General features: G+C 35.8%; 1 protein-coding gene, 1 long non-coding RNA gene and 2 pseudogenes across 4 annotated transcripts; 3 read left to right on the top strand and 1 right to left on the bottom strand.

The window, feature by feature from the left end:
* Positions 1–30749: 30749 nt before the first annotated feature.
* On the top strand, positions 30750–32260 carry LOC143603612 (uncharacterized). Its single transcript, XR_013148098.1, has 3 exons — positions 30750–30796; positions 32003–32071; positions 32181–32260. It is a non-coding gene; the product is annotated as an uncharacterized LOC143603612 (long non-coding RNA).
* Positions 32261–37627: 5367 nt separating this feature from the next.
* LOC143603611 (protein FAR1-RELATED SEQUENCE 5-like) lies at positions 37628–40684 on the bottom strand (annotated as a pseudogene). The gene is made up of 2 exons (XR_013148097.1): positions 40361–40684; positions 37628–40322 (listed from the first exon to the last, which is right to left on the bottom strand). The product of XR_013148097.1 is annotated as a protein FAR1-RELATED SEQUENCE 5-like (transcript).
* A 563-nt stretch (positions 40685–41247) lies between these two features.
* Positions 41248–55512, top strand: LOC143603610 (uncharacterized; annotated as a pseudogene). The gene is made up of 35 exons (XR_013148096.1): positions 41248–41409; positions 41499–41598; positions 41668–41762; positions 42045–42499; positions 43163–43343; positions 44145–44453; positions 44550–44697; positions 44930–45067; positions 45155–45236; positions 45349–45788; positions 45879–46010; positions 46183–46394; positions 46465–46617; positions 46711–46848; positions 47492–47735; positions 47821–47950; positions 48335–48424; positions 49939–49951; positions 50036–50197; positions 50266–50413; positions 50949–51049; positions 51120–51263; positions 51376–51423; positions 51515–51622; positions 51724–51798; positions 51949–52003; positions 52091–52245; positions 52342–52472; positions 52568–52655; positions 52737–52796; positions 52866–53100; positions 53185–53336; positions 54259–54329; positions 54411–54567; positions 55167–55512. The product of XR_013148096.1 is annotated as an uncharacterized LOC143603610 (transcript).
* On the top strand, positions 48194–49548 carry LOC143603613 (uncharacterized). The gene is made up of 3 exons (XM_077080364.1): positions 48194–48684; positions 48753–48900; positions 49436–49548. The coding sequence occupies exons 1-3, from the start codon at positions 48475–48477 to the stop codon at positions 49546–49548; spliced, it is 471 nt and encodes a 156-aa protein (XP_076936479.1). The 5' UTR covers positions 48194–48474.
* Positions 55513–72089: the final 16577 nt, after the last annotated feature.

The following is a 72089-nucleotide window of genomic DNA, read 5'->3' as shown; positions in this document are numbered from 1 at the left end:
ATCTGGTTCGATCGAATGGGTTGAGAGGTTCGATCGAAAGAGTTTCTGGTTCAATCGAACGGGTTCTGACAGTCGAATAAGACAAAGATCGAATCGGCGGATCGAATAAAAGACTTATTCGATCGAATGGTGACTAATTCGATCGAATGAACAAATCTGGTTCGATCGAATGAACTAGGCGTAATTCTCGGCGGGAAAAAACTGATTCGGTCAAAGTTTAAACTTGTTCGATCGAATAGGAAGGCTATTCGATCGAATGAGTTCCAAAAATAGACTGGTTCGATCGAAAATTCTGGAAATTCTAAAATTAGAAGATTTTGACGGATTTTCGAATTTTGAATCAAAAACACGAATTTTGAAAGATCAAGAGGCAAATTAAGATCGAAATATGACTTTTAACACAAAAACAACTTAAGACCAACCAAAAAACGGATCAAAACCACCAAAAATACGAAGAACACGAAGAACGCGAAGAACGTTCTTGACGAAACTCGAACTTTTAACACACAATTCTAAGATCAAAACACCAAAATATGACAATTTTAACAGTTTTTGACAAGAACACGACGAACACCAAGATCAAAAACACCAAAAATTCGAAATTTTCCGGCAAAAACTACGATTTTCGCAAGAAAAACACGAATTTCACCACGAATCTAACGTGAATCAAGAACCAAAGGCTCTGATACCACTTTGTCGGACCAAAGGTTCCAGACCGATTGTTAACTCTAGAATGTTTCAATCACTCATAAGGTAAAGAATTTTTTTTTTTTTTTTTTTTTTTTTTTTTTTTTTTTTTTGGTCTGGAACATGTTCGATCGAATGAAGCACAGATTCGATCGGATGAAGAACAGATTCGATCGGATGAAGAACTGGTTCGATCAGCTATTTGAATTTGACACTTTGAGCGGGAAAACCAGTTCGATCGAATACAATCTGATTCGATCGAATGAAGAACTGGTTCGATCAGCTATTTGAATTTGACACTTTGAGCGGGGAAAACCAGTTCGATCGAATACAATCTGATTCGATCGAATGAAGTCAATCGAATGGGCGGGAAAACTGGCGTTTGAATTTGACACTGTTGAGCGGGAAGACTGATTCGATCGAATCAGTCAATCGAATAGGCCTATTCGATCGAATGGGGAACTCGTTCGATCGAATGGCAGATTCGACTCCTTCATCGCCAGCCCAGAAAACGCGAAGAACACGAAGAACACACCAACATTTTAACGTCCAGAACGCATAAAATCAAGAGCTCGGTTTGCTAGAACGGTTGTTAGACCCTTCTAGCGGTAACCGTGGCTCTGATACCAATTGTTGGCTCAGCCCGGGACCGAGACGATCCGAGCGCGTTCGAGACGGAAGGTTTGATGACCAAAGACGGATAGAAACAAACACGAAACAAACGATTTCAATGATAAAAACGAAAGATTACATGCTTGTTAAACACTGAAATCACGATCTATGGCAGGGGGAGGTCGAGCATGGCCTCCCCCCTCATCCGGACAGCACCTGGGCTCCGGGCACGCAAAAACCTTAAACTCTTACCTGTTCACGCCTGAAAGCTGGTATTTATACCCGCTGCCATTCGGTCAGGACTCATTCGATCGAATGAGTCCTATTCGATCGAATGGCAGACTCATTCGATCGAATCAGAAACTCATTCGATCGAATGAGTATCCATTTGAAAATGCTCTTTCAAATGGATCACTTTCAGCGTGAACCACTACCTAGGTGTACAGCATACAACATAAACATTCTAAACTATTCGCCAAGCGACGGCCACAAAACATGCACCAACATGATCCGTAAAAATCAAACACTTTGTACCATAAAGATAATGGCGCCAAATCTTTAGCGCGAAAACAACTGCTCCAAGTTCCAGATCATGCGTTGTATAGTTCTTTTCATTGACCTTGAGTTGACGAGAGGCATACGCTATGACTTTGTTTCTCTGCATAAGGACACATCTGAGTCCTTGATGTGAAGCGTTGCAGTAGACGACGATGTCGTCCGTCCCCTCGGGTAGCGACAAAATTGGCGCACTACATAACTTTTGCTTTAACATTTGAAACGCTGCTTCCTGGTTTTCGCCCCAATCAAACTTCTTATCTTTCTGAGTTAGCGCAGTCAGAGGTAAAGCTATCTTGGAGAAGTTCTCAATGAAACGTCGATAGTAGCCAGCTAGTCGTAGGAATTGCCTCACCTCAGTTGGTGTTTTTGGCGCTTCCCAATTCTCGATGGCTTTGACCTTGGAAGGATCGACGTGTATTCCTTTCTCGTTTACAACGTGACCGAGAAAGTGAACCTCTCTAAGCCAAAACTCACATTTAGAAAACTTTGCATACAACTTTTCTTTCTTCAGCATTTCCAAAATTAATCTCAGATGTTGTTCATGCTCAGCTCTGGTTCGGGAGTAAACCAGAATATCATCTATAAACACAATCACAAACTTATCCAAGTATGGTTTACACACACGGTTCATCAGATCCATGAATACAGCCGGCGCATTAGTTAGCCCGAAAGGCATCACTAAGAACTCGTAATGGCCGTATCTAGTTCGGAAGGCTGTCTTCGGCACGTCTTCCTCATGGACCCTAAGTTGGTGGTAACCTGACCGTAGATCTATCTTCGAGTAATAACTGGATCCCTGCAACTGATCAAATAAGTCGTCAATCCTCGGTAAGGGGTACCGATTCTTGACTGTCAGCTTGTTCAGTTCCCTGTAGTCAATGCACATTCTAAATGAACCATCCTTCTTCTTTACGAAAAGCACTGGAGCTCCCCAGGGTGAAAAGCTTGGGCGTATGAAACCCTTATCCAATAGTTCCTGCAACTGATTGGATAGCTCTTGCATCTCGGATGGAGCTAGTCGATAGGGTGCTCGAGCTACTGGTGCAGCTCCTGGAACCAAGTCGATTCGAAACTCGACTTGTCGCGGTGGCGGTAATCCGGGCAAATCTTCAGGGAAAACTTCCGGGAATTCGCGCACCACTGGTAAGTCTTTAATCTTTCGTTCATCTCCTTTCTTCTCTACTACGTGCGCCAGGAAGGCGTAGCATCCTTTCCTAAGGCACTTGCGCGCCTTTAGACACGAAATGAGTTTTATCGCAACTCCACTTCTTTCCCCTTGAATTACTATGGTTTCTCCGCTCAACAGTGGGATCCGAACCTGCTTCTCATGGCAAATAACTTCCGCGTGGTTCTCGACTAACCAATCCATGCCTACCACAATGTCAAAGCTTCCCAAGTCTATTGGCAATAAGTTAATATTGAATCCGTGACCTCCCATGACCAATACACATTGCTCAGTCCTCTCGTTCGCGCGTATCTGCCTACCATTGGCTAGCTCTATAGTATAAGGCGTGTCTAGCCTACTGGTTGCTAGGCCTAGGGAGTTTTTAAACTCAGTGGATATGAAACTTAGGTCAGCGCCAGTATCAAATAAGACAGATGCAAAATGGTCGTTGAGTAGAAACGTACCGGTTACCACATTCGGTTCTTCTTTTGCTTCGCCCGCGCCGATCACAAAGGCTCTCCCGCGAGCTTGATTTCTCTTTTGCGGGCAATCCCGACCGAAATGTCCTGGCTTCCCGCATGCGTAGCAGTTGTCGTTTGCTCCAGCTTCCTTATGGCAGTTTATCGCCTTATGCCCTGATCTGCTACATTTGGCGCATACGATGCTTGCGCATTCACCCTCGTGGTGATACTTGCATCTGCTGCACCATGGGCGAGGCCCATTGTACCCTTTCCGTGATGGCTCCAGGGCTTGTATCGCGTAAGCCCTTACGCTCTCCTGTTTCTTGAATGGTGGTTGCTTGGAGTCGGACCCTCGGTGGTGAGAGTTCCATTTTCTCTTGGGGTCAGAGGTTCGCTGCTCGTTCCCGCGCGAGGTCAGCATGCCCGCACGGACCGTATCTCTTGTAAGAGTGATGGCCCGCGCCACTGCCTCATCAAAGGTTGGAGGCGCTGCGGCATTGAGCGGAACTCTGATAACATAGGGTAACCCAAAGATATACCTCTCTATCTTTTTCTCCTCCGTGTTCGCCATATCCGGCACCATCTGGCAAAGTTCGTTGAATCGGTTGTTGTAGGCGTCGATATCAGTTCCTATCATGGTGTGGTTCCAAAATTCCTGCTGTAGACTCTGAATTTCGGCGCGAGAGCAGAACTTTTTCATCATCATTTCCTTCAGCTCCTCCCAGGTCTTGTGGAGAGCAACTTCTCGTCCCAATGTTTTCACTTGAAGCTTCCACCAAGACGAGGCCGCTTCTTGAAACATGCAGGTCGCGTAAAGGACCTTTTGATTTTCACTACACCCGCTAATGGAGAGAACTGTCTCCATTTTGTCGATCCAGTTGTAGAGCCCAATGGCCCCTTCGGTGCCCTTGAATGGCCAAGGCTTACAGGCCATAAATGTCTTATAGGAGCATCCTTTGTCCAAAGCTCCTGATTCGGGTTCTGGGGTTTCGGTCTCTTGACGACCCTGACTTGATTCGGCCTTGCTGGCCTCATGCGTTGCGATCGCCTGTGCGATTATTTCTGCGAGTTCCTCGGGTGTCATGGTAATTCCCTTGGCTCTGGTTGGAGGCATTCTCGTTTTTCTTAAAAGAGAACGAAAATATATCAAACTTAGCGCATGTACCCTGAGCACATAATGTTCTTATCCTTAGTGTTCACTAGACATTGTGTGACCCGTGTTCCTAAGTGTGTGTGTGGTTTTTCTTTTGAAAATATTTTCTTTGCAAAATATTTTATGCGATTCCCCTACAGTTATAGTCTAGGTTAAAACTTCTTTCCTAGTTCGCTATAACCAGTGCTCTGATACCAATCTGTCACACCCGGCCCTAAACGGCGGAAACAGCCGGGTGCGCGCGAGTGGGAATTGATAATCAAGCACGGGTCATTGCAAACATTCAAATAAATTTTCCATTGCGCATGAAATGTCTATTACAAAATACATTACATTGTTTAGAATTACATATAAAAACATCCACATATGAAAAAACGTTGAAGATTTCCGCGCCATATCCCCTTACACGGCGGGAACAACCACGCGTGTGGAAGGGATAGAACTAAAATCTTCCAAAAACCATTTTTATAGATGTTCTGCGTGAAGTGCTCTATGTGTGACTCCTTGCGCTACTAATTATCACCTGAAAGACACGTAAAAGCATTTGAATCAGTATAAACTGAGTGAGTTCACAAGTTTTGGTGACTTGATAAATCGTATTGCATCATATCCTTGATAAAACCATATTGAAACATATTTCTGATAACATCATTAAAACATATGCTTGATAAAACCGTCCCGCGGGTTACGCGCGGACATTTCTGAAAACCGTGCTCGTCCATGCAAAGTGGCGCTGCCACTACGAGCTAAAACAATACCGTCCCGCGGGTTACGCGCGGACGTTGTGCTCGGAAAACTAGGCGCTCGTCCGTGCAAAGAGGTGCGACCCCTACGAGCGGGCTTTGCAGCCAGTAGTACTACCCCATGACCATACTAGGCACTCGTCTATGCAAAGAGGTGCGACCCCTACGAGCGGGTTGATCAAACACAGTAGTCCCTACCCTTAGAGTTCCATCGGCGAAGTGATCACTTTCTAAATCTTGCGCACTCACATTGAAAACCAAGATAAACATCATGAACAGATAATCGTTTGCATTGCTTGTAAATATACCATGATAAAACATAATTTAAACACGTGTCCCTCGCCCCGAAAACAGTTTAAAAACAGTGAAAATAGGGGCTGTGAGACTCACCTGTGATTCTTGTTAAGTGATGGTTTAGGGAGAGATTAAACGAGATTCGGGTTTCCTGATGTTAGCCTCGAAATTGGAAGTCTAGAATATGTTTAAATAACAAGAAATATGTGTATCAAGACCAAGTAATCGAAGAATATAAGGGCTGGTCAGAAAAGTAAATCTCAAGACTAAAGTTTCGGCTTACCTAGCGATGGAACTGGAAACGGATGCTTGGGAGATGGTTAGTGCAGAATTACAGGTTTAAGAGAGGAGTTTGAAGTGTGTTTGTGTGATATTTTTATTCAAGAATTGATACTTATTTATAGGCAAATTCAAGGGAACACAATCCCTTGATTTAGGGGATTGAAATCTTATTTATATTGGTGTAATGATGACAAGGTATGGGGTTTATTATTATTTATTTTAGGGATGGGGGTGATGGTCCTAGGGAGTGGTTATAAGGATTCTGATGGATTTGACAGTACATGCAGGACTGTGGTTGGTGAGAGTAGGTGCGGCTGACAGCTGACATTTCGTGTTACAGTATACTTTTCCTGGTACTGTTGTCAGTGTGCAGTCAAAAGGTAAAAATCTCTGAAACACGCAACTGGTTCTTTCTGGGCGGGGGTAATCCCCTTACATCTGAAGAATAGACTAAGTGTTTTGTGCGTGTAGCCTTGCGCGTATAGCCTTCTGCGTGAAGGCCATTTCCTTGAACGTTGTGGGTCCGGCGGCTCCAGTTGGTCTTCGCGCAAGCGTCCTTGTAACGAATCCTGCGCGTATCACTGCGCAGGCGTCCTTATAAGGAATCCTGCGAGTCCATCTGGCTCTGCTGGAACCAGTGTTCTCAGAGTTTATTAACAGGGTGAACTTTTGGATTTAAGCGAAAAGGTGGTTGGTTTCTGTGCAGGCGTTCATGCGTAAAGGGTTTAGTTTTATGATGTCCCGCGAGGGTTCTTCCCGCAGGTGTCGCACATAATTCCTTTTTATTTGATGCGGGTAGGTGCGTAACCTTCTCGTAGTCAGGGACGTTGAGTTTCATTTGTAGATTCTCCATGAGGTCTTGGTATTTCAACATAGTGATCAGTTATGTTGAAGTCAATTCCATCTTGGAGCTTCAAACAAACTAGCTCTCAATGTTCCCTTTTTCCGCGCGCGCATAAATGATTTGGGTCTTAATTAGGAAATTAGGATATTGTTTGAACATAGTTTTACTTATTGATCATTGAAGAGGTATGCACCCGCCTTAGCATCAAGCGAGGCGACTAACCCATTAGACAAACGACATGAAATTAAGTTATGAAAACACGAAACCTGTGCGCGTGGCGCACATAACATATGCCCGCGCTGATCCTAACATGGCGCGCATCGCATCCGCGCTGGCGCATATAACATATGCCCGCGCTGATTCTAACATGGCGCGCATCGCATCCGCGCTGGCGCATATAACATATGCCCGCGCTGATTCTAACATGGCGCGCATCGCATCCGCGCTGGCGCATATAACATATGCCCGCGCTGATTCTAACATGGCGCGCATCACTATTCACAATCACCTAATAATTAGGTTGATTACTTGGTTTATGGGATTGGGAAATTACCGGGTGTCACAGCTTAAGGGAGTATAAATACCCCTTAAACCCTAATCCTTTCCATTTTATCCATTCTCTACACCATAGCCTACACCATCAAAAACACACACAAGACCATCCTTTAACCCGAGCCTAGATTCGAAGTTGAAAACCCGAGATTTTTGGTGCTAGAACGTTGTGATGACCTGAACCTACGTCGTAGACCAGCTCGTGTTCGTAGTTCGACTCGTTTAAGGTATGTTTATATCTAGAACTTGTTCGTTTAGGATCGGTTTCTATCTAGAAATCTTAGATATGTGTTTAAATGGTAAAAACGAGCCTAATACATCAAATATTACTGAAATCCATTAACGTTTGATAGGTTAATTGATAAGCTAAAAGAACCCGTAACCTATATGCCTAAATTGCACCCCTTAAACGCGAATATTTGGACGAACAAAGGGTTAGGGTTTGTAGACGCTGCATAGACGATTCCAATGATACCTAAATCATGATTTTTGGTTAAGAAATGAAGGTTTAATCGCAAATCTAATATAGTTTGACTGTGGGTGTTCTTGACGATTTTGACTTTGACCCTATAAGTCAAAGTCTGGATAAGATTGTGCAATTCGTTAAGATATGGTAGCGAATTGATTATCCCAGTTCGTTATGATCAGATAACGAATTAGTCACCAATTCTCTATGACCAAACAACCAATCAGTTCACCCTTTCATTATGCCTAAATAACGAACCAGACAACGAACCAGATAACGAATCAGGTGATTCGTTACTCCCTAATTCGTTAAGAATAAGGTAACGAATCAGGGCTTGTTCAGATAACGAATTGGAGTGACGAATCAGATGTTGATCAGACGACGAATCAGTTAACGAACTAGAATGAAAAGTAACGAATTAGCTAACGAATTAGGCTTAATTCGTTATGGCGAAGAAGATAGCGAATTAACTAATGACTTAAAATCATATTGAAAAAAATGTGTTAAGACAGTTAATGGAAATAAAATTTTCCAAGTTGACCTGGCAGCTCGACCACAGCCAGGGGCTCTGCCCCTTGGACCCTGCTAGGGGCTGTCGCCCCTAGACCCCGCTGCCAGGGGCGCTGCCCCCGGACCCCCATTCGTTGTGGGTTAAATAAAGATAGAAATATAATACGAGTGGTAATAGTTAATTGATACGTGTAATTGTTATACAGTTAGTCGTGCACAGCTCAAGAAAGGGATTACCATTAACGGTGAACGTAACCGCATTTAGGTGAGTTTCTAGCCCCATCTTCCTTGTTATGTTTTCGGAGCTGTGTGCATACTCGACGTGAATATTAATACACTTACCTTAAATGGTAAGTGTATGTCTTGGTAGTTATGTATGTATGCTTGAAAGTACGTGAACGACCTTCGGGTACTGCATGTATTGTTAAGGCAAGTATAGTGTAGTATGTATGATATGTGTATGTGAATACGGAAGTATGTACGATTATTTTGTGTATGGTATTAAATGTATGGATATGATAATGAAAGGTAAGGTAAGGTTAAAGGGTTGCATACCCTAATAATATATGCGAAGGTTATAGGGCGGAATGCTCTTTAAAATGTAAGGTAAGTATATGAAAGAAATAAAGTGCGAAGGTAAGTAAGTATATTATAAACAAAAGTATGAAAGTACGTAGTTATGAATGTATTGTATGTTATGTGATTAACTAGAACTCACTCAGCGTAGCTGAATTTTAGTATGCACGCAGGTGAGTAGAATGAGGCAGCTCGCTTGAGGGGACACGTGGCATTGAATAAGAGGCTGGCATTGGAAGACTCAAGACGTTTAATTTTAATGTATTGTTTATTTTGAAAGACGAGAGGTTGTTTTAAGACAAGTTATGGTTTGTTATGAAATGTTTTATAAAAGTTTTTATATTCCGCGAATGTTTTTATTAACTCTGATATTTAGAACTATGTTTATGAGTAAATCCAACGTCCAAATGTGAGGCACCGGTGACGGGGCCTTACAAGTTGGTATCAGAGCAAAGTTCGAGAGATTTAAACATCCTACATAGAATGGGATTTAAGTAAGAAAAGAAAGAAGATGCCAGTCCAAGATAGCCATGTGTCATTCAAGCAAGCTCAGTAAAGGTAAAGTGTATGGTTAAATGTGTATGTTAATGTTATCTTAATTGCTAAAGAAAGGATATGTGAATGTTAGGGATAGGATTATATGATTGTTTGATTGATTAACTGTTTAAGATAGAGCCAGCACAAATAGACTCATAAAGGGAAGTGTATAGAACACGGAAAGTAACGTGATCAGCTAATCACAACTGGCCACTGTTATTACCTGTTAGCCTTACTATCCTTGTACTAAATAGTTCCTTGAGTGATGACGTTTGTGTTTTCCTTTCCAGAATACGATGGCTGGATCTAGGGCAGTTGTTGGAGCAGGAGGCCGCACTGGACATCGTGGTAGGCCTCGTTGTGTCCAACGACCTTCGGTAGAAACAACTTCCAACACCGAAGCTGAAGGAAGCGCAGCGGGAAGAAACCCTGAAAACAATGAAGGGGTCCAACTCGATCTCTTAATCCAAGCAGCTATTGTACAAGCTGTAGCCACTGCTGTAAAGAACATGAATCCGGAGAGGTCTGCTGGAGACCGTGAAAGAACTGCTGAAAGGGCGGAAGGAGATGGTAGGAAAGATGATGAAGGAGAAAGGGAGGCCTCGAGCGTGGTGAGGTCTGTGAAGGCTGATGATAGAAATAGGGGCCGAGGTGGGTGCAACTATAAGTCCTTCAAGGGCTGTGACCCGCCGAAACTGACTGGTTTGGGAGACGCAATCGCTACCCTCAATGGATAACCGCCATGTATAAAATTATCTGCATTAGCGAGTGTCGCCCCGATCAAGCTGTCGGTTATGCCACCCAATCGTTTGAAGAAGAGGCGATGTATTGGTGGGAAAGTTTGGAGCAGAGGAAGACTCGGGGCGAGGTTAAGGCCATGAAGTGGGAGGATCTGAAGGAGTTAGTGATGAAGAGGTTATGTGCTGACGCCGAAGTTGAGAGGGCGGAGATGAAGTTTTTGAACTTGAAAGCTGGAACAATGACACATCGTGAGTATACCACCGAGTTTAACCGAATGTCTAGGTTGGTGCCTGACATGGTTAACACGGAGGCTAAACGGATCAAGTCCTATGTGAGGGGATTGCCACAGAGAGTCTGCACGCTAGTCAGGACGAGTAAACCTGCTACCTTTGACTCTGCTGTCGAGCTCGCAGAGATGGTTTATGCAGACCTGGCTGCGGATGATATTGTGGTGGAAGAGGAGAAGAAAGATAAGAAGTGGGTCAATGCCAAACGACCCGGTACTCAGTTGTGGAACTCCAAGGAAAAGAAGCAGAAAGTGTGGGAGAAAAGTGTTGGAATTACGTATGCCCGAGACACATACTTATACTAATGTGGCTAACTGTGTTTGATCCAAGTCGGGTCATACCCAATAACAAGCTAGACGACACCAAATGTATTCTTTTAGTGATTTGATCATTTAAACGAATACCGAACACTACTTGTTTAGAAAATTGGTTTTCTAAACAAACACACTTGAGGATTTAAATAAATTATGTGGATAATTTGTTTATATAAATTAATTATTTAATTGGTTAAATAATTATATAAATGTATGTGCATTTTATGAAATGAGTTTTATAAAATAAATTGGAGATGTTTTAATGGTTAAAACAAAAGCAAAAAAAAAAAAAAATAATAATAATAATAATATCAAAAAAAACGGCCACCCCATGTGGGTGGAAGTTTTTGTCCTTTTATGCCTTGTCTCCATGTGATGGGAACCTTTTACATCCCCAATAAGATTACATGCATTTTGGTGTCTTGTGTGTGTAGATTATTATTCAAAATTTTGAATCAAAAACTCCTCTAACTCTCTCTCAAGTTCACGGCCAAAACCAAGGGTTTTTGGGAGAGCTTGTGAGCTTGTTTAAGTGTTCATAAATCCTAGCAATCAAGTTGGTGTTGTCACAAATAGCTTGGGGTATCACTATCTTGAGGTCTTCTTCTTTGGAGGCTTGCCATTCATCCACCATCATCTTCAATATCTTACTTATTCTTCTAAAGGTAGAAGAAGGTACATTTACATTTTGTGAGCATATTGTTCTTGTAATTTTGATCCTTGTTCATTGGGTTTTGATTATTAACATAATGGTATGTTCATAACTAGATTTAAAATCTAAGCTTCCGTTGCGTTTTTCTAGTTAAATATGGTTAACTTGACTTTGATAAACTTGTATAAAACCCAACAATGGCATCAAGAGCCGGTTACAAGGACTTATGCTTCTTACATGTTCATAGATTTCGGGTTTTTCATGGGTGAAAAAGGGGTCCGAAATTTTGGTGGATTTAACCCCCATGGTTTTGTAAGATCTTGACATGCATGGAAAGATCTTAGGAAACCATTATTAACATTTGCATGTTGAAAATTGTAAAATTTTTGGGGGGGGGGTTTGGGCCGTAGCCTCTTGGGGGGGGGGGGGGCCGATTCCTTTGATGTTTTTGGGCAATGGTTGCTTAGGTTGCATGCTTAGAACATTTGGTATGTTTGGATGTGTCATAACCGAAACCGAGACCTTGGATGTGTTGATTGTTGTTATGTGTATGTTGGTTATATTTATTATTCAATATGGTTGTAATAATTCATATTTTAGGCTTGTGTAATTTATTTATTCATAAGTTGGTATGTAATAAATAGATTAGTTGCATTTTCTTTGTTTTAGAAAAATATGTATTAGGATACATTTTGTAAAAATTGAAGATGCAAGAATTGGTGGATTTGGGCCTTGGACCGAAATTTTGGGCTTGTTGGGCCTCACCGGCCCATCATGGGATTCAAGCCCATTAGGCCCATAAATTTCACTCTTGGGCCCAAGAAGACTTTTGGAAGTTTGGAGCCCATTAACAAGCCCAACAAGAACACAACAACTTGGAAAGGATACTTGAAGCATTTGGATGCAAGGTCAAGTGGGAGTCAACATTCCATCCTTGTGTCATGTTTTGTCCCTTAGGTGTGACTTATGACCTATACTTGTTTCGGCTAACAAGTATGGTCAAACTTAGCGGTTCTCGGTTATGACTATATTTTGCATGTGTTTGCTTGGTTGTTTGTTTTACTTATTGTAATGTGTGGTTGATAGATATTAGGATATCCAAACCGTCACATAGGAACGACAACAAGCATAAAACGGGTTCTAATATATATTTGGTAATATCACGTCAATTAGTTTAATTAAATGGGTTTATTAAAACTAAGCGATTACTCACATATAATAAAATTGGTTTTATTATAACTAGAACCTTGAAAATTGGTTTTCAAAATCGCCATATTTCTAAATGCATGTTAGGATATGGCATAATGTTTTTCAAACTAGAATATTGGAAAACTTAAAAATCCCTTTTTCATAATTACCAAGGAAACAAGTCTAACACCATCCTTTTGTATGACACTTAACGTATTAGGGAACTTTAAATGGGATAAAGGTCACCTAACCATTTTGAGCAAACTAATATACTTAGGGTAATATTAACATATTTGTGGGATAAAGGTCACCTAACCACTTGTATGTTAATCTTACATGTTTATACAAGTAGGACGACTTGAATTGGAAACCATGTGATAAAGGTCACCTAAGCATGGGGATCCAATGGTGTTGATGGGATAAACATGCCAACACGAAATAAGGATTTCGAATGGTCCCATACCTCTAGAAGTTGCAAAGGGTTGCAATTGTCAAGGTTGACTACCTTGTTAAATCAAATAACGGGATAAAGGTCACCTAACCGAAATTTGATTTATCGTTGGATTCTAGAATTTAATTATTATTTTAAAATTTGGAATAAAAGGGTATTAATAATTAAATTGTTCATAATACTAAAATAAAACTTTGTTAAATTTTGTAGATGGCCGCTAACAATGCAAACACCTCTACCCATAACACCCGTAACCTATCCTTAAGAACCATCCTTGAAAAGGATCGTCTAAACCATAATAACTTTATGGATTGGTATCGCAACTTGAGAATAGTTCTCAAGCAAGAAGAGATATCATATGTCTTAGACGATCCCATTCCCGACGAGCCTAACGTGGAAGATGAGGAGGCTTATAACGATTGGGTCAACTACACCAAAGATTCGGTGCAAGCCTCTTGCCTCATGTTAGCGACTATGATTCCCGAAATTCAAAAGGATTTCGAGCATCATGGGGCATACGACATGATAACTCAATTGAAGGAAATGTTCCTTCAACAAGCTAGAGCGGAACGTTTCGAAACGGTTCGAGCGTTTCATGCATGTCGTATGGAGGAAACCCAAAGCGTCTCATCTTATGTCCTAAAGATGAAAAGCTACATCGAAAAGCTTCGTAGGTTGAATTGTCCCGTGTCTAATGAGTTGGCTACGGATTTGATCCTCAACTCATTGACGAAAAGGTTTGAAACCTTTGTCATGAATTATAACATGAATGGATGGGACAAAAGCATTGGTGAGCTTCACGCAATGCTAAGAACGGCCGAAGCGGGAATGGGTAAAAAGGTTTTACCCGTTCTAACAATCGATGAAGGGAAAAGGGGACATAACTCCAAACCCAAAGCAAGTGTTGCTAAGGGCAAGGGCCACGTCCATGGAAAGGGAAAGAGGAAAGCCATCACGCCCTACAAACCGAAGGAAAAGAAGCAAAAGGTTGCGACGCAAGATCCATGCTTTGAGTGTGGAGAGATAGGTCATTGGAAAAGAAATTGTCCGACCTATCTCAAAGCGTTAAAAGATAAGAGGGATGCGGAGCATACCTCAGGTATTATCTTTACTATATATGTTGAACTAAATGTTATTTCTTCAAATACATGGGTACTTGATACCGGATGTGGAACTCACATTTGCAATTTGTTGCAGGGGTTCAAAAGAAGTAAGCAACTCAACAAAGGGGACATTAGTCTCTTTATGGGCAATGGAGCAAGAGTTGAAGTCCAAGCTCAAGGAGACTACATGTTAAAGCTTCCAAGTGGTTTGGAAGTAATTTTGAAAAATGTTTTGTATGCTCCTAAGTTAAGGAGAAACATTATTTCCGTGTCCCTTTTAAAACAATGTGGCTTTGATTTTAAATTTATGGATTATGATATTCATGTTTTGATGAATGGCATATTTTATTTTAAAGCTATACCCATGAATGGTATATATGAAATAGATCAAAGTGGTATGTCACATAGTAGTTCAATATATAATGTCAACACCAAGAAACTCAAGAAGGACTTGGGTGATTCCTATCTTTGGCATTGTCGCCTTGGACATATAAGCAAGAATCGCATGCAAACTCTTCGCAAGAGTGGTATTCTAGAAACAAATGAATATGATTCATTTGATGTATGTGAATCTTGTTTACAAGGCAAAATGACAAAGCAACCCTTTAATAAAACTTTTGAAAGGTCAAAAGAATTATTGGGTATCATACATTCGGATGTATGTGGTCCTTTTAGACCAATGACTAGGAATGGTGAAAGATACTTCATTACCTTTATTGACGATTATAGTCGATATGGTTATGTGTACTTAATGAAACACAAAGATGAAGCTTTTGAAATGTTCAAAGACTTCAAAACTGAAGTAGAAAGACAACTCAAGACCACAATCAAAGTACTTCGTAGTGATAGAGGAGGTGAATACCTAAGTGGTGTTTTTCAAGATCATCTTAAGAGTTGTGGAATTATTTCACAACTTACTCCACCTGGAACACCACAACATAATGGTGTGTCTGAAAGGAGAAATCGTACCCTATTAGATATGGTTCGATCGATGATGGCTAGAAGCACTTTACCTCTATCATTTTGGGGCTATGCTTTACTTTCCGCTGTTCGCATATTGAATATGGCTCCAACCAAGAAAGTGGAGAAGACACCTTTTGAAGTATGGCATGGAAAGGCTCCATCGCTATCATTCTTAAGAGTTTGGGGTTGTGAAGCTTATGTAAAGCAATACACCCCAAACAAATTAGAAGTCCGATCCACTAAGTGTATCTTTATAGGTTATCCTAAAGATGATTTAGGATATTACTTTTACGATCCTAGTGAGCAAAATGTCATTATTGCTCGAAAGGGTAAGTTCTTGGAAACTAAGTTCCTTGAGGAAGGAACTAATAGTAGAACAGTGAAATTTGATGAGGATCAAGAATCACAAGATGATACACAATTGGTTGATACTAGCACTCAACAAGAGGTTGTTGAAAGTGATCAAGTGGTTGATCAAAACACACAAAACGTTCGCAAATCTGGTAGAGTTAGCAATCCACCCGAAAGATATGGATTTTTTGTAGAAGGTTGCTACGTGGTAGATTCGGATGAACCAACCACATACCGTGATGCAATGTCCAAGAATGATTGTGACAAATGGCTTGAAGCCATGAACGTTGAGATGCAATCCATGTATGACAACCAAGTTTGGGAATTGGTTGAACCACCACTTAACACCAAAGCTGTTGGAAGTAAGTGGGTTTTCAAAAGAAAAACTGATATGCATGGAAACTTGGATACTTATAAAGCAAGACTTGTAGCTAAGGGTTTCACTCAAACTCAAGGGGTTGATTATGATGAAACTTTTTCGCCTGTGGCAATGCTTAAGTCTATTAGGATATTATTTGCCATAGCTGCACATTATGATTATGAAATTTGGCAAATGGATGTCAAGACCGCTTTCCTAAATGGATATCTTGAGGAAGATGTCTATATGGTTCAGCCTGAAGGTTTTGTCGATCCAAAACATCCTAATAAAGTATGCAAGTTAAAGAAATCAATCTATGGATTGAAACAAGCATCTAGAACTTGGAATCATCGTTTTGATGAAGAAATCAAAATTTTGGATTCATCAAGAACGCTGATGAGGCTTGTGTGTATAAAAAGGCTAGTGGGAGTATAATTACCTTCTTAGTATTGTATGTCGATGACATTCTACTATTTGGAAATGACATTCCAACCATGGAAAGCGTTAAGGCTTGGCTTGGAAGTAGATTTTCCATCAAGGATCTTGGTGAAGCTGCCTATATTTTGGGAATAAAGATCTATAGGGATAGGTCAAGGCGCTTGATAGGTTTGAACCAAAGTACATACATTGATAAAATCTTGAAAAGGTTCAAGATGGAAAACTCCAAGAAAGGTTTTGTACCTATTCAAAGAGGGACTATATTGAGTTCAGCTCAATGTCCAAACTCAAAGGGTGAGCAAGAGATAATGAAACAAATCCCATATGCTTCTGCTATAGGATCCATCATGTATGCGATGATATGTACTAGACCGGATGTGTCATGCGCTTTGAGCATGACAAGCAGATACCAACAGAATCCAGGAAACAGTCATTGGATGGCTGTTAAGAGCATATTGAAATACCTTAGGAGAACTAAGGATATGTTTCTGATATATGGATCTGGTGAGGAGGAACTCGCTATAAAAGGTTACACGGATGCGAGCTTCCAAACTGATCGAGATGATTCTCGATCACAGTCTGGGTATGTGTTCACTCTTAATGGAGGAGCTGTCTCTTGGAAGAGCTCAAAACAGGAAGTGGTAGCATTGTCCACTACAGAATCAGAATACATCGCCGCTTCATTAGCAGCTCAGGAAGCTGCATGGTTGAAGAAATTCATTACTGATCTAGGGGTGGTCTCTTCCATTCAAGACCCCCTAGAAATCTTTTGTGACAATGAGGGTGCGATTGCACAAATCAAGGAACCTCGTTCACACCAAAAGACAAGGCACATAGAGCGGAGATTCAACTACATAAGGGATGAAGTTGAAAAGGGAAAGATATGTATTCGCAAAGTTGGAACTGATCAAAATCTTGCGGATCCATTCACGAAGCTCCTAGAAAGACCGAAACATGAGCGTCATGCGAGTGGCTTAGGACTTCGATATTCTAGTAATTGGATTTGATCTATTTTGTATTTACGTTTAAAAGACTTTTGTAATTTAACTTTTATATGATTATGGAATCTTGAGTTAAATTCTAATTTTGCATGTTTAATCCATGAATAAGTTATCTTATTCTAAAAGTCCGTAGTCGATCACATTTGTGGGAACAAATATGAAGCAAGACTATTATGAACTAGGATTGGTGGATATTCATAAGGAATGAATATGGAGCATAGGTTTGCTGCCAAGGTTCATAGATATTTGTGGGATACAAATATTGGACTGACCCGCTCTCAATATTACTACATGGAGTCGATTGACTTGATCATTAGTAATTTTGAGTAAAGGAGAATTTCATATTATCCTTAGACCTGAGATGTATACTGGGTCTTGATTTTCACCAAGTATTACACTTTGACTCTCCCCTTCGCTATTCGTAAAAGATGGTACATAAGGATGAGCTCGGGTGGAGTATAAAGTGATAGTGAGAGGCGTATACAGTCAAGAAGGAATTTGTTCCTCTTATGTGTTGAGAGTTTAGATGTCTAAGGCCTGATAAAGTTGAATTGTAAAGAGAATGATCGCCTATGTCTCTTAGATCCAACATGACATCTAGTAACAAAGGGATATAATGATAGATTCACCTAAATCATATCAAGTAAGGGACTTGAAGGGATGATGTTATTGAATGGCACTTCGTCAAACACATTAGGGGTGGTGAACTGTTGTTAGGCGGTATTCACCACTTGCATTAATTTTCTATGTATCTCGTGCAAGTGGGAGATTGTTGGAATTACGTATGCCCGAGACACATACTTATACTAATGTGGCTAACTGTGTTTGATCCAAGTCGGGTCATACCCAATAACAAGCTAGACGACACCAAATGTATTCTTTTAGTGATTTGATCATTTAAACGAATACCGAACACTACTTGTTTAGAAAATTGGTTTTCTAAACAAACACACTTGAGGATTTAAATAAATTATGTGGATAATTTGTTTATATAAATTAATTATTTAATTGGTTAAATAATTATATAAATGTATGTGCATTTTATGAAATGAGTTTTATAAAATAAATTGGAGATGTTTTAATGGTTAAAACAAAAGCAAAAAAAAAAAAATAATAATAATAATAATATCAAAAAAAACGGCCACCCCATGTGGGTGGAAGTTTTTGTCCTTTTATGCCTTGTCTCCATGTGATGGGAACCTTTTACATCCCCAATAAGATTACATGCATTTTGGTGTCTTGTGTGTGTAGATTATTATTCAAAATTTTGAATCAAAAACTCCTCTAACTCTCTCTCAAGTTCACGGCCAAAACCAAGGGTTTTTGGGAGAGCTTGTGAGCTTGTTTAAGTGTTCATAAATCCTAGCAATCAAGTTGGTGTTGTCACAAATAGCTTGGGGTATCACTATCTTGAGGTCTTCTTCTTTGGAGGCTTGCCATTCATCCACCATCATCTTCAATATCTTACTTATTCTTCTAAAGGTAGAAGAAGGTACATTTACATTTTGTGAGCATATTGTTCTTGTAATTTTGATCCTTGTTCATTGGGTTTTGATTATTAACATAATGGTATGTTCATAACTAGATTTAAAATCTAAGCTTCCGTTGCGTTTTTCTAGTTAAATATGGTTAACTTGACTTTGATAAACTTGTATAAAACCCAACAAAAAGATCGTGCAAGACGTGTGGTAAAATGCACGGTGGTGAGTGCAAGTGGGGTAAAGGATCTGATGTGTGTCATAAGTGTGGTAAGACTCATGGAGGAGAGTGCAGGGTAGGGTCGAATGCCTGTTATAAGTGCGGAAAGGTGGGGCACTATGCTCATGAGTGCAGCGAGAACCCGGTGTGTTTCTAGTGTGGTAAGACGGGCCACATGGCCAGAGAGTGTACTGAAGCTGGGGGAAGCGGGAAGAAGGATGCAGAACCATCAAAGCCAAGGACCAGAGCTTACATGTTAACCCAAGAACAAGCCAGGCAGATCCCAGATGTCGTCACAGGTACGTTTCTAGTAAACGGTATTTTCGCTTCAGTATTTGTAACATCCCGAAATTTCAAGATAATATTAATTATATTACTTAATAATAGAGGGAAAGTTTACTCGGGTTATCAGGAAATAAATAAAAGAATAGGAGTTGGTATGGGTCGGGCTAGTGTCGGGTAATGGACGTTGGTTATGGATTTGGATTAATTGAGATGGGTTAAATGAGAATGGGATTTCAGGGATATAAATACCCCCAAAACCCCAAAATATCTTCATTCTATCTTTATCCAAGCACACTCAAAACACACACATTCTAACCGATCAAGATTCGAAGCCGAGACCCGAGATTTTGTTGATAGATCTGAGTTGGTAAGGTAAGAACAAATCCAACAAAGCTAATATTACTGAAAATGGTTAGGATTGGATGGGTTAACCGGACCCGAAACCCAAACTGCCCAAATCGGACCCCTAAAACGTCGATTTTAGGCCGATTTGATGGTTGGGATTTGTAGGCGCCGATCATACGATTCCGTGGGTACCAAAATCGAGTTATTTGGCTAAGAAACGAAGGATTTATGGGCAAACAGATCTGCAGCGCGATAACTTCGCCTGCAAGATTAAGTTCGCCTGATGAACTTCGCCTTCAAGCGTAACTTCGCCTAAGGATAACTTCGCCTACGGCCAAGTTCGCCTAAGGATAACTTCGCCTGAAGCCAAGTTCGCCTAAGGATAACTTCGCCTGAAGCCAAGTTAGCCTAAGGTTTAACTTCGCCTGAAGCCAAGTTCGCCTAAGGTTTAACTTCGCCTGAAGCCAAGTTCGCCTAAGGTTTAACTTCGCCTGAAGCTAAGTTCGCCCGAGGGTTAACTTCGCCTAAAGCCAAGTTTGATTAGAAAATAAATTATAAAGCGATAAGTTAAAGTAAGCTAATACTAGGCCACCAGATTAGATCAGACGAGTATTGATACGTGTAACTTGTACAGTCAGCCGAGCTCAGATAGAGAAGGGATTTACAGCTATCAGAAAAAGAAGCAGAATTCAGGTGAGTTTCTAGCCCCATTTATGTGTTATGTTTTCGGGGCTGTGTGCATACTCAACATGTTTGTTAATACACTTATCCTAAGAGATAAGTGTATGCTTTATGTGGATAATGTGAAATGTATGAATGATTGCTTGATGGTACGTGAACGATCTTCGGATATTGCACGTACTGTCAGGTTGTAACGCTATGTATAAGGTAAGTATGTTATGTATGTTTATGTGTATGAACATGATATAGATAATAGAAGAAAGAAATGATAATGTATGGTTATATGGTTACGAAAAGGGTACCGAGCCCTAATAATACTCGAGGTATGATGTATGGTTGTATGGTAACGAAGAGGGAATCGAACCCTACTAATATTCGAGAACTAGGGAACCGAACCCTACTAATATTCGAGGAAAGAGGGTACCGAGCCCTAATAATACTCGAGGAAAGAGGGTACCGAGCCCTAATAATACTCGAGGAAAGAGGGTACCGAGCCCTAATAATACTCGAGGAAAGAGGGTACCGAGCCCTAATAATACTCGAGGAAAGAGGGTACCGAGCCCTAATAATACTCGAGGTATGATGTATGGTTGTATGGTAACGAAGAGGGAATCGAACCCTACTAATATTCGAGAACTAGGGAACCGAACCCTACTAATATTCGAGGAAAGAGGGTACCGAGCCCTAATAATACTCGAGGAAAAAGGGTACCGAGCCCTAATAATGCTCGAGGAAAGAGGGTACCGAGCCCTAATAATACTCGAGGAAAGAGGGTACCGAGCCCTAATAATACTCGAGGAATGTAGGGCGTAATGCTCTTTATAACATAAGATATGAAAGTAAGTTAATACAAAAGAAAGTAAGAATGTATGAAAGTAAGAAAGTATGGATGTAAGAAAGTATGAAAGTATAAAAGTATGAATGAAAGAATATAATGTTATGTGTCTTCGGATACGTTAAGAAATATATGAGAATAAAATTGTATGTTGCCTGATTAACTAGAACTCACTCAGCGTAGCTGACTTTTAGTATGCACGCAGGTGAGCTGATTATAGAGTTAGCATGAGGATGACACACGGCATGGATTGAACGGCTGACATCTGAAGAAAGAAGTAAAGATGTTTTAAATATAAAGTTTTGTGTCATGGTATCAAAGAAAAGATTTAATGTTTTGTAACAAATGATTGATGTTTTATATTCCGCGAAAAGTTTTAATAAACTCTGATTTGAAGAACTGTGTTTATGAGTAAATCCGAAGACGCTAAAGTAGGGTCACCGGGTTCGGGGCCTTACAAGTTGGTATCAGAGCATAAGTTCGAGAGATTTAAGCATCCTACATGCTTAGACTCGAACAGAGAATGGGATTTAAGTAAGAAAGGAAAGAAGATGCCAGTTCAAGAATGCCATGTATCGCTCAAGCAAGATCAGTAAAGGTAAAGTGCATGATTAAATGATATATGTTAATGAGAAAGAAAAGAAACGTGAACGATAAGGATAGAGGTAATTGATTGTTTGATTTGACTAACTGCTTAAGTAGAACCAGCACAAATAGACTCATAAAGGGAAGCGAATAGGACACGGAAAGCAACGTGATCAGCTAGTCACAGCTGGCCACTGTTATTACCTATTAGCCTTGCTATCCTTGTACTAAATAGTTCCTTGAGTGATGATGTTTGTGTTGTCCCTTTGTGTTTATTAATTATGGTACAAATTGTCTGAATGCATGTTAGTCATGATAAATTGACGTGTGTGATAGAGTGTCGACTTAGGCTTTAGCATTAATATGATATAAGACAAAGCCTCTTAAAGATCGAAACGAGACTTGGTACATCGAGGGCCTCATGGACAAGCTACCTTAAATAGCTAATACACATGACCACCATTCGATGACTGCAAACCCGGAAGTAAGAAGGGTAACACAGAAAACGAAGGCGATTCAATGAAGCGTGTAAATATAAGAAGTTTTTCTTTTATGGGGAATAAGTTAGGTTTCGGGGACGAAACCTCTTTAAGGAGGGAAGACTTGTAACATCCCGAAATTTCAAGATAATATTAATTATATTACTTAATAATAGAGGGAAAGTTTACTCGGGTTATCAGGAAATAAATAAAAGAATAGGAGTTGGTATGGGTCGGGCTAGTGTCGGGTAATGGACGTTGGTTATGGATTTGGATTAATTGAGATGGGTTAAATGAGAATGGGATTTCAGGGATATAAATACCCCCAAAACCCCAAAATATCTTCATTCTATCTTTATCCAAGCACACTCAAAACACACACATTCTAACCGATCAAGATTCGAAGCCGAGACCCGAGATTTTGTTGATAGATCTGAGTTGGTAAGGTAAGAACAAATCCAACAAAGCTAATATTACTGAAAATGGTTAGGATTGGATGGGTTAACCGGACCCGAAACCCAAACTGCCCAAATCGGACCCCTAAAACGTCGATTTTAGGCCGATTTGATGGTTGGGATTTGTAGGCGCCGATCATACGATTCCGTGGGTACCAAAATCGAGTTATTTGGCTAAGAAACGAAGGATTTATGGGCAAACAGATCTGCAGCGCGATAACTTCGCCTGCAAGATTAAGTTCGCCTGATGAACTTCGCCTTCAAGCGTAACTTCGCCTTCAAGCGTAACTTCGCCTAAGGATAACTTCGCCTACGGCCAAGTTCGCCTAAGGATAACTTCGCCTGAAGCCAAGTTCGCCTAAGGATAACTTCGCCTGAAGCCAAGTTCGCCTAAGGTTTAACTTCGCCTGAAGCCAAGTTCGCCTAAGGTTTAACTTCGCCTGAAGCCAAGTTCGCCTAAGGTTTAACTTCGCCTGAAGCCAAGTTCGCCTAAGGTTTAACTTCGCCTGAAGCTAAGTTCGCCCGAGGGTTAACTTCGCCTAAAGCCAAGTTTGATTAGAAAATAAATTATAAAGCGATAAGTTAAAGTAAGCTAATACTAGGCCACCAGATTAGATCAGACGAGTATTGATACGTGTAACTTGTACAGTCAGCCGAGCTCAGATAGAGAAGGGATTTACAGCTATCAGAAAAAGAAGCAGAATTCAAGTGAGTTTCTAGCCCCATTTATGTGTTATGATTTCGGGGCTGTGTGCATACTCAACATGTTTGTTAATACACTTATCCTAAGAGATAAGTGTATGCCTTATGTGGATAATGTGAAATGTATGAATGATTGCTTGATGGTACGTGAACGATCTTCGGATATTGCACGTACTGTCAGGTTGTAACGCTATGTATAAGGTAAGTATGTTATGTATGTTTATGTGTATGAACATGATATAGATAATAGAAGAAAGAAATGATAATGTATGGTTGTATGGTTACGAAAAGGGTACCGAGCCCTAATAATACTCGAGGTATGATGTATGGTTGTATGGTAACGAAGAGGGAATCGAACCCTACTAATATTCGAGAACTAGGGAACCGAACCCTACTAATATTCGAGGAAAGAGGGTACCGAGCCCTAATAATACTCGAGGAAAGAGGGTACCGAGCCCTAATAATACTCGAGGAAAGAGGGTACCAAGCCCTAATAATACTCGAGGAAAGAGGGTACCGAGCCCTAATAATACTCGAGGTATGATGTATGGTTGTATGGTAACGAAGAGGGAATCGAACCCTACTAATATTCGAGAACTAGGGAACCGAACCCTACTAATATTCGAGGAAAGAGGGTACCGAGCCCTAATAATACTCGAGGAAAGAGGGTACCGAGCCCTAATAATACTCGAGGAAAGAGGGTACCGAGCCCTAATAATACTCGAGGAATGTAGGGCGTAATGCTCTTTATAACATAAGATATGAAAGTAAGTTAATACAAAAGAAAGTAAGAAAGTATGAAAGTAAGAAAGTATGGATGTAAGAAAGTATGAAAGTATGAAAGTATAAAAGTATGAATGAAAGAATATAATGTTATGTGTCTTCGGATACGTTAAGAAATATATGAGAATAAAATTGTATGTTGCCTGATTAACTAGAACTCACTCAGCGTAGCTGACTTTTAGTATGCACGCAGGTGAGCTGATTATAGAGTTAGCATGAGGATGACACACGGCATGGATTGAACGGCTGGCATCTGAAGAAAGAAGTAAAGATGTTTTAAATATAAAGTTTTGTGTCATGGTATCAAAGAAAAGATTTAATGTTTTGTAACAAATGATTGATGTTTTATATTCCGCGAAAAGTTTTAATAAACTCTGATTTGAAGAACTGTGTTTATGAGTAAATCCGACGCTAAAGTAGGGTCACCGGGTTCGGGGCCTTACAGTATTGTTTGATTCGGGCGCAAACAAAAGTTTCATAGCCACACCATTTAATAAACTAGCTAAAATGAAATGTTGCCGAGTGTCTGAAACTTTTATAGTAGAAACCGCTAGTGACACTTTACCAGGAGCCCAGCCCGTCGCGAAAGCGCCTTACCGTCTAGCACCATCCAAGATGAAAGAATTAATGTCCCAACTGCAAGAACTCCTCGACAAAGGTTTTATTAGACCAAGTGTTTCCCCGTGGGGCGCACCGGTGTTATTTGTGAAGAAGAAGGATTGAAGCATGAGAATGTGCATAGACTATCGCGAGTTGAATAAGCTTACGGTAAAGAATAGATATCCTTTGCCAAGGATTGATGATCTGTTCAACAAACTGCAAGGTTCAAGTTGGTTCTCACGAATAGACCTTAGATCAGGCTATCATCAATTGAAGGTGAAGGAGGCAGACATCCCTAAGACAGCGTTCCGAACGCGGTATGGGCATTACGAGTTCCTCGTGATGTCATTCGGTCTAACAAATGCTCCTGCAGCATTTATGGACATGATGAATAGGGTGTGTTGGCCAATGTTGGATAAGTCAGTTATTGTCTTCATCGACGATATATTGATTTATTCAAAGAGCGAGTCTGATCATGCTGAGCATCTGAGAGAGGTATTGGAGACTCTGAAGAAAGAGAAGTTGTATGCTAAGTTTTCGAAATGCGCATTCTGGTTGCGAGAAGTGCAATTTCTAGGTCACATAATTAATCCTGAAGGGATTACCGTTGACCTAGCTAAGATTGAAGCGATAACAAATTGGAAGACTCCACAGAATCCAACTGATATACGAAGCTTCCTAGGGTTAGCTGGCTACTATAGGAGATTCATTGAAGGTTTCTCCAAGATAGCTGCACCGTTGACTGGTTTGACCCGAAAGTCGATAGTATTCAGTTGGGGTAAGTTTCAAGAAGAAGCTTTTCAGGAGTTAAAGAAGAGACTCACGCAAGCTCCAATCCTTGCTTTACCGGATGATGACGAGGACTTGGTTGTTTGTACCGATGCTTCGCATCGTGGGTTAGGTTGCGTGTTGATGCAACGAGGAAGGGTGATAGCTTACGCGTCTAGACAATTGAAAGTCCATGAGAGTACTTATCCGACGCATGATTTAGAGCTAGCAGCAGTAGTGCGTGCCTGAAAGATATGGAGGCATTACCTGTATGGTACTAAGTGTACCATTTACACAGATCATAAGAGTTTAAAGTACTTCTTCGAACAGAAAGAGCTGAACATGAGACAGAGGAGGTGGTTGGAACTGATTAAGGATTACGACTGCGACATTAAGTACTATCCTGGTAAAGCTAATGTGGTCGCCGACGCACTAAGTCGTAAGAACGAGGAAGTCATTGCAACAGTGAAGTCATACCAGTTGATTATGAATTCAAGTATGTTTGATGAAATCATCAAAGTACAGTCTGAAGTGTTAGTAGACGAAGGGCTAGTGAAGAAAGAAAGGATTTTTTGTCAGAAAGACGAGTTGAGGGAAAACACTCATGGTGTTAAGACTAGGTTTTACCGTATGTGGATTCCATGCTATGGAGATCTCAGAGGTCGCATCTTAGATGAAGCTCATAAGTCAAGATATTCGATTCATCCAGGAGCTACTAAAATGTACCAAGATTTAAAAAGAGACTACTGGTGGCTGGGAATGAAGAATGATGTAGTAGGTTACGTCAGTAAGTGCTTAACTTGTTTACAAGTCAAAGCAGAGCACCAGAAGCCTTATGGGAAGATGCAACCGCTTGAGATACCTGAATGGAAATGGGAACACATCACTATGGATTTCATAACTAAGCTACCCCGTACAGCTAAGCATCATGATACCATCTGGGTGATTGTGGACCGTTTGACCAAGAGTGCTCACTTTCTGCCCATACGAGAGGCTATCTCGTCAGAAACGTTAGCAAGCTTGTTCATTAAAGAGGTTGTATCTAAACATGGAGCACCGTTATCGATCGTGTCCGATAGAGATACCCGATTTACTTCGAGGTTTTGGAAGAAGTTCCATGAAGCCATGGGAACAAGATTGAACATCAGTACGGCGTATCATCCTCAAACAGATGGACAGTCTGAAAGGACGATCCAAACCCTTGAGGATATGCTACGGGCTTGCGTTCTAGATTTTGGAGGAAGTTGGGATGATCATCTGCATCTAGCAGAGTTCTCCTATAACAACATATACCATTCAAGTATTGGTATGCCACCATTTGAGATGCTCTACGGTAGACGATGTAGAACCCCGGTATGTTGGGGAGAGATTGGTCAGAAGGAGATGGGAAGTTTGGAAGTGGTTCAAGAAACATCTTCAAAGTTCGATCAGATTAAAGCAAGAATGAAAGCTGCTCAAGACCGACAAAAGTCTTATGCTGATAAGAGGCGACGACCGATTGAGTTTAACATTGGTGACAATGTGATGCTTAAGGTCTCGCCTTGGAAAGGAATTATCCATTTTAGAAAGAGGGGGAAGTTGAGTCCGAGGTACATTGGACCGTTTAAGATTATAGATCGGGTTGGCGAAGTGGTTTATAAGCTGGATTTGCCAGAAGAGTTAGAAGGAATTCATCCAACCTTCCATGTTTCTCATCTGAGAAAATGCCTAGCTGATGACACGTCTCACGTGCCATTAATGGACATTGAGGTTGATGAACAGTTGAATTACATCGAGCAACCGATTGAGATAGTTGACCGCAAGGAAAAGAAACTCCGTCACAAGGTTATACCTTTATTGAAAGTGATATGGAAGCATCGCAAGGGTTCAGATGCTACTTGGGAAGCTGAGGATGAGATGCGCAAGTTTTACCAGAATTTGTTTACGTAATAGTTAGGTTTCGGGGACGAAACCTCTTTAAGGAGGGAAGACTTGTAACATCCTACTTTTGGTTATAATAATAAAATAAATTTCGTTTATTTTATATTGTGTCGTTTATCGGTTTAGATAATAAACTGTACACAATTGGGCTTGGACTTTAGAAGATGGAATATACGAGGGAATGGGCCTTAGGTCCATGGGCTTAAGGGAGTATAAATACCCCTTAAACCTTAATCCTTTCCATTTTATCCATTCTCTACACCATAGCCTACACCATCAAAAACACACACAAGACCATCCTTTAAACCGAGCCTAGATCCGAAGTTGAAAACCTGAGATTTTTGGTGCTAGAACATTGTGACGACCCGAACCTACATCATAGACCAGCTCATGTTCGTAGTTCGACTCGTTTAAGGTACGTTTATATCTAGAACTTGTTCGTTTAGGATCGGTTTCTATCTAGAAATCTTAGATCTGTGTTTAAATGATAAAAACGAGCCTAATACATCAAATATTACTGAAATCCATTAACGTTTAATAGGTTAATTGATAAGCTAAAAGAACCCGTAACCTATATGTCTAAATCGCACCCCTTAAACGCGAATATTTGGACGAACAAAGGGTTAGGGTTTGTAGACGCTGCATAGACGATTCCAATGATACCTAAATCATGATTTTTGGTTAAGAAATGAAGGTTTAATCGCAGATCTAATATAGTTTGACTGTGGGTGTTCTTGACGATTTTGACTTTGACCCTATGAGTCAAAGTCTGGATAAGATTGTGCAATTCGTTAAGATATGGTAGCGAATTGATTATCCCAGTTCGTTATGATCAGATAACGAATTAGTTCACCAATTCGGTATGACCAAACAACGAATCAGTTCACCCATTCATTATGCCTAAATAACGAACCAGACAGCGAACCAGATAACGAATCAGGTGATTCGTTACTCCCTAATTCGTTAAGAATAAGGTAACGAATCAGGGCTTGTTCAGATAACGAATTGGAGTGACGAATCAGATGTTGATCAGACGACGAATCAGTTAACGAACTAGAATGAAAAGTAACGAATTAGCTAACGAATTAGGCTTAATTCGTTATGGCGAAGGAGATAGCGAATTAATTAATGACTTAAAATCCTAATGAAAAAAATGTGTTAAGACAGTTAATGGAAATAAAATTTTTCCAATCTGACCTAGCAGCTCGACCACAGCCAGGGGCTCTGCCCCTTGGACCCTGCTAAGGGCTGCCGCCCCCTAGACCACGCTGCCAGGGGCGCTGCCCCCGGACCCCCGTTCGTTGTGGGTTAAATAAAGATAGAAATATGATACGAGTAGTAATAGTTAATTGATACGTGTAATTGTTATACAGTTAGTCGTGCACAGCTCAAGAAAGGGATTACCATTAACAGTGAACGTAACCGCATTCAGGTGAGTTTCTAGCCCCATCTTCCTTGTTATGTTTTCGGGGCTGTGTGCATACTCGACGTGAATGTTAATACACTTACCTTAAATGGTAAGTGTATGTCTTGGTAGTTATGTATGTATGCTTGACAGTACGTGAACGACCTTCGGGTACTGCATGTACTGTTAAGGCAAGTATAGTGTAGTATGTATGATATGTGTATGTGAATACGGAAGTATGTACGATTATGTTGTGTATGGTATTAAATGTATGGATATGATAATGAAAGGTAAGGTAAGGTTAAAGGTTTGCATACCCTAATAATATATGCGAAGGTTAAAGGGTTGCATACCCTATTAATATATGCGAAGGTTAAAGGGTTGCATACCCTAATAATATATGCGAAGGTTATAGGGCGGAATGCTCTTTAAAACGTAAGGTAAGTATATGAAAGAAAGAAAGTGCGAAGGTAAGTAAGTATATTATAAACGAAAGTATGAAAGTACGTAGTTATGAATGTATTGTATGTTATGTTATTAACTAGAACTCACTCAGCGTAGCTGACTTTTAGTATGCACGTAGGTGAGTAGAATGAGGCAGCTCGCTTGAGGGGACACGTGGCATTGAATAAGAGGCTGGCATCGGAAGACTCAAGACGTTTAATTTTAATGTTTTGTTTATTTTGAAAGACGAGAGGTTGTTTTAAGACAAGTTATGGTTTGTTATGAAATGTTTTATGAAAGTTTTTATATTCCACGAATGTTTTTATTAACTCTGATATTTAGAACTATGTTTATGAGTAAATCCAACGTCTAAATGTGAGGCACCAGTGACGGGGCCTTACACGTCGGTTTTATTGAATAGAAAAATTAAACAGGTCAGGTTTTTGAGTCCGAAAATTGACGAATGTTACACCAATTACCCAACCCATATCCTATACCTGCAAACCAAAACCCATATCCGTTTAGTATTCTTGAACCGTAATTATCGCCAAAATTATGGAATTAGATCAATGATACAATTCTTCATACTATAATCGGCCTTGCCGACACTTTTAATTAAGATACAAGATCAATTATAACGCGTATCTACAAAAACCCTATGGTTAGTTAACCAAAAACGAACGGATTTAACGATTTGATGTTCTAGGATTCATGTTATATTCTAGGCTGCATCTGTAATGTTTATATTCTAAGGTTATCGTGTTTGTATTAGGAAACACACCAGCTTAGTTGGCTGGTGCGTGATTGGGTTAAACATTTGAAACGTTGGGGGCGCGGGTTCGATACCCCCCAGCCCACTTTTGTTTCTTTTTTTTATTAATCCATTTAAATCATTATATTTCCTTTTTTTAATCATTTAATTTATATTACAAATATTCATAATTAATTAGTATTTTATCAAAGACCGACATATTAGTTAGTTGTTTTCCGAACCTTGATAGTAACTATATATATATATATAATAAGTATTAATATTTTTAAAAGGTTTTTATATAAATATATATATATATATATATATATTAAAAATTTTAAAAAGGTTTTTAATATAATATATATATATATATATAATATAGATCTATAATATATCAAATTAATTCACGTATTAAAAATATAGTTTAAGTATTTTATAAAGATCATGGTTTATATAAATATTAGCTATCTATTATCTATTATTTACAATTATATATATATATATATATTAATTTGTAAGTTTCCGTTCTCACAAAATCGTACTGTTCATAAGTACAGCGAGTAATTTTTTCACACGTAGCAAAAGGATAAATAAAGATCCATTGGTTTCTCCTCTGTCGCCCAAATCACAACCACCGCTTTCTTGTTTGATTTCCCCATCTCTAAATTCATAAAAACCTTAAAGTGATCCAACAACGCCTCCCTCACCTCCAGTTTCACTTTTCCCGATTCGATTGGGATATTTATTCACGCTAATTCATCATTCTACTAATCGTAAGTTTGATTCAATCTTTCGGTGTATTTTCTCCAATACATAATTATTACGTTTTAATTCAGCTGACGATTGATAAGTGACTGGCTGACTTTGATTCAGTACTCAAATGTCAAAATCATTCATTTATGTTATTTGGATTGGAAAATTAGGGCTTTTTAATTGGGGTAAAGTTCCTTATTCAATTATTTACAATGGTTCATTATATTGAAAAATTTGATTATTTGCTTTAACTACCCAGCAAAAATGATGGTTCAGATCCTGATTAAGAACCACCCCCAATCTAGAAGCTTCATCTTCATTGAGGGCATTTTTAGTGTTATTCTTTTTTTTATCTCCTGCTTTCAAATTCTGATGTCATCTGGCTTCTTGAAATTATGACGGTTTACTTATTTTTCGTGTCATTTTTTGTTCTTATATGCAGGCAGTTGTAACCTTCCTGAGTAATGCATAGGCAAAGTCAGCAGCAACCAACTTCATGTCCTAAAATTGTCAAAGGTGATATTTTTTTTAAAACACACTTTACTAGAAACACAATTTCATTATTTGTTTCTATTTCAACTACTGTATGGTTTATGGATTCACTAAGTTTTCTTTTTTAATTCAATTCTATTCATTTTAGAAAACTTCAGCATTGTGCACAGATATGCTATATTCAAAACTTCGGCGTTAATATTTATAAATTTATGTATATAATTAGCATTGAAAAGTCTGTTCTCGCATTATGTGAACTCTATACCGTCAATTTATGTATATAATTAGCATTGATAATGTGTCGAAGGCTGCAATTGATAATAAACTACTTCTGTCAGAATGTCCTATTACTTTCTTCTTATTAAGGCTATCTCATTATTATTTTAATTGTATACCAGTGTATGAATTAACATGTGTTTGTAGTTCTTACTTCCATAATTCAATTATTGGCTTTGCCTCTTAAGGTGTTTGATGTATTGTCACAGAGAATGTGTTCTTTTTATGTGTCATGTGTGGTTTAGTGATTTTCATTGACAATTACAAAAAATGGGTTACTATGTCAAACATAATATGAATACTTTATACCATTCTAATCATGTCCATTTAATCTGGGGTTCTAATGTTATTTTGACAATAATATGATTATTTCAGTGGAAAATGAGGGGAATAATTGTTAATTAAATGCGAAGATATGGGGAGTGGTTATACTTATGCAGGAGACATGTTGATTGCAGGGCATGAATCAAATAAACTGTAGTGAACCAAAATAGCTGGAGTGATGATCATTTTACAGTCGCAAAAAGGTAATAAACACTATTCGCATACGACTGATCATTAAATATTAAAATGCATGTACCCACGTTTAGAGTTGATTTTGATAAAACGTTTATCATGTTATTTGAATAATTATAGCTATGGTATTCAATGGGTAAGTTAAAAGCCGAACGGGCCTCATGACGAATAGCTAAGAAAAAGGGGTTGAAATTGACCACAATATGCCCAGGCCTTATAACAGAGCTGAAATGTCTTTTGATTAATATAGCCCTTTTTTTTCCTTCTTGATGTTGTGGGATATGCATGCAGTCCATTTTTATTGTAACTAATTATGTATTCTTTTTTTTTTGCTTTGGAGTTAAATCTTGAGCTCTACTTGCAACACTTCATATAAAGGTAATTAATTAATCCATCAGGTTTAGTTTTTTTTTCCTTTTGCGTGTTACTAGCATATATAAAAGATAGTTGAGGATATATGTGCAAATATTATTGTATTCAGTTATCTACTCCTTTTCATTAGTCATATACGTTTACACTCTTTGTAGCAAACTATACATAAACTAATAAGTAATAACTATACTTTCCAACAGGTTTGGAAGTTGACACCAAGAACAAATGGATGTAACCAAATGTGGTAAAAATTAAAAGAACCCATGAAATAGGTTGTTTTGGCACAAATATGGGGCCTATTAGGACAACTAGACAAATATATTATCCAAACTACACAGTTTAAGATAAAAGGTGGCTCTCTCTTTTGTAATTATGGTATGCTTTACCTAGAAAATTTACTTACCTGTAGTTATGATACCCTATTTTGCAACTAAGTTGTAACTAACAAAAATCAACTGTTCTTTTGTAATTATAGTATTGTTTTCGACCAACACTCATACATGCGTTAACTAGGTTTGATCCGCCGCAACGCGCGAGAGTCACCAGCTAGTACTTATTTAAAAGATATCTTTATTAATAAAAAGAATATATATAAATATTAAATGCATTTTTTAGTTTAAAGTAAGTTATTTAAAACAAATCTCTTTATATAATATATTCAAAATTGTATAAATATTTATTTAAGTATTTTATTTATAGTTATAATTTTTCATAATTAAATATACTATTTATTAAATTAATAATTAATCTATGTAATATTTAATTTTCGCAAGACCACCCGATTATCAAATCTCGAACGTCTATCTATTTTTATATTCATTGTTGATATTATAGTTATTTATTCCGCAGTTATTGTAATTATGATTTCTTGTCGGTTTTTCCCGAAAAGCTTGATCTACCTATTTTCTTAACGAATCACTATCTTTTGCTTAATTGCTAAGGTGAGTAATCACTCTCTTTTTTACTTATTTTAAATCCTTTTGGGGACATATGCGTATTTACAGTATTTATCTATTATCTAGTATACAAAACCGCAACTGTTTAATCCTTGTGTGTATATCAGTTTATACCTAACTGGCTATTTGCTTACTTGATTTATTTGAATACATTTCGGAGAGGCCCAACATATTCACATTATAGTATGATCATACGACCGTCGTAGTGGCCGGCGTCCGACGCATGACAACGGTTTCACCGACAACCCATCTTGGTAACCAATGCCCAACGCATGGCAACGATTTAACCCTTTCTTATTTATGTGTTTGATTTGTTTATGTGCTATGGTTTAACTGTTTATCTCACAGGAACAGTTTGCATCTTTATTTATTATATATTATTGTTGTAGTGTCTTAAACTGATGTTTTACTCACTTAACATGTGTTATTGACAAACATTTCTATTGTATACGCATATGCAGGTTATTGTTGAACTAGTTGCAAGATTTGGTGAAGACTTAGTGAAGAATTTAAATTATAATAAATTATCAAGTATAAATCAGGACTAGTTTAGTTTAATTTAATTTATTTGTTTGCTTTATTTATAAATTACGTACTTTGATTACTTGGATTTGTCTGAATATTTAAATCAAATAAATAGATATTGTCATTTTAATTATTACATGATAGTACCTTGAGAGCTCCTTGATATTTCCGTCTTAGGTTGGGGTGTATACTTATACTCTTAAAGTCCACATATGTACACTTCTTATGAGGTTTGAATAGTTGCTCATTTGATTTGGACCACATGGTTTTGTTTTTTCACTTTTGATTTGAAAATATGTTTTTTTTTTTCTTTTTACAATTCTAGTTTTGATGATACTTGGTGTTTGTACATTTCAATGTCACTTTTAATAGAACCATGAATATACAGGTTACTAAAACTATTTCATGGTTTCACTTTTATTTTAATAGAATCATAAAATTCTATTTATGATGATACGTCGTATTTGTGCATTTCAACGTCACTTTTACAATTCTATTTACATGTACCTTTTCTAGGATTTCGAAATATACTGTCAACTCTATGTAATTCTATAATCTAATATGAATTTTATTCTAAACCGAGTTTACCCGCAGCAATGCGCGAGCACTTTCACTAGTTTTATATACGGAGAAAGTGAATACGGTGCTGTCCACCGCCTAACCTTACACGAAAAACACATCAAAACTACCTAGTTGTTTTGATATTAACTTAACTAGTTCACATCTAACAAATCCTAAAATACATCGTCGTTTCCGGTGGCAAACCTTGGTCGTTCCCTATACAACTAAAACTGAAGACGCGGATTGATGACTGGATCAACCCTAAACGTCTGATGCTTCCTCACTTCACCCCTATCTATAACGATTTTATGAGAAGGGCTTGGCTTGGGAATTTCAAGCCTTTGCAGGTAAGCTATACTTATCTATCAACAATAATTGATAATCGCCGATTGAAATTGATCATCTAATTATGTTGTTAAAACACATATTTAAAGAGAATTGCTTTCAATTTGATTATAGTATTTTAATTGGTCTATAAACCTCAATTCCTTTAGAGTCAGCAATGATGATTTCAAGAAAGCAAAGAGGGAAGAACACAAGATTGATATTGCAGATAAGAGAAATACCATTAAAGATACCAATGCACAAAGTTCAACAGAGTTTGCTCACTTAAATCTTGTTGATGCTAAACGTACAAGCAAGGCTTTGGTTTGGGGTTCTCATGTTTTAAGCCTTGATGATGTCATTTCAGTAAGTTTACCAAAAAAAAAATGTTTTTTTTTCATGCCCTGGGGTTTATTTGTATTTACTAACTAATCAATCAGTTCTAGAGTTGGGGACTTGGGGTGTTCATCGGTTTGGTTTTCGGTCCATCTGGTTTTGGATTTTATTTGGTTGTAACCGAAAACCTAACCGAATAATCAATTTGCATAACCGAAAACCGAACTGGCCACATTTGGACGCTCAAGAGTCTATAGAATTGTAAACTTTTTTGGAGAAAAGTGCCTTAGACAAATTAATTCTAAATCTTTACTCTTCAAAACATGGAGAAATCAATTCTAAATCTACACCTAAAAAGGGCTAACATATTGCCAAATCTTCACAATTAAATGTAGGGGTGAGCTTTAACCGACGGAAAAGGCTAACATATTACCGAATTAACCGAAAAAACCAAACCGAAAAAACCGAACCGAAGCATTAACCGACGGTTTTTTTTGTTTTATTGAAAAACCGAAATTTCAGTTTCGGTTCGTACCCATTTCTAAAATACCCAAAAAAACCGAACCGAACCGAAACGAATAACCGAACCGAACCGATGTATAACCGAACCTAATATGCATTTTCATGATACAAATTTTAATTTATAAATGTATAATCGATCGATGTCACCTTCTTTCATATTATAATACAAATTTTAATTTTTTCATTATTTTCTTTATTAAAATGTAGGCAATGCATCTAAAACATCGTTTAATGCGTATAACCGAAAAAACTTTTAGTGTTTTTTATATTAAGAACTTTGTTATATTCAAACTCTAGTACTCTTTCAAGTTTGTATTCGTTTGGTTCCACGTAACACACACACACAAAACCCGAATATAACTGAACCGAAACCGAAAAACCGAAACGGATCGGTTTGTATATTTGAAAAACCGACTTTTTCGGTTTCAGTTTCACCTAAAAACCGAACCGAACCGTGCTCAATCCTAAACGTTAAATATCTTAACACATTTAATAATGCAACAAAAAGTATTATTTTTACACTTTTGCTTTCACATGTAAACCTTTGTAGTTACTATTGCAACCTATAACATATGCAGGTATCCTACAACTACAGTCTGAGACATTTTATAGTGCATGCGTAGCCTATAAAAAAGGCCTTCATACAACCTTTCTTGTTTTATGAAGTCTGGTCAAAGCAGGAAGGATTTTTGCTTTTTGGCTTCAACTTCAGATGATGCTTTTTAATGGGTTACTGGGTTTGCAGATCAGAATTTTTAATTGTTCACCTCATCCAATGGCTACTGATTTTTCTTATTCACATGTTAAAAGTAAAAGCCCACTTAGATCAAGAATGATTTGCAAGCTATAAGGAATAAAGTCAAAGATAAATGGAAAACAACCGGAGATGATGCAAGACGAACGAGGAGATACTTGATTTATAGTTGGATAGGTTTTTAAATTTTTGTTGTTACTTTTAAGCCATGTAAATGCACATGTTACCTTTAATCCATGTAAATACTTGATTTATCTGTTGTTACTGTATTTAGAAGAAATACAATAATTTATTTTTTGTTATGTACTTTGTTAGCACCTAAACAGATGTAATACACATGTTTGTATGAAATTAGTTTCATCTAGTTGGAGACATGTTGCACAGTTTTACATTAATTTTGACTTTGGAAGTCAAAGATTTCATGTCATTACTGAAATTGTGAGAGTTACAATTGAGCTTTATTATATTTTGGCATGTTTTGCTTTATATTGCTACGTTTTACCGTTTAAGTTTATATTGATATATTCTGGCCCGTTTAGCTTTATATTACTATATTTTGACCGGCGTCAATTTATATTGCTACGTTTTTACCGTTTAAGTTTATATTGATATATTTTGGCCCGTTTAGCTTTATATTACTATATTTTGACCCGTTTAGCTTTATATTACTATATTTTGACCGGCGTCAATTTATATTGCTACGTTTTTATCGTTTAAGTGTATATTGATATATTTTGGCCCGTTTAGCTTTATATTATTATATTTTGACCCGTTTAGCTTTATATTACTATATTTTGACCGGCGTCAGTTTATATTGCTACGTTTTTATCGTTTAAGTTTTTATTTATATATTTTTTCTCGTTTAGCTTTATATTACTATATATTGACCGGCGTCAATTTATATTGCTACGTATTTACAATTTAAGTTTATATTGATATATTTTGGCCCGTTTAGCTTTATATTACTATATTTTGACCCGCTTCAGTTTATATTGCTACGTTTTTACCGTTTAAGTTTATATTGCTATATTTTGGCCCGTTTAGCTTTATATTACTATATTTTGACCCGCTACAGTTTATATTGCTACGTTTTTACTGTTTAAGTTTATATTGCTATATTTTTTGCCCATTTAGCTTTATATCGCTATACTTTAAGTGTCCTTGAAATGAGCCTGTGATTTCAACAAAAAAAAGTAGAAACAAGTTTATTAAAATATAAAAACTACTGAAAATATCTAAAATCTGTAGAAACAAGTTTATTTCGTACATATTCTCAAATAAGTAGTACCAAAGAAAATCTACAAAACTGTTAAGCCTCCAATTCGATTCACAAATCATCCTTCTCTTTCAAATAAAGACTCGTCTTCCTGCGAAAAATTAATGTAAGTACCTTACTAACAAACACTAGTTATTAATAAGTATAAACTGACCTTTTTTTTCGGGCATCCGGTGATGTAATGACCCGGTTGCTTGCAGTATGAACAAGCTCTCTTTTTTGGTGCTTCCAAGGAAGACTTGATTCTAGTTGCACTTTTAGGACGACCCTTAGTATTTGTTTTTACTTGTGGATCACGAATAGAAATTTGAGGCATCAATTTTACTTGCGAACTTCCTACGTTAGAGTTTTGTATGGTAGTTTCCAGTTGTTCAGAATTTGTTCGAACGCTTTGTTCTTCTAAAAAGTTCATCAAGATGGAATTTAGTTTCTTTATCTCAGATGGGGAATCTCTTGCATATTCGATTGCTTTTCTAAAGTTTGATTGAACACACCATAAAGTTAACGCACTGACTTCATTTTCACTATGTATGTCTTCAAGCCCAATTTTGTGATTATCAGACTTATACCTAACATCAAGTGTCCACCTAGGTAAAATATAATGATCAGGAAGGGTTTCAACATTCCTCTTCTTCAACACATATAATATATGCTTGCATAATATCCCATATGTTTCGAACTTTGCACATGAACATGTTACATCTATCTTATCTAAGATCCGAAAGTTAACAATTCTCCGTATAGTTTGTCAATATCGAGTTGTCCAACCTTATATTTGATCTCTTCTAAATTTTTGCTTATCGTAACATGGGTTAAATTAAGAGTAGCTTCGGTCCATTCTTTCTTGAATACATCAAAGAACTTTCTAGTGTAACGTTGACCTGCTTTTTTCTCTATCATATTTACAGAAGAAAGATTTGGCTTGGAGTCGATGGTCCTGAAGTCTTCATCATCTTCGGAACCCCTTCGACACACAAAAGCTTTATCATACTGGATTACAAATTCATTTAACATGGTATTTGAATTCACAAATCCATCAAAAAAAGAATGTATGCTCTCACTTCTTCCACTTGATGTCATGCCAACAAAAAAACAATCTTTCAAGAAGGCTTTAGCCCAATATCTGCGTTGCTTATACATCTCTGTTATCCAACTACCACTGTCAAATTGGTATTTACCACATAAAATTTCCCAATTGGTTTCAAATTCTTCAATTGTATTACTCTTTACCCACCGCTTGTATGGCTCTTCATTGTCACTATAACGAGCTGTAAGTGATCCAAGATGTTTGATTTGATGTTTCTTTATATGCCATGAGCAAAACCGATGTCTTGTTTTAGGAAAAATTGTTTTAATTGCATTTCCAATAGCTTTGTCTTGATTAGTAACTATTGCCAATGGGTGTTTATCAAACATGCACTTTAAAAATGTTTGAAATAACCATTTAAAGGTATATTGTTTCTCATTCTCTAACAGTGCACCGGCAAAAAGTATGGATTGGCGGTGATGATTCACCCCGACAAATGGAGCAAAATGACATTTTAAAATTGTTGGTCATGTATGTGACATCAAACACAATAACGTCCGCAAATTTTATATACGAGTCTCTTGATCTCCCATCTGCCCAAAATATATTTCTAGGAGACCCATCATCACATAAGTCCACAACAAAATAAAGGTTGGGGTCTTATAATAATTTGTCTTGGAAATGTTTAATTATGCCATAAAACTCCTTACCTCTGTATTGTTTCCGTTGTTCATTCAAGATATCGGCACATTGTTTTGACGCGACATCATTTTCACCTGGAATTTTCATGGTATTTACGGCCTTCTTGATTTGACAAGGTCTCAACCCGGATTGACCAAGTTTCAACATTAGAGATTTGCAAGCCATTGAGCGGTGAAACTTTCCATGAGACCTGTGCTTCATTACTTTGGTTGGAGTAGCAGTTAGCTCATAGTTGTGTGCATCATTAAATTCATCCACTAACCATTTACCATCATTACCAATTGAAATCCTAAGATACGCTTCACATCCCATCCTTAAATCTTTACGACGTTTCACAGCATCTCCCCCAGAAGTACCACGCTTCAAATCTTTAAAACCCTCTTTGTTGCATACATATTTCAATCGATAGGCCACATTTGTTTCCCTATTCTTAAAAGGCGAACATTTGCGTATTCCAAATCCATGTAAAAACGCATATATATTATAGAAAGTATATGCGTCATCAGGAGTATCAAAAACCTGTCCGATTACTTCAGTTGTTATTTCTTTTTCAACTCCAAAATCCAGGTACACATCTTTTGTTTGCTCTACTTCAACATCGAAACCGCTATTTATGGCCAAATACCCATTTGCATCAATATGTTCAATCAAATTTGTTTTGTGATCTTCCTTCTCTGATTGAACTTCTAAATCCATTAAGGCATGGACGTCCTGTATCAACAAAAGCGGGATTTCAGAACACATGATGCTAATAATCAAAACATTAATGAATACATATCTCATAAACAATCATCGGATCATATCAGTCTTTATTACTGAATAGCAGGTCAAGAACTTATTAAGATTGATTAACTACTATGCTGATCTTACTTATTGATTTAAGAACTGATTATGATTAGGTGATCACCTTTTGATTTAGTAAATGTAGAGAAATACAAATACAACCATAATCAAGAACCTGGTTAATTATTTGAAAACCTAAAACTTAAGAATCATTCAAGAGCTATATGAAATAGAAATACTGTCATATCTGAATGATTAATTTCTGCACGCCCTGCTGCATCCATCTTCGTCCTTGTTATTTTCCGATCACCACATATTGGAATGACCTAGGGTTGTTGTTGGGTTTGCAATGAAGCAGCCGAGAGAGATGTGATCGCATGTACGTGTTTCTATCTCTTTTAGTTTTAGGGTTTTTTAATATCAAAACTACGTAGTTTTGATGTGTTTTTCGTGTAAGGTTAGGCGGTGGACAGCACCATATTCACTTTCCCCTTTATATATATGTTATAAACATTAGATGATGAGACTTGGAGAAGACAACATAACTTAGGTTATATCAATAAATTGACAAGGTGTTCTTATAATATTCATGGATTTCTTGTTACAAACTTGTTTACTTGACATTTAAATTAATTAATGGTAATATTGTCACTTAATAGTGTCACATGAGTTTTGAGAAATCGGCACGTCACATTTAGGCGTTTCCATTTAAGCCGGGGTGTTACAGATGGTGTTTGAAGTGGAGTTTGGTGCCGAACGAGGTTGAGAGCATGTTTGGGATTGTTTCTTAAAAGTGCTTATGGCTTTTTGAAGAGACAAAATATCCAAAATGCCCATTCAAAAGCACCTAAAAGCTAAATTGAAGCTTTTAGGTGCTTTTGGAGAGGTATTTTGAAGTTTTTAGATATTTTTGGAGTGACATTTTGAATATTTTGCCTCTTCAAAAAGCAATCCCAAAATAGTCTGGAGTGACCAACCAAGAGAGTGGTGGTGTTGAGGTGACGGGTAAATCCTCAGGTAAACCCTTGTTGAAAAGAAAAGAAAAGAAAATGACGGATTACACAAGCTCCTCCTCGTTGCTGATATCTAGTTTCCGGCGAATCCCTCCGTCGGCCATTCCGGCGACGTTAGATTGCATCTTAGCAGCAGCAGCAGCTTCTTCTTCAAATCCCTCTTCCATGTTCTCTCTCCTCCTTCCTCTTCTCTCACAGGTAATCTTCCTTTCCTTCTTTTTCTATCTATTATTATTATTATTATTATTATTATTATTATAATCCAATTCATTCTTTTTTCTCCACAGCAACTTACAAATGGAGGTGAAGAAGCCTGCTTGGATGATGAGCAGTGTAATTTCATTGCATCTTATGTAGCTGCGCTCTCTCATCTTTTGAAGAAACCAGGTAAACCCAAATTCTAGGTTTTCTTCAATGATTCTGTACCTTTCAATTTACAAATCCACTTTTCTGTAGGGCTTCATTTTCAAGATTTACAGAATTTTGTTTCCAGAGTCTTGATTCCATTGATGAAGATGACACACAATTATAATCGTCAGATAGCTGATATCGTAATTCATTCTATTTTCATTCACTGTTGTACAACTCCCTAGTCAGGCACTTGGCTATGCACTAGCGATTAGTCTTAATCGCATTGAAATTTAAACTTCAATTTTCAAAATTATATATATGTATACACAAATTTTGCAACTAATTGGGATTTATACAACACTGTTTGAATTATTTGTCAAAATACTTTGATAAAAACATAACCCTCTTTGGCCCATTTGTAAGCAAATGGGTCAAAATTATCACCTCTAATCCCACTAAGTAAATCTATACTCATTTATTAGGCTATGGCTTCTTTCTTGGATGTTGTGATGGAAACAAATGCTTGGGCAGCTCTTGAAGAAACAATGGTTCCGTATTTTATGAAGTCGCTTCGTTTAACTATGGGAACACATGAAAAACAACCTAAGCCTCAGATTCCTGAAGACTCTGCGTTGACCACATTTGGCTCGTTTCCTTTGTTCATGACGTGCCATATATTAGCATCTATTTTAGATGCTTCTGTAAAAGGTAAACATGACTTGGAAAGTACCAGTGGATCAGTTTTGGCGAATGGATGCGATTTGCATGCGTTTACAGGAAACTTGATTTGTGATATATGTAATGTGACTTTGCAAATGCTTTCACACAGCCCGGAACATCGGTCTTGTGCCATCAGTGTTTTTCTTCCTCGGCTTTTTGAAAGCGTTTATAGTGCGTTTCAGATCTCGGTTCCGGGGGAGAAACTTATCTTATTCCGGTATTATTCATATTATTTTGTATTATAAGATGATTGATCTACTTGGGCTGACAAATCGTGTATACTCGTACACTATAAGACACGAACACGACAAGACACGAACTCGAAATGTGTATACATGTACACGACACGAAAACTTATCGTGTACCTGTATCTCAAACACGAACCTGCTACTACCTGGTATACACGATAAAGCACGATAAGTGTTGGTTAGAAACACATATTTGACAACCTGTTTAGTGAAACAAAAGTCGTAGAGGGAATGTTCGTGAGTGGTGACGGCTGAGAAACAAAGAGTGAAAATGTTTTAGGAATTTAAGGTTTAGGATAATTATAATTATATATATATTTAATTATAAAAATCTAACCAGGTACTTAACATGTACTTAACAGGTAAACATGTACTTTACCTGTTTAGACACAAAAATTAACAGGTAAACATGTACTTTACCTGTTTAGACACGAAAATTAACAGGTAAATTCGTGTCTACCTGTTTAGTACATGAAACTTGTTAAGGCCTTACCTGTTACATGTTAAAGTCGTGTGGGTACGTGTCGTGTATTCGTGTCTCATGTATAAATTGCCAGCCCTATGATCTACAAGCTATTATTTATATAAATAATTGAATATGCATATTAATGCTTCTTTATTTTTCTTTTCAGAAATAGTTTCTTTTATAAGATTTGGAAATGCTGCAAGAATTTGTTTTTAATGGGTGCTTCAGAGAGAAGAGATGCTTACACTATACTCTCATAGTATATATCTTATTCCTCTGTGAGCAGGGATGTAACGTATGACTTAAGGGCCGAGAAGGAGTTTTGGGATGAGATGAAGAAAGGCTTGGTATATGTCTTTTGGTATATTTATTTTAATTAAGATTTAAGTTATTAAGGACTAATGCTGCAAGTTAGTGGGCTAAATTGGGTGATCAGTTATTATGGTTGACTCTAAGCACTTTTTCTTAGGCCGGTTAACGAACTGAAAGAATGGAGTTTGTTCGTGTTCATTTTGTTTAACTTTAACCGAACATACAAACCTGAACAATTAAACTATCAAGTTTTCTTGTTCATGTTCGTTTGCTAAGAAAATGAGCGCGTTCGGTTTGTTGATATTCTATACGAACGGTTCACCAACACAAATGAACATAAACGAATACCAGTTAAAAGTAAACGTGAATATCCAAATTAAAGTCTAAAATACTATCATCATTACATCCAAAATTTCAGAAGTAGACAAAGATATCTAATTTAAACAAAGAATTTAAAAATATGACATCAAATCTTTAATATATAGAACACTATTTCTTTTACATTGACATAGAAGGCAAACGGGAAACAAGATGCGCCAATAGCTCCTTTTGGATTGCAAATCCAAGTCTTTTTTAAACTACATTCCATTGATTGATCTTTGATCTTTGATCTTGGAGTCTAATAGGATTACAGTTGACATGTTTCAGTAATAAACTATTTTTTTAATAATATAATTTAGAAAATAATTTGTATTGAAAATACATTTTGGGCAACTTTTATTGGAAATATAACGTTACTCTAATCGACTCATTCATACGTAAATTGTTTGAAATGGCAAAACTTAAACACAAGTACTTACAGATTTCTTTTATGCTTCCATTCTTGTTCTTATTAGGTAGACAAAGAACATATAGTGAGAAAACAATCATTACATATATTGAAGAGCACAGCTATTAACTGTGAGCCGAAGCAAAAATCTAGTTCTTTGGAGACAATATCCAATGAGACAAACTCCAACCCTCATGGTTTGACCAAAAGGGAACGGTGGGCTAACAAAGAAGCCAAAACCCTTGGTATAGAGAGTTTATGCGAGTCTGTCGATTCTGACTCGATAAGTCAACGGAAATGGGGTGCGTTTTTTCTTTTGTATGAAATGCTTGAAGAGTATGGCACTCATCTTGTTGAGGCTGCATGGAACTATCAGGTTTGAACCGTTTTATAGATACTGAAAGTTCCATGTTGCAATTGCAAAACGTTTTTATTTCTCTTAGTTAAACTTAAAACTTTGAATTTTATGCAGATGAATTTGTTGCTTCACACATCTTCTGATAATCCCATAAAGCCTGTTGATGAAATGATTTATTTCGATCCAATGGAAACATTAGAAGATATGTTTGATTGGTTAGCTGTATTGTGGCAACGAGGTCTTTGCCATGATAATCCTCAAGGCAAGCAATATATACTTTCAGATATAGTATAATAGCCCATTTAACTCGTTACAGACAAAAAATAACCTAATTACTCAAATAAACCATAAATCAATTTGTATATAAAGGGGTCAAAATGGCCATCTGTAATATATATTAGTCAAAGGATTGGTTTACTCTAAATTATCACAGTTTATTTGTGTACTTAGGAACTTTACACATGTTTCTCACATGTTCATTATTATATTTGCAGTGCGTGGTTTAATCATGCAGTCAGTTTTCGGGATCGAGTGGAAGAATCATGGAAACTATGCAAAGTTTGTTCCAAGAAATTTTGTACTTGGTCCTTTCATACAAGGGTTGAATGATCCTATTCACCACAAAGAATTCGGTTTGCTTTATATTTTTTCTATTGTATGTTTTGCATTTGATTTTTTCATATCCTTTATATTAAAAATGTTAGTGACTATTTATATAGGACTTAAAGGAGTCTACTCTTCAACAACAATTGATGGTGCTAGCATATTTATGCAGCAATATACTGCATGCCTGAGTGAATGGTATTTATTTATGTTCAAATGTACTTTTTTATATAGTGATGTCATATAATTCTTATATATAGTTTTATTTAAGCCAAGTATTGTGACCTTAAAACATATTTATATCATATAGGGAACAGATGCCATTTATGAGCAATCTTGCTTCTCTTGTAAAAACTTACTCCTTTGGTCGAGCTGGGCTGATGTGTCTTGCTGAATGTGTGGCGGCTGCTGCTGCTGGAATAATACCAGCTGGCAAGAATGAAGTAAGTGATGAAGATAGTACTTACAATGATAAGGCGGCAGTACTTGATGTTTTCAGGTTTATTATTGAGAGCAGTAAACAACATTTTAATCCTAGTTATCGTCTTAAAGGTTGAACATTTATAATTTAATCTGTATTTAATATAGGTTGCAATTTTTATTCACCATTTTACTCTTTTATCCTTTTACTTACAGTGTGTAGAAAGATTCTGGATGCTACTGTTTCAGTGATGTCGTCATCTGATGTGCCTTTTGAGCCTCTTCTTCACTTTATTTCATCTTTCCCTCCGGACTTCCTAAATTATGGTGGTAAGTGTATATTAAGTTATTAACGCTATGTTCTTAGTTATTTGTGTTTACAATTTCTCTCTGTATTTACTTAAAACCATTATTTTTTAGGTTTGTTGAGAGAAAAAGTACAACAATGGCTTCGAGGTTATGAAAAGCAATCGTCTAATGGCGTTATTGGTGTTAAGCTCATGAAGCTTAATGAATTCCCTATAAGTTTTATAAAACATAAATCACTCAATTAATGATATGGTTAATTATGATGATGAAGATTTGGAAATGTGGGAACTTAAAGCAAAAAGATGGGCACACACGTTGTTTCTTGTGATAGAAGAAGAACATCAATTAGATTCTCAATTGCAGGTATTTTCCGGAGCATCATATTTAAAATCTTATTAGTATCTAACATTAATAGGGAAATATTATCTGTTTGTGCGGTTTATTCATACGCATGGGAATGGCCTTTGCAAGATGAATGATAACCGGTTACCAGTAAAATTTATGATTCTCATTTTGAGTATCATCCAAGAACTTCTGGAAATGAATAACAGAAAAGCTGTTAACACGAGTTTTATGGATACATCCGCAATAATTATAAACTTCTCTGAATCGTTCACCTTCATATTGGTAGACATGATTATTATACTTAATTAGACACTAATGGTAAAGCTCAACTGTTAACATGAGTCCTATGCAGGAGGAACTGACTTCATATACCAATCAAACATGTTCGGTTTTCTGGTCTGAGGAAAATGGGGACATAAACCTGCCTTCATCTGTTACAGGGAGACTAGGTGGACTTAGTCAAAGGCGGTTGCCATCTTCTAAAACTACTGCTGTAGTACAAGCTGTATGATTTCCAGTATGCTCTTTTTGGTAATATCATTTTTTCTAAATGGATTTAAATGTAAATAATAAATTTTTGCTTCTTTTTTGTGTACAGATAATATCAGTCAAGAGTCTTGCATCCGTATCTTCATATTGTGCCCAATTCAAAGAAGACACGTCTTTGGCTTTTGCTCTAGACGTTCTTTGGCAACTCTCCTGGAAGATTATGTCTTGCCCAACAAGTAACTCGGAGGTTTTTTCATGTTATAGTACTTTAAGCGTTGTAAAGATGTCAAGTAGTCCAGTTTAGTTATTTAAGTTTGTTCGTTTACGTTCGTATATGTATTAATTTTAATTGTTTTAGGACATTACAGTTTAGTCTAGTTTCATGAAATTAAGATATCAGCCAATACAGTTTTGTCTAGTTTTTGTAATTTATAGGCCCAACAGATTAATGTACATGTTTACTTTTAATTGGGGTTCGTTCAATTTTATTTGTTCGTATCCGTTCAACTACGTATGCTTGTGTTCGTGCATGTTCATTTTAAATATTAAACAAACCAACATAAGCAAACACGAATAAGTTAATTTTCTTAAGGAACGAACCCAAACAAGAAAACACCGTTTGTTTAATTTTTCTTGTTCTATCGTTTATTCGATTAGGCGAATAAAATAAAAAAAAATAGCTGAACAAGATACTGCTCAAGGCGTAGAAAGTGTATTTTTAATGCATAAATTGTTTATTTTATTAAATAAGCAATTATTGAAACAATTTAATTTTGTAATCATATTTGAGATAACTATTTACAACAAATTATAGTCATCTGACAAAAAGTATTTTGGGTCAACCTGACGCTACTCATGTTTATTTACTAGTTTATTTGGTCTTTATGCAGACTAAAGCGGAGATCTATGTAGGAGGATACGAAGCATTACATTACATTCTAAAATCACTCGTGTTTATGCGTTCTTCTTCAGCATTATCTCTTTTAACTAGACCTTATAAATAATTCAGCACCAGAAGCTGAAGTCAAGCCACATATAGATTACTTTGTTCAGATGTTTCTGGAAAACATTAATAATCTTATTGAAGCTGGATATTTGACACGTGCACGAAGGGCAATATTAATCGACTGGAAGGTAAACATCCACACTATTAAATTTGACTTTTTTTTAGTATTTGTATATAAATACTTGTCATGTTTATTTTTTTTGATGTGTTCAGTGGATGTGCTTGGAATCCTTGTTGTCAGTCCCGAAAAATGCTATTCACAAAGAGTAGTTTATACACAGAATTGTGAGTATTTATTTTCAGATGACGTGGTCAGAAGGATATTCAGTGATTTAGTTGACAGGTTAGTGGTCTGAAACTCTGAATTTGATTTGTTTTTTTATGGATAATTTCATATATACCCCCAGAAACTTGACAAATATCAAATATAATTAAACCAAATTCTGTATATCATATATATCCTTACAAAATTTGTCAACTATCATATGTATATATCCAAATCATATTCTAACTATCATATATATCTCCTTTTTTAAGGTAAATGGTCATATTATGAATTGTTTTGTATGTAATATGTTGTTATATATAGAGGTTATTCAAATGGATATTTATGATGTATGGCAAGTTTTGTAGGGATATATATGAAATAATCCCTGCTTTATATTAGTTAAGTCTTTAATTTTCTTTTTTATTAACATTAAACCCTTGAATTTCTATTTAATTACAGCCTTGAAAATGCTGGTGAAGGTTCTGTTTTGCCCATGCTAAGATCAGTCAGATTGGTACTGGATATTTTTTCACTTTCTTCAGGCAATAAGCATTGATGTCCAGGTCATCACATTTTAATTTTCCAATTTTCATAAAATTATGTTTATAAATGAAATCAAGCTATTCACATCTTTATATTTATTGCAGATGATGTGGCATTTGGTTCGTTCCTCTTGGTTATTACACGTCAGCTGTAATAAACGAAGGGTTGCGCCTATTGCCGCACTTTTATCTTCAGTTTTACACAATTCAATGTTTCGTGATGTGAATATGCATGAGTTTAACAACACTTCAGGACCTTTAAAATGGGTATGTAAACTGTAATAAGTAATAACGTAGATACATAAAATGTATATGCGTCTTACATGTTTCTGCAGTTTGTTGAGAAACTTCTAGAAGAAGGAACAAAAAGTCCCCGCACCATACGTCTTGCAGCATTGCATTTAACAGGGCTGTGGCTTTCACATCCGAGTGTAATAAAGTACTACATGAAAGAGTTAAAACTGTTAACTCTCTATGGTTCTGGTATATTCATTTCTTAAAGGGGGCAATTCCATATATACTCCTATAAACTTGGAAAATATTACATATACCCAAGCAAAACTAAAAATATTATATGTCCTTACAAAGTAGTTAAAATATCAAATATACCCAGTTCAATAAAGGCAATTAAAAATTTTCATATATGCTCCCTTCTTTTACTTCAAATTTTTTAAATTACCTTTTTTTAGCTTAGAATTGTTTTACCCATTTTTCTAATTTTTAAAATTTCATATATGCCCCATATTGCTAGGCTTATCGTCGATGTCGATCAAAATCCAAATAAAAATTAACAAATAAACAAGTATAATGGAAATGGGTAGAATGGTCATCAAGTAAAAATATAATTAATGTGCATATATATGATTTTATAGTTTTGGCTGGACGTATATGAAAGGTTTCAAGTTTGTAAGAGTATATATGAAATTAATCCTTTTTTAAAATAGTCGTTTTCTTTATTTTTTAAAATACTATTTTCTCAATTAAGATGGTAATTAATTTTTATGATTTTTTTCTTCAGTTGCTTTTGATGAGGATTTTGAAGCTGAAGTGACTGAAAACCATGATGCAAGAACTGAAGTATCAATCTTGTCAGCAAGTTCTGATCCAGAGTTAAATGAGGTGGAGTTTTGAAAATCATTTCATACTCTGTATATCATATATATCCTTACAAAATTTGTCAACTATCATATGTATATATCCAAATCATATTCTAACTATCATATATATCTCCTTTTTTAAGGTAAATGGTCATATTATGAATTGTTTTGTATGTAATATGTTGTTATATATAGAGGTTATTCAAATGGATATTTATGATGTATGGCAAGTTTTGTAGGGATATATATGAAATAATCCCTGCTTTATATTAGTTAAGTCTTTAATTTTCTTTTTTATTAACATTAAACCCTTGAATTTCTATTTAATTACAGCCTTGAAAATGCTGGTGAAGGTTCTGTTTTGCCCATGCTAAGATCAGTCAGATTGGTACTGGATATTTTTTCACTTTCTTCAGGCAATAAGCATTGATGTCCAGGTCATCACATTTTAATTTTCCAATTTTCATAAAATTATGTTTATAAATGAAATCAAGCTATTCACATCTTTATATTTATTGCAGATGATGTGGCATTTGGTTCGTTCCTCTTGGTTATTACACGTCAGCTGTAATAAACGAAGGGTTGCGCCTATTGCCGCACTTTTATCTTCAGTTTTACACAATTCAATGTTTCGTGATGTGAATATGCATGAGTTTAACAACACTTCAGGACCTTTAAAATGGGTATGTAAACTGTAATAAGTAATAACGTAGATACATAAAATGTATATGCGTCTTACATGTTTCTGCAGTTTGTTGAGAAACTTCTAGAAGAAGGAACAAAAAGTCCCCGCACCATACGTCTTGCAGCATTGCATTTAACAGGGCTGTGGCTTTCACATCCGAGTGTAATAAAGTACTACATGAAAGAGTTAAAACTGTTAACTCTCTATGGTTCTGGTATATTCATTTCTTAAAGGGGGCAATTCCATATATACTCCTATAAACTTGGAAAATATTACATATACCCAAGCAAAACTAAAAATATTATATGTCCTTACAAAGTAGTTAAAATATCAAATATACCCAGTTCAATAAAGGCAATTAAAAATTTTCATATATGCTCCCTTCTTTTACTTCAAATTTTTTAAATTACCTTTTTTTAGCTTAGAATTGTTTTACCCATTTTTCTAATTTTTAAAATTTCATATATGCCCCATATTGCTAGGCTTATCGTCGATGTCGATCAAAATCCAAATAAAAATTAACAAATAAACAAGTATAATGGAAATGGGTAGAATGGTCATCAAGTAAAAATATAATTAATGTGCATATATATGATTTTATAGTTTTGGCTGGACGTATATGAAAGGTTTCAAGTTTGTAAGAGTATATATGAAATTAATCCTTTTTTAAAATAGTCGTTTTCTTTATTTTTTAAAATACTATTTTCTCAATTAAGATGGTAATTAATTTTTATGATTTTTTTCTTCAGTTGCTTTTGATGAGGATTTTGAAGCTGAAGTGACTGAAAACCATGATGCAAGAACTGAAGTATCAATCTTGTCAGCAAGTTCTGATCCAGAGTTAAATGAGGTGGAGTTTTGAAAATCATTTCATACTTTGTAAATGGCTGAATTGCATTTAATGTTTGTTTAATAATTAGGTGTTCATCAACACTGAACTTTATGCAAGGGTATCGGTTGCAGTTATGTTCAACAAGCTAGCAGACGCGAACAATGAAGTTGAAAACAGTCATGCTTCTTTACAATCTGGAAAACTGTTTCTGCTTGAGCTTTTACATTCTGTGGTAATGCTGGTTAAATTAATAATAATAATGTTTGATTATAGTTTTTGTATTTGTGATTTATATTGTTTTTATTACTACTGTAGTTATCTTAGTCTGATGATTTAAAATGCAGGTGAGTGATACTGATCTTGCAAAGGAGTTATATAGAAAGTACAGTGCGGTTAGTTTATAGTCTCTTTTTTTAATGCTATCATTGACAAACGATGATTTATATGTTATTTAATTTCTTTTCTTGATTTTATATCTGACAGACTCATAGGCGGAAGGTTCGTGCATGGCAAATGATTTGTATATTATCTCGATTTGTTGATGAAGAAATAATATCTCAAGTTATGGATCACTTGCATACAGCCCTTTATGTAAGTAGATAATGATATAATATTTGAATTATATTTATATTTGGATTTTTTGAAATGAGCATGTATGCTAAAAAGTTGTACTTTTATGCATCTTTATGTAGAGAAACAATATGCCCAGTGTTACAGAGTACATGGAGTCATTTGCAATTTATGTATATCTGAAGTTTCCCTCACTGGTAAAAAAAGTTTTTTAATTGATACACACACACACACACACATATATATATATGTGTGTGTGTGTGTGTGCGTATGTGTGCGTATATATATGCGTATGTATATGTATGTACAGAACAGTTATGTTTTATCCAAATACAAACTTCTTGCAGGTTGGTGAACAGTTAGTTCCAATGGTTCGGAAATACGATATGAGAACTCAGCCAAGTTACAAGTATTGTGATTTATTATTATTATTATTATTATTATAAAAAAATTTTAAGTTTCATTTTGAACAATCATTCAAACTATTTCACTGGTTGCAGGCTCTCTCATCTTATGTGTTTATAGCAGCAAATGTTATTTTACATGCATCTAAAGACACCCAATCAAGACATTTGGATGAATTGCTTCCACCTATCATCCCTCTGCTGACATCACATCACCATAGTTTACGCGGTTTTACCCAGGTTTTAATGATTATAGTTATTAAATGAAATTAATTAGTTAATTACACACACATATATGTATATATATATATATATCTTACACTAGATGTTATGCAGTTATTAGTATACCAAGTACTTTCCAAATTGTTGCCTACGATTAGTTCTGATGCCTATGAAACACTTTACTTGGAGAAAAGGTGTTTTATGGAATTGAAATCATTTTTAGAAGTCAACTCTGACTGTGCGCGGTAATATATCTCTATTTAAAAAATATTACACATATAATTTGAAAAATGTTCTTTACTTCTCGTGCTTTAATGATGATGTTTGATTTATGTTGCAGGTTGCGTGTATCAATGGAAGTTCATCTTGATGCTTTTGATCCAAACAAATCCATAATGCCAGCTGGAATTTTCAGTAATCGAGTTGATGTAGTATTATACAAAATTCTCGATTTTCATAATTTTCATAAGTTTATAAACTTTAATATATGAATTAATTTTGATTTACAGGACAATGAATTTGAATGTGCTCACGTATCACTCTTAGAACGAGTGATCGACTTTCTAAATGTAAGTTTTGGATTTTATATTTTAAGGATTACATTTTGTTTTCTTTTTTATTAATCAGTTGGCTTGCAGGATGTGAGAAAAGACCTCAGATTTTTAATGGCTAAAGATGCAGCACAACTTAAAAGCGAGCAGATTCATATGCAAAATCCTGAGTCAAATGATCAACTCAAAGAGGAAAAGACTGAAAATATACAAAATGATTTGTCTTTGGATTTCCAGAAAAAAGTTATTGTTTCCAATCACGAGAAACAAGATTCGCATTCCAGCTTCTTAAACTTCAATTATGCGTATAATACTCTGTTGGGTATGTTTTAAAACTAGTTATTTATTGGTAAACATTTAAATAATTGAGTTATGTTAAATTTAATTTATTGATTATCGAGTTCAGATGTTGAGAAAGAGGACGGGCTTCTTGATCAGTCACTGAGAACGAGAAATATTGCAATGGAAAAACTTAAAGCGGGCCGACAACAAATCATTCTGGTAGCATCATTAGTTGATTGTGTGCCTAACCTTGCCGGACTGGCGCGCACATGTGAGGTATATTTATACATACATTGATACATAGATACATACATATACACACATACATACATACATACATACATACATACATGTTGGCTCAGATTCTATAAAACACACACACAATACCGGACATTATGACCAAACATCGATCATGACACTTTCTTTATTATGAATAAACTTGCACACACTTGTTTGACTCCATAAACTTACAATCACACAAGTTACAACCCATTTAAATATAACACAAACTTAATCCGTATGCTTAGATTAAGGATTGCTTGGTTTATCGCAGAAGATTAAATTATCGCAAGAACAAACCTAAATTGTTTAATTTTTTCTATCACCGGTTCATATTTTTACACAACTTTTACTTCTGAAATACAAACGTGTATTTTATATGTATAAAAAAACCATTAACCTGATTTGTTCATATATATGTTTTTCTTCACTTTTAAACGTGTACCACATGCGTAGGAAATACACCTACACGTAATCTGTTCATGTGTATAAATAAACAAATTTTATTTATGTATTTTTTACAGTGCTAAAAGAGACAATAACATTGAATTTTAACCATTTTCTTGTATTTAAGATTTTTAAAAACTTGAAAAATGAATAATTTATTTTATTCTTGCAAAACACTATCTTCTGCATAGAACCCTCCCCTATATATATGTATAATATATCATTATAATTGTATAGTTATTTATCATTTATTGCTGTCAAAATATATTTTTGCTAATTTTATTTAATAATTTTTTAAATAATTAAACATTACCAAAAACATGAGGGTTTTATAATAATTGATATTTTGACTGATTATTATCACTTGATCATTTCCAAAACATGCTTCCAAACATCTTAAACACCAGCATACACACAATAATAGATTTGACCAGTTCTGAGAATTTGATCAATAGGCGTATGTTACTTGTAGGTTTTTAAAGCAGCAAGTTTAGCGGTTGACAACGTAAACATTTTACAAGATAAGCAATTTCAACTTATCAGGTTTGCTTGTGAATCAAGTGATTTGAAACTTTATTTCATTCAGTAGTTGATGCTTAAGTAATAAATGCTACTTTCTATCAGTGTGACTGCAGAGAAGTGGGTCCCCATAATAGAGGTACCAGTAAGCAATGTTAAAGGTTTCTTGGAGAAGAAGAAACATGAGGGGTATTCTATCCTAGGTTTGGAGCAAACAGCTAACAGCGTTGCTCTAGACAAATATGTTTTCCCAAAAAAGACGGTAACCACGCTTATTTTATTTATTTACTTATTTTTCAAATTCCTAGTATGTTAGAGGGTGATTTTAGGTGTCAATCGTGTCTGGTTGACGGGTTGAAATTTGCAACTTGAGCCTGGCCCATATTATTATTCGTGTCAAAAACTTCATCCCTCACCCGCACACAAATAAATACGGTTCGCCCTGAACATGACCTGTTTAATCCATTTTTCAAAAAAAAAAAAAACAAAATTGATATAATTTAGAGTTGGTAGAGTAAATGAGTAATACAAATAGTTTTTTTTAGAAAATTATTAAAAATCTTGAAAATGAATTGAAAATTACAAGTGTATATTAAGAAAAATGGAAAACGAAAAAACTCAAATAAAAATATAATTATAAAAGTTGTTTTAAATAGTTAAACGGGTTAACCCGTTTTTATACGGGTCAACCGAACCCGACCCTTTATTAAATGGGGTGTGTTAGTCGACCCGAACCCAACCCGTTTTAAATGGGCCGTGTTACTTGACCCAAAACTTGTTTTTTTTTTCGTGTCGGGTTCGGGTCGTGTCAACAATTGCCGTCCAGAAGTGATTTAGGTTCTTTGTTGGATTCTTGAACAGGTTTTGTTGGTTGGTAGAGAAAAGGAGGGGATTCCAGCTGAGTTGATTCATATATTGGATGGTTGCATTGAGATCCCTCAGTTAGGAGTTGTAAGATCACTCAATGTTCATGTTAGTGGTGCCATTGCTTTATGGGAGTATACACGACAACAAAGATCATGATACGTGACAGCAAAGATCGCGATCCAAATGTGTCACGTGGAAATTAGTTTGTTATATTTTACATCTAATTATTTATAATATTGTAGGATATTAAAAAGAATGAGAAGGATAACTAGTGCTATGGAAAGATTTTTGGATGAAATGTACATTGTACACAAACAAAAATGTTTTTGAGAATGGAACACTTTCACATTGCATAATACACATGACAATAGCTTAATACTTATAAAAAATTTAATAAACCACTTAGGATTAGGGTTGGCAATTTATCGTGACACGAATACATGACACGTACCTGCACGACTTTAACATATAACAGGTAAGACCTTAACAGGTTTCGTGTACTAAACAGGTAGACACGAAATTACCTCTTAATTTTCGTGTCTAAACAGGTACAATACCTGTTTACCTGTTAGGTACCTGTTAATACCTGATTAATTATAAAAATAAATAAATATATATAAAATATATATAGTTATAACTTATATTATATCCCATTATCCATTATCCCTAACCCTGATTCATTCTTAGTTTCTTACAACCGTCTGTCTTTCAAGTCTCAACATCCATCCTCTCTCTCACGCCGGCCATCACCCGAAATCCGTCGCCGGTCTTCCCTCTCACGCTAGCCATCACCCGTCGTGGCCATACTCTCTCCGGCCTCCACCCGTCAACTTTGATATTTTATTTTAAGACTTTTATAAACTTTCGTCGACTTTTGTTTCGCTAAAATAAAAGGTTGTCAAATATGTGTTTTTAAACAGCTATTACTGTTTACTATCGTGTATACCAGGTATTAACAGGTTCGTGTTCGTGTTTGGGTTACATGTACACGATAAGTTTTCGTGTCGTGTACAGGTATACCCATTTCGTGTTCGTGTCTTATCGTGTACGGGTATACACGATATGCCAGCCCTACTTAGGATAATCTGATTGCATTTGTTTTTCTTCGAGGGCGACTGATGTTTAAATTTTGGAACTTTTAGTAAAAAGTATATATGGGAAGAAAAAGTAGGAATTATGCACAAGCATAGACATCAAGCATAGCATAGATATTGACAAAGAAGCTAAATGCACTCGCAAATATGTTCAGTCAGCTACCATGTCAAATTTTAAGAACTGGTTAGCACTATATATTATATCAAACATTTATATAGCATGTAGACACCTGTTAGCAAAGACATTGAATATTTATAATCAACAATGGTTAGCCGTGAAAATTTCAGAACCACCAATACCCAAGGCTGCTAATTACCAGAATTAGCTACAGTTAGAGAAAGTTATAGACCTCAACATTGTCTCTTTAAACGGTCATCATGGTTATTGGGTTAATTCTAATGGTTCAAGAGTAAAAGGGTTAAATGGTTAAACAGGAGAAGAAGAGAGTTAAAGATTAAAAGTTGGTAATCAAGATAATCAAGAATGATAAATAATAATGATGGAATTTGCAGATATTTTTTTTAGAGTTAGAAATAAAGTTTATTTTAGTTATATTTGGTTTCCTAGTTTGAGTCCAGTTATATATATATATATATATATATATATATATATATATATATCTAGTTTTAGTTATATATATCTCTTTATAAAATGGAGTTCTTTCATGATCCTCTCCCTATATATATATATATATATATATATCTAACTATCTATATAATTGTTTATCATAAAATCCTATGTATCGATCGCTTCCCCTATTTTCTAAAGCCACCAGATTGCTTGATTTCTGAGTACAGGTCATTCCTTTAATTTCGTGGGTATCATCTCACAGGGTTTGATATCCGCATCTCTCAAAACGGGTTATATGACATAACTGAAGTAATCCTTTCTCAAACTCTAGCCTTAAAACGTTCTCCACTTCCGCCCGAATCCATCACCGATGCTATCAATCCGATTCGATTGATTAATTCATTGTGTCGATGATTTAATCTGTATTCTCAATATCATATCATCTTTGGATCGCTCCTCAACAATTTCTAGGGTTCTTTGCAATCGATGAAGAAAGTATTCTATGGTCATCATCACATAGCATATTCGAGGTTCGTCTTTGTTATGGATTCTCCTCTTAATTCCCATTTTCTTTATCAATTAGTATCGTTGATTAAGATTTCCTATGTCACGATTGAATCCTAAATTGATTGTTTAAAATCGAACAAATCAGTCAAATCGAGAACCCTAGGCTGAAACAGATTCTGGCGTCACTAATATCGCACCTATCAACTATTAAACGCAACAGAGGTAACATCCCTAATTTTTTTGTTCGTAGTATTTGACATAATGTTGTGGTAGGACCAATTTTCTCGAACACGTAATAACTTTGCACTTTTGAGCATAATAACGTGTTGTATATCTAGAATCTAGAATTATGTATATATCAGTAAGATTAAGAGGCTCACCAATTTGTATGCTATGTTAATAGTTTGATACTGCTATTGAACATGACTTTTATTTGAATGCTGAATAATTGGTATTTAAGTGATGTCATAAATTCAACCAACATCATGTTCGATTTACCAATTTGCACGTTTAATAGGACCTGGTAATTTCATTTATGATTACTGTTTTAATCTCGACGTTACATCCGGAATCTATAGATATTTATTGCACTTGATGGAGATCGGAGAAAACCGGTTATTGAACTTGAGGATTGTAATCAGTTCAAATCTTTAACTTAATAAGCTATAATTTTAATTTCAATTTCGAAGTTCATGATATATGCGTATGAATTGAATTATATCAGTTTGCCATATTGTAGTGTTGATTGAGATGAACAATTTCCATCAACTAATTTGTGATTTGTGAGGTACACACCAATTTCATACCCTAAACTGGTTTGGTTGGTCAACAAAAAAATCAAAACCAGTTTGTGACCGGTTTTGATTCGCGATGAAACTGGTTTCTTGATTGAATTATGATTGTTTTTTTAACAAGTTTTGATTGGTTTCAGTTCGATTAACCAGTTTCGGTGGTGAAAATTACAAACCCGTCACGAACCTACATATTGGTTCGGGTTGTAGTTTCAGTTTGGTAAACCAGTTTTAGTGTGTACCTCTACCTGGAAGCAAAGTATCCCTCCAGACTCAAATAAAAAGGGTAGTTATATTTTGTTATTTTGGGAGTTCACATGTATATTTTTAAATTATTTATTCATTTTATGTTATTAGTTATTTTATTAAACTAAGGCAAATATGAATCAGTCAGCTTTAGGTGTTTTTTTTTTCTGTTTGTAATTGATTGGTCATAACACATTACTGTTTGTGTTCTACATTGTTGAGTGTCATTTGCCATATGATTTGAGGCTTCAAATTGTTACATAGATGTTGCTGTTCAATAGAGATTCAAGTGAAAACATGATTTTGACTTATAAAGTGAAATTATTTGTTTTACGGAGGCTTAAGTTCTTTTTTTATTTGGTTCGCATAATGTGAATGTGTTTCTTTTTATTGCTTGCATTTGTTTGTTTTGAATGGTGAATATTTGGTGCAAACTTTTGTTTTCCTTTGTCTTAAACATGCGGTTGATCCAGTAGATTGGCATTGTTTTTTCTTTTACTCGCTGCATATTTATAGTTGTTTGTTAGGTTCGTATGTTTGGTAATAAATTTATTTCTTTCATCACATTAAGGATTTTGCTGTTTTAGCTAGGAGCTGTTGTTAAGGTTAGTTTGCTTTTCTTATTTTTTTATTGCTGTATATGGTCTATAGTCTTTTGCATCTGTTGTTATGGTTTAGTTTATTTTAGCAAATGTGTAGGTACTAATTTGATTTATTTTATTGCATTATGTCGTGTCGTCGAAAACGCACTACTTCGTCTGTGTTTTTTGCTTGATCATACCTCGCACTCATCTGCTAATGAGTTGGTTGAAGTTAAAATCATATTTTCTCATGGATCTATAACTTTAACCAACTCAATGATACTTTGAGGCCTTCTATGGTTTCATAATGTCAAAAAAATAATAATAATAACTTTAACCAACTCAATGGTTTACCACTCACTAATAAAGTGAAATTTGTTTATGTTATAACGTATATACACAACAATAGTAATATATATGTATGTATATGTATATATACACATAATATACAAACAAAAATTTAGAAAAAAAAAGCAAATTAGAATGGTAATAAAAACAATTTTTAAGTAATGTTTTATTAAAGAATAAATCTTTTTCAATGGTTCAGTCAACTAACTAACTGGCAGAAACTGGGTCGGTCAACTAACTGGCGAAAACTTGTATATATCCGCTAAGGCGTTTACAACAAAACAATGTTATGGTCTTGGGATAGTGCAACACCCAACTATTTGCAGGCAAAAATATCACATTAAGCAGATTAATGGTGTAAATAAGAGGCAATATTAGTTCAAGCTCGACTTCTGTTGGTGCTAATGCATCCCCCAAGATCATTTATGAAATCTACCATTTAACCTTCTAAAATAAAATTTGTGGATGAGTGCAAGCCAAGAAAGGTTGTTAACTTACGTACTCTACTTGGAGCTCTAATTATATCAAATGTTTATTAGATATTTAATATGTTCTATCTTTTCTCCAGATATCAACAAGATTGTGTGGTGGCCTAAACACATAAAGAGAAGTTGTCGTTCTTAAAAAAGCAAGATTGTTCGTTCTCTGATTCTGGTCCTAGAAGAAGCACAAGATTGCTTGAGAAGGTGATCCATGGCAGATATCTACTAGAAATGAAACACATCACTCTTTACTTCTTGTATGTCAGGCTCTGCAACATTTGTTTATATTTATTGATATACAGAGGCCCGGACAACACTGGTTAAAAACAAACTTTTTAAAACTAAAGATAGAATCACGATTCTTTGGATACAGATTCACCACCAAATGAACGCACAGGGTTGGATAGACTATGAGTAATTTTGAGTAACTTGAGATACAAACACACCACTCGAGTTAATTCCTAGGGCAATCTAAATTCAAACCGAGATACAATCGTGCTACTCGTGTTGAATTTAGGACCTAAGATCACCATCTAACTTGCCAAAGATGAATTTAGCAAATGCTCCATTCTTAACCCAAGAATGTGAGATAAAAACACATTTTTCTTCTAAATCTTCCAAAATCTTTCATTCATGCATACAGAATTACATAAACAAATTGATAGTTAGTAATGTCACTTGCATGAAGCTATAAACACGAAAATCATGTAACTTCACAACCTTAATCAGGCCCATAGCATGCTTTTGTTAATTACTTAAATAATAATATATGATTTAGTAGCATGGTCTTGGTTTCTTAATTTTCAAGTTTAAAACTGTCTTTCTTAGAGAATATCTAAGCTATATTCATACAAGAATATATATATAAAAAACTAAACTTAAACTCCAACTAATACCTAAACACATCATATAAAAAATTTTCATAACAATATAAAAATGTCTAAAATAAACCCGCGTAACATGCGGGCTAAAAGCTAGTATATATATATAGGTTTAAGTTCATATGAGAAATCATATTAGTGTGAGAAATAATATCAAATCAGATTTTTTTTTCTTTTTCTCATTTAATTAAATGTAGGGGTATATTAATAATTTTGATATTTTCGTTTATATGGTATGTATTTATTGTATTATTATTACAGGTTGAACATTATTATTATTATTATTATTATTATTATTATTGTTGTTGTTGTTGTTTTCAATCAACCATCGTCACCATTTTTCCAAACGTATATCAAATCAAACAAACATGAAACATTTGTGATCAAATTTCGACCAAATTGATTAACCTAGATCTAAATTCACTACCAATGTCGACCAATCAACAATCAATCGATGATTCACCAAATCATCTAAATCGACTACCAAAGCCGTTCAATCAACTGCACATAGATGATTCGCCAGATGATTTTGATTAGGTATGTTTTTTAAATATCAATTTCAATTTTTTGTTGCCAATATTTTCTTAATTATGTGCAATTATTCTAAGCGGATTATCAACATTTATTCACTTTTAATAATTTAGGGATTTTCTTTAAAACATTCCTTATTTTGTAGCTTGATTTACTTATGTGATTTTCTTTGATATAGCAAAATCGCTGGTCATATTTAGGTTGATTTTCTTTGATGTTATTGTCTAGTATTATGTGATTGTCTAGTATATACGGCACAATTACTTTCATTAGTATTATTATGTGATTGTCTAGTATATACGACACAATTACTTTCATTATAGGATCAAAAATCATAATAACAGTTGTTCATTTGTAGTTCAACCCAACATATTATAGGACTGTGTAGTTTGAGAGCAAACCTATTTTTTATTCTTGTTCTTGTGTATAAGCCATTTTACTTTCTAAAACTTAGGTTTTTATAAGTATTAATGTTATGTTAATTCTTTTTTCAGTATACACGGATCATACCGACACGAGACATAGTTCACTATGTCACTCACAACGATAAGAAAAAACATTTAGTTGGCTCGTTTCAGGTTACATCTAACTAATATTTAATTTTACTCACATTTTTTTGGTATTCTTATAATTATTTGACGACCGACTATCGTATTGTATGAGATAGGTAACTAACAAAATGGACGAAGGCTCCTTTACATGTTCGTGTAGGCTGTTCACTAGAATTGGTTTCCTTTGCAGACACATGTTTTGTGTGTTCAACACAGAGCTTAGGAACCGGTTTGGAATGACCCTTGATAAAAGAATGAAGATTCTGATAGTTCTTCTTACCTTGTTCACCTTACGAACAATCATTGCCATGTTCCACTTTAAATTCATGATTTCTAAGTCGTATGGATCAATCTGATCATAATCTTCATCAGTCAGATCACTAGTGGCAATCTTGCTACTAACCAAGTTTTCATAAGAAGTCATGAAGGCTGATAGAAAGGCAAAATTTTGTTCAACTTCTTTCATGTTGACATTCGGAGATGATAAGTATTGATTTGTAGTGGATGAACCTCCCGAACCAGCAGAAACATTTGGTGATCCAGAGTTACCAGCAGTATAAAAACATGCTCTAGGATCACTATAGATGGTTGTTTCATTTTCTCTTGCATTATGTATAAGAAATGCAGTAATCGGTGAAATGGTTGAACTTAGAGGCATGCTACCACCATAGAAAGCAGGATCTTGACTTTCCTTGGATGATTTTTGACACTTGAGGTCATATTCACGAGCTTAAATCTTTTGTAAAAACTCACTTGCAATCAAGTCTTCATTGAAATAACTGTTTTCTTTCAATACCATTAGGAAAGTAGAGTACGAACTCGGAAGTGCACACTTAATAGTATCAATCTCAGAAATTTCCAATTTCATTTTATCCATCTCTGCAATTAAGTGATTAAATCTTGTCGTCATTTCTTCAACCGTCTCACCTTTGAGTAGGTTAAAGTTTCTGAATTGAAACTTAAGCATAACCTTTTTGCTTTCAGCAGTATTTCCCATACTTCTCATTCAGATATGTTGAAATAAAGAGGCACAAATTTTTATACTACCCACTTGGTGAAAATTGTTCTCAGGTAACGCCATGGTTAGAGTAGAATAAGCTTTTGTCTCTATCTCTAATGCTTTCTTCTCTTCCTGTGAGTATTGAGAAATAGCTTTAGGTCTAAAGCCTATGGTTTCATCTCCAATCATTGAAACAGTATAAACTTCATCTAAGCAATATGAGCAGTCAGGGTGAACTGATCCTAGATGAGCACGAAACCGAGGTTCCCACTTGGTAAAGTCACTGAACTTCATCAAACGTGGACATTTCGAATGCGAACCAATCTCGGTATCCAATTGCAACATTTGTTGCATCAACATGTTTTGAGAAGCCAATGCGTACAAACCAGCCATTTTTGTCAAGTTTTGAACTTCAAGGGTTAATTTTGAAAAATAAGATTAACGAATTAAACCTTAACGAACTGTAAATAGTAAACAGAACTGTAACCTTAACGAACTGTAAACAGTAAACAGTTGTAGCGAACTGTGAACAGTGATCAACGAATTAAAACTTAAAGAAGTTGAGGTTTATCAGGTAACGAATTAGAATTGAAGTTTAACGAATTATGCAACGAATCTGATGGTTAACAAATGAGTCCAACTAACGAATTAACTAAGCGAATCACTAAGTACAAGCTTAGAGAATTAGAAAATTTTCTGTAACGAATCACCAAGAGATACTTAACGAATTAGATAACGAACAAGCTACAGTTGATAACGAATCAACTTATAGCGAATCAGGTTGTTAGAACGGTTTGTAACAGACTCTGACACCGAATGCCACGTGGGAAAGGTTGTTATAACACAGTTTCCAAGGTAAACACGTGTCACACGAATCTATGAACACGAATCAGATAGATTAGCGAAATGGTTAGACGAATCAACTATAACTCATAACGGGTGAAATATTTTAGCGAATCAAGTTGAATGGGTTAACGAATCAAGTAGAACACTTAACGAATCATCTATGTATTCAAATCTTCAAATCTTAAAAATAAAAAATTCCAGAAATCTGGAAACGAAGAACACTAACCCAGAAACCTAGATTTGTAATACATATTCAATTCTCAACCAAATAGCACAAATCAATTACCAAAGTACTCGTCATCACAACGGGAAACCAAAACAACAATTCTCGTAACCAATTAACACTTATCTCGAATCCAATTGCACCAAAACTATCCCCTGTTTCGGCCAAAACTAGATCCAAACCAAATTCTATCCAAAACCAAACGAACATCCAATTCCAAATCACAATAACCTTCCAATACCTTAACAATCACAAATCTAATCCAAACACTCCTTAATTCATCCAATTAATCTCAATTTGATCCAAAACTTAATCAAACAGAGACTTAACAATAAGTAATATAAATTAACAATCTGATAGCATTAATTAACATCCAAATCAAGCGTAATTGAGCACCGAAAGCTCTGATACCACTTGTTTGAAAATTAGAATCAATACTTAACAATAAACAGATCTCAGATCTGATATATACTATTAACTCTAAGCTTGGATCTAGCTCATTATCACGATTGATTGTATGTTATGTATGTGTATATATTATCAGTAGTGTGTATAATGTTAATATTATTAGTATGAAGATTGAGAGAGAGATCGGACAGGGGTTCGTTGATTAAATCTCAAAACTTACATTAAATTGTGAACAGTGTTCACTATAAATAGACGATGGAGTTAGTTCGTTAACATCCCCTAACGAACTAAACTCCAATTCGTTACATACATTAAACAAATGATAACTTAACGAATCACCCCCTGATTCGTTAAACATCCTTAACGAATTAGGAGGGAATTAACTTAGATCTAGTTCGGTAAACATCCTTAGCGAACTAGACTATTACATTAACGAATTACATAGATATATTAATTGTTTATTACATTAAACAAAATGACAAATATGTTAACGATAAATACAAAGACTCAAGACGCAAAACCGTGCACTAACACATGGTAGAGCTTTCACTATTGGTGTTTCAGATGCACGCCAAGATCCCAATGTTATAAATGGTACGTTTCTCTTAAGTAACCACTTTACATCCATACTGTTTGATATGGGCGCGAAAAGAAGCTTTATATCACTTGATTTTGAACCACTTGTTAAATGGAAACCGACAAAACTAGACTTCCCTTACATCGTCGAGCTAGCCAATGGTAAAACCGTCCAAGCCAATACTATTATACGTGATTGCACCTTGACTTTTAATGATCATTCTCTTAATATCGATCTAATTCCCTTTAAACTTGGTAGCTTTGACCTAGTTGTGTGAGTGGATTAATTATCCTTTAATCAAGCTGAAGTTTCCTGTGCCGAGAAGCTTATTTGTATCCCATTACAATCCGGTTAAACAATAATCATTCAAGGAGAAAAACCCGATCGTAACATAAAGATCATCTCCTATATGAAGGCCCATAAACTTTTAAGGAAACAATGCTATGCATTTTTTAGCTCATGTAGTTGGAAAGAAATCCAAAGGGAAAAAAATTCAAAACATTCCTGTTATCAAAGACTATCCCAAAGTTTTTCCCGACGACTTGCCATGACTTCCTCCGTCTCGACAAGTCGAATTGCGAATCGACCTTATACCTGGTGCAACTCCCGTTGTTAAAGATTTCTATTTTTTAGCCCCGTCCGAAATACAAGAACTCTTTAGCCAACTTCAAGAACTTCCCGGTAAAGGATTTATCCGACCTAGTTTCTTACCTTGGGGGGAGTTCTTTTCCTTTTCGTCAAAAAGGACAGATCTTTTTGCATGTGCACGACTACCGAGGATTCACCAGCAAGAATCTGTACCCACTACCGAGGATGGATGATGTCACACCCCAACCCACGGAGAAAATTCCGGGGCGCAAACTGATTGTCACAGCTCTCAAGGTTACTATCAAGCATATTATAAGTTTCAATATCTAGTTAATAATTTCAAATACAACAAATATCCATACAAAAATCCAAATAAACGAAGGTACATATATCAATCAATAACAATAAGTCTAATTAAGTTTTCTTCTAGCATAAATCTTTAAACAATCTTCTAAGTCCAAATACTTCACATCATATAGTGACCTGCATATGCGTTGAAAATAATATAGTTTGTCAACACGAGGTTGAGTGCGCAACACACCAGTTTGAAGGTTCATATAGAAAAATAAGTATTTGCAACAAGTCATATGAGTATAACAAATTAACCAAATGAGCAAGTATAACTGAGATGTCGAGAAGCACAAAGCTATAACGACTAGCGTATGATCATACTAGACTGAGATTATGTTGGACCTCTCCGAATGCGAAGCATACAAAGCAAATAAGCACATAAACAAGTAAAGTATAAGTTGTTAACACATAAGACAAAGTTGCAGTTTTGTGTATAAGTATATATGAGAAAATATATTTACGCATATGTCCTCAAAACGTGAGAAGACGTGTAAAATTGGGGAATGTGGTACTCACCTCGATAGGCGAACAAAGGAATTAGATAACAATAAGTATGATGAAAGCGGATCACGCGTGCTGACGATAAAGCCTAATAAGGATAATAGAATACGAAAAATACTAAGTTAATAAACTAGATCGATTAAGAAAGCTCGCTAAATATAATTATTATTAAGTCATATTATATTCTCTTTAATTACATAATATTTTATCTTATAAGATATTATATGAAAAATCTCTAATTTGTTAAATTATAAAGAAAGTACATTATAATACTTTATTAAAGATTATACAAGTAAAGTCCATCTTTAATAATATTATTGATTCATTAAATGCGTTTAAAAGTGTATTATAATATTTTATTATATAAAAATATTTGTATAAATGTAAGACTCATATTTTATAACTAAATAATTTACCAAATATATAAATATAGATCAAACACATCTTAATATTATTATTATTAGTTTTCTAAATATATATAAAATTAGTTTACCTAATTTTTATATATATTAAAACATTAGTATTTAATTTATAATATACTTTATATATATATATATATATATATATATATGTTAATACGTATATACATGAATGAAAACGAGAGTTAAACAAGTATCATTAAGTCGGTTTTTAATAAAATGATTTTAATTAAATACTATTATTAATATTATATAGTTATTTAATGTTTAAAAAGAAAATAAACAATAAATCTAAAAATACGGGGTGGCAGGGGGTCGAACCCGCGACCTGCCCCCCCCCCCCCACAACCAAGTGATTTAACCAGCAGACCACCAATGGACACACGTAATAGCATCAGTTCGTTAAATTATCACATATGCAGGTTCCGATCTTATATGATTCAAGAACCCTAGAAAAATAAATTGATTCAATCGTTAAAAATTAATCAAAACCAGTTTAGGGGCTTTCGATCTGCTTCAAATATCGATCCTAAACATGTAAACAATTACCTTGTTCAACAATTGGTGGTAGGTTAACGATTAACAACAAGTGACGGCCAGAAAGTAATCATGAACGGCTATGTACTGTGCTTGTAAATACAATTAGGGTTAGGGGTTTGAGTATCGACGGCGAGATGATGCAGTTGATGAGATTAATTGAGCTATAATGTCCAGATTATATGGATTTGGGAATTAGGGCACATTTACGTCAATAATAAGTAAAGGCCGATGTTCTGGATCCTTCTAAACATAATTAAATGAGGGATTAGGGTTGGCTAGATGCGAATTAAGGTTTAGGAACGCCTAATTAGACTTTGGTTGATGGATTTGGGCTCAAGAATAAGTTAGGGTTTATAATTAATCAATTCTGATTCGGGTTGGGTTTGGATCCAAGTATAAACGGGTTAGATGAATAAAATGGATAATAGTATACCATACATTTATTTAATAAATAACGATTAAGTAATAAACATGCACTAACTTTATTGATTAAAATAATCCGAATAACAAAACGGGTCGGGGTTCTAGTTCGTAAATCAAAACGAGAAAAACCGGGGTTATTACAGATGATCTCTTCGATCAGTTTCAAGGAGTCACATGTTTTTAAAAATAATTGATCTCCGCTCAAGTTATTACCAACTGTGAATTCTCGATGAAGAAATACCCAAAACCGCCTCCCGTACCCACTATGGACACTACAAGGTCATGGTTATGCCCTTTGGCTTGAATAATGCACCCGCAGTATTCATGGACCTCATGAACCGAGTTTCAAAACCGTATCTCAACAAAATGATCATCCATTTTATTTATGTCATTTTGATATATTCAAGAACCAAGACCGATCATGAGCAACACCTTCGTAACCTTGGAACAATTAAATAAAGATCAACTTTATGCAACATTCTCAAAATGTGAATTTTGGCTTCGCGAAGTTCAATTTGTGGGTCATGTTATCAACGACAAATGTATACACGTGGAACCTGCCAGAATCAAAGCCAGCATGAATCGGGAAGCTCTGAAAACCCCATTAGAAATCCATTCCTTCTTTGGTCTAGCCGATTATTATCGGCGTTTCATCTCGACTTTCTCAAAAATAGCGTTACCACTCACCACCTTAACTCAAAAAGTCATGCCGTTTATTTGGGAACAAAAGCAAGAAGACACATTCCAAACTTTACAACAAAAACTTTGTAACGCACCCATCTGAACCCTTCCCGATGGAAACACTGATTTCTTTGTCTATTGTGATGCTTCAAATCAAGGTTATCGGTTGTGTACGCATGAAGCGAGGCAAGGAAATAGGTGTACCGCAACTAACCCACCATACTAATAGCAATATATCAAGTGGTTTGTCACCAATCATAACAAATTCGTACTTTTCCAATGTCAAATGTAACAGCAAAGAATAGAATATCCAAATTCTTTCCTCCGGTTTAGTCCAAAAGGATGATTCTATGTATTTTTCTATAATAGATCGTAATGTATCCATTGAAATAACTGGCTTGCCACCTACTCATCTTTCCTCGTAAGTTACACATTTAGCATTTTTGGTTTGTATGGTAAAAGCGAGTTTCAAAAATGAAAAGCCTTACGCCAACTAGCAGGGGTTATTCGTGTTAACTATCTTGTCCTCATATGTGCGATGTAGAATACTTCGAGTGTTGAAATGAATACTTGTGTAAAAGATTTTTATGTCAAGAGTCCATACAAGGGAGAAATAGAAAACATAATGAGAGGGAGGTTATTTGGGTTTCATTAAAATAAAGGTTCATCATGGGCAACGTTAGTATAAGAGTTTGATCAGTTATTCGGGGAGTGCGTCCGCCACTTTCCTTGTTATTCACTACAAAGAAAAGTCCAATCATTCGTCTCATTAGGATCAGTTCACAGTTCCATTCGAGGTTGGAGCTAGGATTTGCTACAGCATCAAGAGCACTAATAAATGGCAATAACGAGGTTGTGATTTTACAAACTACAATTCGGAAGAAACAGATTTATTCCCTCTACAAGGGCGTTCAGTAGATTCTTATGCTATTAGAGGTTGAAACCAAACTAGAGTGAATCTGTGTTGACATATATATATCAAAAGCTGAGTTTTTTTTTACTATAGGCACATGCGCTGAGTTATAGCATCAACTTTCTCAATTAATCAAGGTGTTGCTTCAGACGATCAAGAATTATTGTTCCGAGGCCAAAGATTTTCAGAGAAAAGAAGCATAGTGAATCCTCTGTCACTAGGGTACCTTTGGTGATACGGGTCAAAAGAATGATTCAATGTGTGTTAAAAGGTTCCATAACTAAATTATCGATTTCCATGAGGGTTCGGATACAACCATACAAGTTGGCATGCCGATGGAATGCCTTGTTGTTGGAGCAGGCATGCCATTTGAATTCCCAAAACCTAAGATGTTAATGCCGGCGTTGGTCATCTTTCTCTGAGCAGCAGGTGGAGGAGGAAGTGGTTGAGAAACTCCGAAAATTGCGGACGACATGGAGGAAGATGTAGCTTTGGATTGGGATGCCAATTTTTAATAAAGTTGTGCAAGGTAATGGTTTAAAACGAATTTAAGTATGACTTTGAAGATAAATAACACATGATACAGCGAGGAAAAACCTTAGATTCTGGAGAGTATCCTTGAAAAAAACCTTGGGAGGGGGAAAACTATCCCCGACCTCATATTTATTAAGTAAAAATGAATTACAACTGGGAGAGCTAAATGAGAACGATGGCTAATTGCAGAAATTTAAGTTGTCAGCGTAGAATATATGTTGTAATTTGTTCTCATTTGCCTCCTTATATAGTAATAAAGCAAATACCAAACTATCACATTATCTCAGAAACCCTAGCTACAGAACCATTGCACTAATTGTTCTTCTCTTCCGAAATATAAGCAAGACTGAGTCTACTAGCCGTTCTAGGTTGTTATCCAATTAGTAACTAGCAATCATAATGATCAATTCAAATAATACAAGGTTTAGGATTCCAAGCCTGTTAAGGATCTCGAGATCAAGATATTATTCAGGATATCAATTAGGATCCCTTTAAGAAATTGACCCACAACAGAAGGATAACTTTTAACTTACATGAAAATGGTTTTGAGATGTATAGTGTTCCATAATATTGAAAGGATTTCTCCATCCATAAATGCCAACCAATATGTTCCGTTATCTGCTTCTGAATCTATTTGATATGGTCCTTCCCCCTTAGGTGCAAATTTCCCATCACTTGATTTGATGGTATTCTTGAATGTCTTCCTATGTACTAGATAACCCACTAATCTTCTGATCCTTATGCTTTTATTGTATGCATTAGTTATCCTCTGCAGGTATGTTGTTATCCTTATTTTAGTTTGTTCCCTAACATCATCAATGGTGTCATGATCATGGATCAACTGCTCATTATTATTTTTAGGATCATGGAAATGGATCCTTGTTGTTGGGATCACCATTTTTGTAGGAAGTACTATTGAGTCAAAGATTTGACCTAAAAATGATCATAAGGAAGATTCCATTGGAATCTTCTCAACCTCCTCAGAATTCACTAATTATGTAACCGGGCACACCTGAGACATCCGAGCAGGGTTTTACTTAGCCGGGCATGATATTTTGCCTATCGGGCAGGGTTACCTCTTGTAGTCATCTTTAGTGATACTCCGAGTAGGGTTCACTACATCTAGTAAAGTTTTTCTTATAGGGCAAGGTTTGCTTAATAAAGTAGAATCCGAGAAAACTTGTTGAAAGTTTATTGCTTAATAAGTTATCTAACAAATGAGTTGAAGGGATTCTTGGAGAACATTATGGTAGTAGGATCTTTTCGGGCAAAGTCTGATAAGGTCAAGAAGATTGAAGTCTACCCGGTGAGTAGTTCATTGTTGAAATACTCAAAGTAAAGTCTACCCGGAAAAACTATACCCGAGCACACTTCAAGGTTACCAAGTTAGTAAAGGAAGGCAGAGCATTAAAGTCTACTCGGAAAAGTTTACTGCTACAAGGCCTACCCGGAAGACTTGTTTTACACTTAGTATAGTTTTGAATATGTAATTTGAATATGTTTTAATCATTAGGGTTTCTAGGAGGAATGACAGCTGTCAGTAGGTGGCATGCCTATAAATAGAATATTTTAGGCACGCCTCCTACGGATTTTGCCTTTGCACTTTTCAGATAAGATCGAATATTCCTTACTGAGTGTGACGGCTGTCCTAGGTTATCATTGATTATACATTCCGACAAGAAACCATAATAGATTATCATTTGTATGAATTGGTTTATCTAAATGGAAATCTTTTGAGTTATTGTTCGTGTCTGTTACTATTATTAACCTATTAGCAACAAAACTTGTTTGTTTCTGATTCCGCCGTTAACAAACAATAATCTTTCCTTATTTAGCAATCCGTCATTAACCTTCTTGTTGACACAATATGTGTGGGTTATGACATTGTTATAGAATATTGAGTGATTATTCGGTACAACAAGTGGTATCAGAGCTTGTTGATTGCTGATTTGGAAGATTTGTTGCTGATTGAAGATCTGAAGAAGACAATGACGTAAGCAAAGCATTGTTCCATTGGAGAGTGACGTAAGCTGCTCTGTTTCTTTTCCGTCCAGATCTACAAACATCCGGTGTTTTCTTTTCTTTATTTTAGTTGAAGTTTACATCTTTATTACCATTTCTTGTTCCAATCGGACCAGAGTCATCAGATCTGAGGATTTGATAGTCAGATCTGATTATTTTCAACTTAAAACTTGTTTTTAACTCTGTTTATGTTTTTAAACCATTAAAATAGCTGGTCTTGAAGAACAAGAAATGTCTACTAACAAAATACCTAGACTTTATGGACATGAAAACTTCACCAAATGGAAAGTTCTATTTGACGCTGCTGT

Source organism: Bidens hawaiensis, unplaced genomic scaffold (genome assembly GCF_021521415.1).
Source record: "Bidens hawaiensis isolate Kalapana, Puna unplaced genomic scaffold, B.hawaiensis_p1.1 tig00062277_1, whole genome shotgun sequence".
NCBI classification, from domain to species: Eukaryota; Viridiplantae; Streptophyta; class Magnoliopsida; order Asterales; family Asteraceae; genus Bidens; species Bidens hawaiensis.
This window is presented reverse-complemented; position numbering and strand designations above follow the sequence as displayed.

Excerpts from the sequence above, each read along its gene's own strand:
- LOC143603613 (XM_077080364.1), top strand. The coding sequence starts at position 48,475 with ATGTTTATAAATGAAATCAAGCTATTCACATCTTTATATTTATTGCAG. Across the intron at positions 48,685-48,752 it reads CTTCAGGACCTTTAAAATGG|TTTGTTGAGAAACTTCTAGA; the intron begins GTATGTAAACTG and ends ATGTTTCTGCAG. Across the intron at positions 48,901-49,435 it reads GTTAACTCTCTATGGTTCTG|TTGCTTTTGATGAGGATTTT; the intron begins GTATATTCATTT and ends TTTTTTCTTCAG.